Here is a 72,089-nt window from a genome sequence, read left to right as displayed (position 1 = left end):
CCCAGTTGGTTTTTGCTTTGGGTACGCGCGCCTGAATGAATGCAATGAATGGTTTCCCTAGCGCCAATTACCCAGGCACAAGCATTAAGAGACTTTCGGGGGAAGAACATTTTACGGACAAAGAAATAAATACTGAAACATCACCAGAGCCCGCAAACTAATTAAAAGCGTGCTAAATTGAAGCGATTTGCATACATTTAGGCGCGCAGACGCTAATAATTTGTTTGCATAAATTGTGCGTGCAAAACGGTGGCACCGTTCGCTTGCGGCTCACAATTGTCTTGTCCCGGTGGCAGATATGCTAACCGTAACCAATACTACAGAATGCAATGGTCACAAATTTGCTGTGCATCCATCCGCCGTTGCGATGTGAGCACGTACAAGCCGGGGCACCACTCGTGAAATCTCATGATAAATTTAGATTGCGTTGCTCAAGTGCTCTCCGCTGCTTGCCCCGTACCAACGGGGGTTTTTTTTTTGTCAACGCCATTACGTCATGGTTGTGAGTCAACGAAACGTCAGGGGGCGCCGGTTTTTTTTGCAAAAGCATACGTTGTTTTGCGATACACATATGTGTATTTTGCTCGTTTTTTTTTTTTGGTTTGAATTTTGGTTTTGTTGTTCGATTTGTTTGTCGCTTTCCACTGTGGGGCGTCTCCTCACTCCACCCGGCCACTCTGCCCAACAGCGCAGTGACGCTTTTTCGCGTAGCATTCAATTGGGTTGGAATTGGGTGTGCGGTGAGCTACAGTGATTCGGCACCGGCTCCGGAACGGTAGAACTTTTGCCGATAGTACAGCACGAGTCGTGCCGGTATGAGTGGTACGATTCGACCGGATATCGGATCGTACGGTGATAGAAACCGCGTTAAACTATTTTAAGCACCGCTTGATAGCATTGCCGATTGTAATTGATTGATTGTAATTGTTTTACAACTGGTGCTGGATTATTTTAGATTAAAAATTTGATTCATGTGTCAGATAAAAGGGCATTAAAGATACACAGTAAGCACAGGTTTCGGTTTGCGGGCAATTCGTTCCTTCCAGTAGGGCGCTTCATGTTCAGCGCTGTAATTCATAAGAAATATCGCCCAAAAAAAAAATGACGCAACAAAGATTACGACCCAGTTAAAAGAGTATTCTATACCATCCAACAGCCACAACCAGCAAACCATTACACCTCCATTCATTCCTGCCTGCTTCGAATACTTTCGAAAACCATAATTTGTCCAATATAATGTCTCAATGTTTCGCGCCCACCAGCGCCCCCCGGGGGTTGCCCCATCCGTGCCGAAGGCAACCTCTTAGATTCTCATTAGCCTAATCATGGGTATCGTTTAAAACATGCTGGGTGGGAAAAATGTTACACAGCATTGGCAACCCCTGCCGCGAAGGCATGGGAAGCGAGAAGCTGGGGGTGGTTGCGCGAAAAGTAGGAAAGGGGCGGAGGTTTTGTTGGTGAAAAGTTAGGCACACCGTCGTTCGCTTCCTGGGCACGACACGCTGTGGGACAGTGTGTTCTGCGCTGTTGCCCATTGAAAATGTAAAATTGATATGTTTTACAAATATTATACCGTCACGGTTGCGTCCGCTTCCCGCTGGTTGGCGCCTTTGTCTGTTCTGTCGGTTTGGGATTTTACGTCTCCTCCTACTCCCTCTCCTTCCTACCTCCGTCCTCCCCCATCACATCAATCTTCCTTGCTACGCTGCCTAGTACCAGATGGGTTTCAATGTTAACGGGGCAGTATCGAGTAATTGGGGTGATATGATTGTGAGGGTAAAGCTTGGCAGGCGCTATACCTATGGATGGTTGGAGAAGAATGTTGGAGAGCACTACCAGCAGGATGGGTCTCTGTCGAAAGCCCTTCGTTCTGTGCTTTGCGCTGGTGCAATGGTATTGTCGGCACGTGCCGTAACACTTTCCTTGTCGCCCTTCCAAAATCAAAACGAATCACGATTTTACGGGTACGGTTCCTTCCTTCAAGATGGGACAATGTTTCCATGACGGACATTTAGCAACAAACGCAAAAATTTAACTTTGTTACAAAATGTCAAAATAGACCATAGACATTATTGAAATGAAGAAATATATTTAATAATTATCATAAATTTGGAGATATTTCACATATAAATTTAAGAGATAAAACAACTTGATTTGAGGATATACAGGTAGTCTCTGAGATTGCCTATAGAAGGCCAGATTATATTGAAATATTATATCGTCGATATTATTATTTGTTTTTGATTTATTTACTATTTTGAAAATTGAAGATATGAAGGACTTCATATTGAGTTTATTATTAAGAAATAATTATATTTAGGACGTCCAAACATTAACCTTCGCTGGACCACCGTGCAAGGGCTTGAGTTTTAATGCGTGATTTGCGTGACGCACGAAACGCGGCACGACTCGGTAGAGCATTTTGTTGTGAATCTTCATTATTCGAGGAAAATGGAATAGATTTGTAGCGATGGCGTCGTTCTACTCGGGGAACCACAAAGCTTCTCGTTTGTGTGTGAGTGTGTGTGGGTGTGTTTTTTTTAGCTCAACATTCATAAGTATGAGATGGGAAATTCGAACCAACAGCGGCACAAACCAGCTGTCACTAGCATGAACGTGCCACGAGAGCAGTAACAATAACTTAAAATATTTTTCCAAAACGCTAAAACGGAAACATGTTGCATACTAGTGTTGCAAGCGCAAATTAATCTTCTGCCACACACACACACACACACACAATAATAACAGCGAACCCCATAATATACACGGACCGGCGGATTGGTATTGGAAATATAATTAACCCACTGCGGTGCACGCAACGGCACGTTCGTTTGAAATTAAACGATTAGCCTGCCTTTCATCGGATAGCGTCCATCACGGAGTTTTGCAGTTAGATGACGCGCCCGTAGCTAATTTGTGGTGGTGGATTTTGGATTCTGATATTTATGAGGTTTTTTGGCACAGCTTCGATCACATTCGAAGAAGCGGCATGGATGGGAGGATGCCAATTATGGGTTCGGCACAATTGTAGCCGAGTTGCACCACTGCAAGACCCAAAACCCGGCCCGGTGCGGTATTAATGTGTATTGCTGATTGCCATCATTATTAGAAGTAGCTAAGTTTTCATGCGTCGAGAGTTCTGGTTTCTAACCACATTTTGTGTGATTCGTTTGTTTTACGCAGAAATTGTGTCTTTATGTGATTACTATACTGTACCTTATACAGGACAACTAATCCAAATACGAATGCATTTGTCAAACTTGGTAACAAAACTCGAAACAAACATAAGTGTAGACTATTTTCTCTAAAAACCTGTTAAGCTGGCTGAATAAAGTATATTTAGTCATTCTAATTGCATAACCACAGGCGCATTGCCCTGTGGTGACCATAAATGTTGAATTATCCCCCCTGAAAGTATGCAAGCCGTAAAACTAGTAATCAGTTTCAGCTTCAAGTACTGCTATTTGCACGGCAAAATAGGATGTATGTTACCCTGTTGGAAAACTAATATCTGTAGCGATATCGGTGAGAATTCAGGCTAGACGGCAGCCGCGTGGCGATGGGCTAGAAAACTACCGCTCGAGATGCCTTGGGTTAGTTTGAGTGCGCCAGCACACACTTCATCCGAGAACCCATGGGAACGTCTCAAGTTGTTAACCGTTGGCCGCCTAGCGCTATACAAAATTTGCTTTACCAGCCAAAAAAATAAAAACAAAAAAGAAATATGGAAGGGTTAAAATGTGCCCCGTTGGCGCCTAAATGTATACGCAACTGCACCGCACTGTGCTTGTGCGTGGAAACTTAATTAAATTAACTCGCACACCGTAACGCACACCGTGAAATGGTGCAACGACGCCTCATTATAATGATTTTCGCACATTTCCCTGCGAACGAGGTGGCAAAAAGTGCATAAATACACATTCTTGCCTGGGCAGTCCCGTTCGCGAACGGTTGCTGTTGCTCGTGAAATCGTTAGCACACTCATTATCCTCGATGTCTGATGGGTTCAACTGCCATACCGTGCCCGGTTTGTGTGGGTGTGTTGTTTTTTTTTTTCGTTGCGCATAATCTTCTAAAATGCTTCGGTGTTACAAATTTCCTTCGTCCGGAAATGAGAGCAAGCCGAGAGGGTGGAAAAAAAAACACAAAACAAAAAACGACTCGTAGTATTCACTCTACCAGTCCATTCTGCTAAGTCCGTGCTGCTTTCCCAGTACGCGGTCGTTTGGTCCATTTTGCCGCAAGGATTCGCATTATCATTAGAAGCCACCTCGTCCAACGTGCTTAAAAGGGACGTGAGGGATTCCTTACCGGATGAGATAAGCAGGGTCGGCAACCCACGGTATGGAAGGGATAATTCGTACCCGGCCAAAGGTACGAAGGCACTGGAAACACAGCCCGAAATCGCACGAAGACGAAACCTCATACTTGGGCGCTTTTCATGCCAGAGACGAGTTCGATGTCAGAGCAGTGTCAGAGTCCTTCCAAAGCGATTACCGAAGGTTTGCTTTTTTTCTTGTCGTTCTTCGGAGGAATCCTATTTCGGCGATAATTTTGTTATTGGAATCGTCCACAACGAACGAATGTCCCCGCAGGATGGAAAAGAAATAATCGAAGAAGAAAAAGAAGAAGACAACTCGCACACACACACACAAAGCAAAAGAGTCGATTTTCGGTGTTGACTAAAACGTGAAGCTTAGCTCACACAAAGATGATAATGGATGGTGAACCGGTGGGTGTGATTCTGAGAAGGCAGCGAAATGGCAGAGGAAAAATCGAAATCAACCGGCCCAGGAACGGGCCGGAAGTGATGGCAAAATGGTTGAAGCATTAGCACGTTTTCCGTGTTGCGAAATGACGCCACCACTACAACGGAGGGAAGAAAAAAATGGAAAATGGGAAAACGCAAGAAAACTCCCAAACTGTTTTCAGCTTCCCAGGCCCCAATACCGGGAAACGGGCGCGGGAAACCGTACGAGGGTGGCTTAAGATTTAACTGCAAGAGAATCTAAAACCTTCGTAAATGTATCACCTATCACGCGGTCCACTTTTGGGCCGGTTTGATGTCCAAGTTTTGCAGTACAAGTTCGGCGGGAAATGTGACATTTTTGTTCTCATTTCTTTGGCCACTTCTACCGTTGCTGTAATTTCCAATTTTTCACACACTGTCGCATAGTGTGTCACCCGGCCGGACGCCAGATCAAAGCGGTGAAAATTCGCTTTGAAAGGTTATGAAAAATCAATTTATATTCTCATGTTTTCGGGTGGAATGGCTTTGGTGCGATCACACGGAACGGCATCGATTGGATGATGAAACGCTCTTTTGTCCGCACCGTCAACAGGTTTGATAGCTAATAATGCCACATGGAAGCGGACACATAATAGTGGCCAAAGTCCAAAAAGTCCAAAAAAAAAGGGACGTAAAATAATTGAAGTTTTATATTGCATCGAAGGTTCGTTTGACAGCTCGTGTTGCGCAAGTGTAGCGCAAGTGTGGGTGGGTGTTTTTAATGATGTCCATGGCCATGACCACGAACCGGTGACGTAAGTGTATGAAGGGCGTTAGATTTTGATTTTATTAAAAGTCAAACTATAAAATTGGCACGAAAATAATCAATGATTTTGTCAATGATGGCTGCCTACAGCCATAATTGTTGCGTGGTTTTATCCATCTTTATTCTACCTTCAAACCCCTCCCCCCCCCCTAACACGCAACGTAATCTGATAGTGGAAATAGAATATCTCTGCAACAAGTTTTAACAGCTCGTTGTGTTTCGTGCAACATTGAGAGTTGTCGACCCTGTCACCTGCGAGCGGTACAACACTCCCGCCGAGGGTGAAACCGTACAGCGTGCCATTAGCATTTTCGGTACGGCTATTGATCCACTTGCTCTGAATGGCAGCGACCATAACCTAGCTCAATACCTGGTCAATCGGACGGTATGCATACTACTGTCATTAACCGCTTGTGTGCGATAAAAGGATGTGCGAGTGAGAAATACACACTGTCGCCATTTTGGTTGTTCAAAAACTTTCCTGGCCGCTTTTTCAGTGCAATCAGCAAACACAATTCGATGAATAGTCCGGGCTTCCAGGTACTGACATCGTTCGGCGGGATTGGAGATTCCATTTGCTGGTTTGTTTTTTTTTTTTCATGTCTCCGATGAAGGATGTTTATTCCTTCTCTTAATCGGAAACGGAATCGTTCGTTTGATGTGCAGATTGAAGGACATCATTTGCAATGCCATGCATCGTTTCGAAAAAAGGCCTTCCACTTTTTCCCTCACACAATTCTAGCAGTAGAATAGTAAATATTGGGTTTTGTAAGATAATTAACATACGGGATGATAGCATACCTTTCCGATCCTTCAGTTGGAAAGCGTTGGTCGTGCGTGTTGCATAAATTCAGGCTCGGACTTGCTATGCGAATAGCCTACCCCATAGGCGTTGACGATTTTTGTAGAAAACTGATCCTAAAAGTATGCAATTCTCTTCGCATATATCGCTTTTTAATACGATTTTCTTTGATACTGTTAATAGGGAGCTGTCCCGCTGAAAAAGGTAATAGCTGCAAACAAGATAATTACCGTGGTACAAATGTACACCGATAAAAACAAGATAGAGTGGATGAAGGCCCGGCGGTACCTGGAAACGTCATCAGAAACGACACCTGACGTACTGCAGTTTGAATGTCATTAGAATTTTCCACACAAATAGACAACATCTGACAGCGAATGAGCAGGCAGGCGAGAAAGAAAAGCCAGCCAGCCAACAAAAAAAAAGTAGTAGCACCTCGTTGTGCTACGTTCACACAGTGGTACAACTCAGGGTAATAAATGGACAGGCGACATTTTTGTTTATTTCGGTTAATATAAATTTTACTTTTGTAAACGAAAAGTTGCAGTAAATAATTCTAAAGCTTAAGGACATTTCAAACCAATTACAATTCATTTTCATCATTCAATTGAGTTTCTGTAATTAATTTGTCCTTATTTATTCATTAATAATTCAATCATTATTGATAACAATGATTGAAAAGGGGCAAAATTTGGGAATTTTATGCAAATTAACTGTTGCAACATAAAGTTCAATCGAAACGTCCACCTCGGGATCATAGTGGCTCGTGGCTGGTGTTGGCTGGGTGAGAAATGTCTACAACCGAGCGGTGCTAAAGCGACAGCACAGTCTGGTGACGCTTCATTACAGTCACTGATTGTTTATGCTTCTAATATATAACAGAAGTGTCGCGTGCCGTGTCACATTAAAGGGGGTAGTGGTGGTTTATTTTTCTCTCCTCTCTTGCTGTTACCCAATTTCGTGACCATTGCGGTGACCGATAGCAGATTTTAGCGTTAGCGATCTTTGCCTTTTTTCTCCATTAAATGATGGTTCATTGGTGTGAAGGGGTATTGGTGAACAGGAAACATTCACACGAAAAGGAATGAATGCCACCGAATGGGGGGGTGAAAAAGTTGTCATCTTTTATCGGTCTGTATCACAACGTTCGCCCTGACATACCCCGGCGTATCTGTGTGCAAACTATTAGTCGACGGAATCGAGTCGCGTTCCACAGCACGAGCTTTCAGTTGCACGGAGGAGGGGTTATTTTATTTTATTTTTTGTCGTTGTTACTGTGAACAAACAAAGTATCAAAAAAAGGTACGGAAGGAGCGCCATCGTTCCACGCGGTGCAGACCTGTCAGGATCTTGTGGCATAACTGGTGTTTATTTTTATTCCACATTCGTTGATGCGCTTTCCGGACAGCGCGCTCATAACTTGGCGTTCAACCCGTCCACGACTTTCGAATCCTATTGGCACACGTGTCGCGTCGTTTCCTGTGGTGAACAATTTCCTCTCGAGCTGCATGCGGCGCTAGATAACCGGCAGCTTTGCTTCCGGTGGACGTCTAACAAAAGGCATCCTACTCATAGTACGCGCGTCTGCTGGCAAGAACAGAAGGAGTTGAAATGTGGGACAGAAGCAAAAAAAAAAAAAGAATCCCACACTAACAGTGAACCACACAGTGAAAAAATAGTTTATGGCGGTTAGCATCAAATCACCGCTCGGCGTAAAGTGCGGTAACACGGTGGTTGGCGAAAGAATGGCTCACGATGGAACATGTGAGTAGCGCCACATCCTGGTGCTGTAATAAAATAAAAATACATCTCATTGCATCGTGCGCTTCGGTACTGTAAAGTTGGCATGCAGTGCGTACCGTACACAGCGTCTCAATTTGAGATCGGTGTATTAAGAAGATTGGCAAATAGGTGAACGTTATTACAACGTGGAATAAGCGCTGGAGTGGTTTTCCCATGCATGTCTATCGCTTTGATAGCCTCACACACACACACATAGCGATATAATGTGGCAGTATTACTGACAGGCCACTTGGTATGCCACTGGTACTGTTACCTCAACCATCATCGTATATGTTTGTTTGCCTTCATGCTGTCCGTCTGGCATGTGCTACCGTGCTTTGCTACCATTTTCTTCCTGCCCGGTCCGTGTTAACACCGTGGGGGGGTGGAAGTCCACGCCACGTCGGTTAGCACCGTGCGTCGTAAAAGCGTCATCGTTGTAACGCAATTACCGTTTGGCCGTCGATAACTATTGCCATAAAACTATCATCAACACCGGCTGATACGATGATCGAATCTTTGCAAGAACGCGCGGCACGCGTTACCGATAAGGCGGGGGAGGTGTGCACATCTTCGCAGCAAATAGTGGCTGTCGCAAAGCTACGTTACGCTTCAGAGCTTAGGAGTGGGCAAGGCGAAAGCCTATCCGCGCGGTACACAGAACGGTGTCGATAAGCTAGCAGTTGTTGATGCGCTGTTTTCTTAAGCGACAATGGAAATTATCGAACAAATACGACACTTGCCTGCCTGCAAAGTTATGCAATAAACGTAACATTTTTAATGTCCTCAAAGGTTCGTAAAATCGTGGAAAAACACCAGCGAACTCAATGGTGATTTGGATTGCATACATTCAGGCGCACAAATAATATTCAGGGTCAAGTCGCTATTTGAGCGTTCCATTACTGTTTGTGCATTAGGTTAACTATTTTGCTTAATTTAATGTTAACTATTTTGAACAATTTACTATTTAAATAACTAGAACCCTTTACTAGTGATTAAAATATTGTTGAAATATTTAATACAGAAACATTTGTAGTATTATTTGTGTTTGCTTCGGTAATCAGCATTGAATATATTTATGTATACGGAAAACTTATAAATAATTTCTGGTTTTATGTTGTTTGAACTGGATTTGATTGAAAATTGATGAAATAAATAACGATCGTCGATGTTCACGTGCGCCACACGCGTTAGCAGTGAATGAGAGAATTGTGCGCCCGAATGGTATGCTACACGCATCGCACTATTCCTTAGCAGAGTAAATGGCTTTCACAATGATGAGTAATACGACCCATGGTCGAGCAATACGACTAGACCATTGTTCAAGAAATTAGAAAAAAAATATAATCAACTGCAACTGGAATGCGTCCGCCATGCTTGAATACTACTTGACCTTTTTCATCCGTTCGTTCATCAAGGAAAGATATATTAAATGGCACTGCCTGCAGCATGTCTTGTTAGCCGCATTAGATTGCAAACCGGATTGCACATTCATTCCATCATTCCGTTTCGCATCCAACTGGCTTATTGGATCGGTTTTTCTTCGGCGTGCGTTCAACGTGCACTCGCTTCAGATAAGCTGTTCCTTTACTTCGCACTGCGCGCATCGTGATGGAAACGATATGCTTTCGAATTTTAATTATCTACCAATGAAAGCACTAGCAACCAATGAAGTGTCTGACGGATTTGCTCGAGAGCCTTGTTTTGATTGTGCCACCGTTCGGTAGGTTCGCATCGGGAAGTTTGTTGATGAAAAGAGTGAAATGGATTAATTCGATTATCTTTGTGCAGCGTCTGCATTAGCTACGTGCAATTTTAGCATCGATGGCACTATAGAGGAGTATCGTTTCCACTGCACTATCAAGCCAATCCAATCATCTCTCATGCAGCGTGGCTAATTTGCTATTCAAAATGGCTTGCGAGTTTGTGCTGATAATATATGATCGAATATAATATTTCATGGCAATGAGAACGAATCACAAATTTTGCCATGATTAACCAGGTTGGCTAATTTGGTTGGTTTGTTCAAGGATTTTATTTTATTTTTTTTGGTTTTATCGTTCGTATGCCTTCCGGTTCGCCAGGTACACGACGAAGTAAATCATTGTACTAAACTGTCCCATCACCATGTACTATGCGTCTGTGTGTTTGCGTGTCGGTAATTAATGCATTTACATCCCACGCAAAAGCCCCCCGGGAGATCCTTACACGGGCATGAGGAAACGAAGCGAGTGTTGCTCTGGAGATGTTAATTTTATTAAAATTATATTTTTACTACATCCCACCGGTGGCGTATGCTTCTCCGAATGACCTCGTAACAAACCAGCCGTGCTTTAATGTTACCCTCCCCTTCTTGGGGGCTGTGTTTTCCTCCCCATCCCTCTCCCCTATTAGCGCGCAAGCTGGGAAGTGCAATCGTTCGATCATTAAAATTAAATAAAAATCAAACTGTTATAAGCGGTTACTAAGGGCGATAATAGAAGGCTTGGCTTGACTGCCGGGCAATGAAAGGAAGAGTAACCAATGAACCGATCATAATTGGTCTATCCGCTTTGCATTAGCACCTGCGTTATTGCGTTCCGGCAGCTTGCACCAATTTAGCCTGCCAGATTTATGAAGCTCGTTTTTCACATTTTGCTACACCCACCTGTACCGCACAACCAGGCTAAATTGGGCGCAGCTAAATAGTCTCGTGTAACAGTTGCCTGCGAGGGCATTGATTTCGATTGCTGTACGAAACGTGCCCGCATGAGCCTGCGAATAAGATACGGCCAACAATGACATAAAAGGCCGTTCGATAATCAGCAACGGAAAAATTCCAGTTGTGAGTTGACGGTTTACCGTGCGTCTGAGTGTGTTTCTATGAATTCGCTTTATGTCCCGTTTGTTGTACGTTCGGTAGCTGGGCAAAAGTGTAAAATTTTATTCTGTTTCGTACGGTTTCGTGTTGAGTTATTTTCGTCCCATGTTTCCTACACCCGTAAACGTGAATACGATTATTAATATGCCAGGTGGGGTTGATTTGAACTCATTACAATATCACGAATGCATCGGAGCAGAATATTGCGCCTGAATGTATGCAATGTATGGTTGCGTAATGTAAGCAGTACGGTTTTACGGGATGGACCCAACCGTATTTCCCATCAATTAAGCGATCGATTGAGCGCCTAGTTTTATGCAAAACGACGAAAAAATGAATGTTTTTTAAACATTTGACAGGATGAAGCCATGCTGATTGCATACACTAAGGCTCTTTTCAGCATTTAGCATTATTTATCCCGCAATACAAGAAATTGCTAATTTAATATGCACTATCACATTACAGTATCACTGCAGCGCATTATTAACAGATAGGCTGCTAAAGCACGTCCAACTCATATTCATTAAGAAAACTCGAATGATCATTGCACTTACCAAATTAGAGAAAGCCTAAGATTACGACTAAAATTGTCAATAGCACCACGAACAAACAGATAAACAAGTATGCACAGTTGGAGAAGTTTCATCGGGGACAGCTGTCCACCGCACAGCTTCTTCTCGCAAACCGAACCAGTGGCAGTTTCTTACCGTTTGCTGCGTGCCATGATGAAAGTTTTAATTGGCTTCCATTAATCATATTCGGATGTGGTTCATCTGTCCAACGGTCCGTCAGCAACGAAGCACCACCATCTCTAACCGACCAGTTTGTGTTGCTTTCTCTCTGTTTTGTTTTGTTTTGGTGGCTCGGTGCCGAAACTTTGCATCACTCCAGTGTTGTTCCGTCCCATCTCCTCGGGACGGCGATGTTCTAGGAGTAGGTTGAAGCTAAATGACGTTGGCAAAATGAGTCGAACAAAAGGGGATGGGATGGGTAGGTACAACGGTCGAAGCTTTTTCCTCACTAGCGTGGTTGTATGGACATTCAGGGCAAGGGGTGGAGTGCTAATGGTGCGACTAATGGAACGCGATTCAAATTTCATCGGTTTGGATAGTGTGCTGTCGTTGCTACGGTTCATCATTCTTATTTCACTTGTGCTCAATCGGGTAATTTTTTTTCTCCTTACCTTGTAGGGTCGAGTGATTCGGTCATTTGTGTCAATTACAACAACATGATTGGTTGTATTTCAATCGTGGAAAATGATTTACAAAACGGTCTACAAAACCATTTGCTGAGCAAGAATATTTATTGCATATTTTTTGCATTATAAATACAAACAAGTTCATTTTCACATCTTTCGCAATTTCACTCCTAAATGTAGGCAAACTGATTTGCAAATGGTGCTTAATTGCTCTTCTAATGGGATTTATATACTTACCAAAGTAAAACAATACATTGTTGATGCCGTCTAGGGTATTAGAAGCAAAATTGGTTTATAATCAGGTCAATTTTTCTTTGCTGTTTTTTACATTTCCTTTCCTTGCTAAAGTAAAGTGCCATGATCTCCTTACCTTGGGTGGAACAACAACGGTCACGTTAGCAATTGCCTGTATCGAAAAAAACAGGGAAGGGGTTTAAATTCAATTCTCCTCCCACACGCATATGCGTAATTGCATCCAGCAATTAATTTCGCCGCTTCCGCTGTTTGAAGCAGCAACTCAATTACGGTTTTGCTGCCTTTTCTGTCCCGTATTATCGTCGTTTGTTCGATTGTTATGTGAGGGATAGTTAATGAAAGGTTGCTTTTTTTCCCCGGGCTAAATTCATTCCCGGTATGGTATGGCAGATGACGAAAGCACACGCCAAGGCAGAGGAATTGTGCGGAATACGGTGTAGACACGCGAAACCTGTTGCACTAGCCCGGAGGCATATAGGATGGGAAATATTGGATTTCTGTCTTTTTTTGATATTCGGTTCAGCTGCTTTGTTATATGCAAATTTCGACAAGCGTCTGGTGCAGCGGTGGAAATATTAAACCTTTTGATCGGACGCTCGCTTTCCAGGAAGCTTTCAGTTTTGCAGTGCTCACAAACACCCGGCGAGTGAAATGTGTTTTCCAATTTTTTTTTTCTTAATCTGGACTTCGTATGAAAGTAGTGTGGAACAAAATACCCATATGTCAAATATGTGTAGGCTGGTATATTTACCAACTCACAGATATGAGACTTTTCCCGTGTAATTGACATCCTTCAACAGGGCCTTGACGCAACCGGACTCGGACGGTTCAGTCGTCGAATGCACCTGGGCCACTGTGTGGCCGGAGCAAAAAAAAAATGCATACCCGGCATTGCATACCTGCCAGGCGCAGGGCCTTACTGTGTACGGCAAAATCCATCCGGAGGTAACTGTGTCAAAATTCAATCACTTGAGCATCAGTGTTTGCCATGCTGGCCGTCAATCCTTGCGTCGCTATCCTGTTCCATCCCTATGTTGCCATATTTCAATCGCTTTAGGCATTAACTACATTTGATAGGACGAAACGCTATATTACTCTTTGATCTTTTGCAATCAGCTTTCCCGGAAATGATACGAACGCTTCCTGGCCATGGCCTGGTAAAAACACGTGTGTTGTTTTTTTTTTAAATCCATAGGTAATCTCATAGGTAACAGTGCTAGAGAGTCGCCGCCTTTTGATTCCGCTTCATTGCCGTCGAGAAATGGAGCTGGCACGGGAAATGGATATGAACTTCTTCTTCCGTACCGATATCCCTTAATCATTTCGTTTAGATGAGTGAATCTAAGCGTTGGGCTTGTACGTCTGTGTGTCAATATCTAATTTCATTATTTTGCCCCGCAGGATTGGAGTTTTGTGCATCGAACCGTACTGTGCAGATACCGTACCTCGGTAAACTCCCGATTGCATGTCCCGGGTGAGCGCTTGTCAATGCAGCGATTTGTCTGCTACATTCACTCGCCTGAACGCTGCTCCGTTGTAAAGCCTGCAATGAAAAGGAAGTCTCCAATGTGCAGTTGTCATTCCGATTGAATGCCGTACACGCGAGTCTGGTAGCGGTACAGCAGATAATCATGATGGATTTCATCGCCCAAGGCACTCACCTGAAACCGGAGCCCGTTTGGCAGACGGAATGTGCGTTTTACAAGGCATCCTTCAAGCCTGGCAGCATCCTCTACGCCGGATGGTTTTTTTATGTGAGCAATTGGATCATTTTCCGGCGGCCCCGTCTTTAGTTCGGTGAGGGTTTTTTCTATAGTTTGATAAATGCCAGAAACTAGCAGAGTGCTTTGTTTGTGTCAGTTGGAATGAAGCCACACAAGAAAGGCATAGCTCACCCCCCCCCCCCTCCTCCACCCCCCATCACATTCATCCCTTACCGCCTTGCCGAAGGAAATAGTTGGCCTGCCGAGTCTAGCTGGGTTGCAGTACTAATTAAGCAAATGAGTCACTCATAGCCTACATTCAGACGCCTTCGCCTAAATGTCAAGCCACCGGCGGGAGCTGTTTGTTATCGTTTGCGGGCAGGCGACCCCATTGTCTACCGTTCCCCACGGTGGATTATCGCGCGCAGCGTTGCATACAGTGAAATGCATTTTCCGCCGAGAAATGCGCGTACCGAGCGTCTTCATTGAACGACTGTGGTGAATTAAATTTTGCTTGTAATAAAACTAAAACACCCCCGTCAGCGAGCTTTCCTGCGGCGTTGGCAAAGTATTCCAAGCTCACATTACTCCCAACAGCTCAGCCGTGTAATTTGCAATCATTTTTGCTTCCCTTCACCACCCCGCTCGAACCACACGCACACAAATCTCCACAAAACTTTGCCGCGCGCCTAAATGTATACACCGAAGTGTAGCGCCTAAATGTAGACACCATCGTCCCGGGCTCATGCCCAAAGTCCTTTGTTTTCACATTCATTAACAATGTGCTGAAGAGGAGAGGAGGAGGGAAGGGGGGAGGGGGGAGGGGGGGTGTTTTGGTGATGTGTGGGAGGGAGGTGAAGGGGAGAATTTTCTCTGGTTAGGCCAGCATTGCTCAGCACATAATTACATGCCTTATTTGTAAAAGCCAGCACGAGCAGTTGAGTGTTGCTGTGCTGTTGCTACGGTCGCACCCTGTTACGGGTTTTCTTGCAACAACTTGCAGTAATATGTTAATATTTAATCCCCGTTCATGTAACGAATTTCCCAACTGCAAGCTAATTGCCAGGTTGCCCTCAACGACCTGATGCTTGTCGAATACATCTTTGCCTAAGTTATTCGTGTTTGAGATTCTTCTGACCACATGGATGTTTTTAAACATTTTAATGCTACAAATATGTAAAAAGCATCTTGAAAACAGCATTCTACGGCAGCTCTGTTAGGATCATTACTAAAACCCACATTAACTTGCCAGTCGAGTTGATGGTTTTTATTCAACTGCAACAGATGAGTTTATAATAATTGTTCTGTTGAAATACGGTCACCAAAGTAAATATATTCCATTCAAATACTAATGGCAGCTCACAATGCTAACCGCTGCTGTAAAAATCACACCCATTCGCAGCGCCGCTACCGGCTGAGTTGTTATAATAGGTTGCACTCGAGCTGGCAGTGAGCAATCGGCTCGAGGTATTCCTCACAGCAAGGCTGTGGCGAGGTAAACCTCACAAACGACAAGTACCAATTAGCATAAGCAATGCTTTCGTGAAGATGAAATTATGCAGCAAACGAAACAGTTTTCAAGCGGAAACGAAACCATGCTGTGCAAGGGTTGGGAAAAGTTGACCGCCGGAAGGAGCTGCAAGTGGTTTAAAAGGAATTAAATAATGTGTGTGCACATTGATTTAGCTGCTGCTCGACAAATATTCGTGCGCTTGTTATTATACCACCGGAGAAAGCCAGCGCCTAAAGCTATGCAATGCGCTAATTACAAACTCTACTAACCTTGGCATTTATTTAAGCCTTTCTTTTATGAGTTGTTTTATTCACCACGTTTCAAATGCAAAACGTTTCGTCCGGTTCGAACTTGTTGCACGGGTGCGGAATCTTGTACGGTCCGCAAACCCGGCATTATCTGCGCCCCAGGCCCTGTTTGTGCATCTGCCCCCAGGCAGGAGGGTGGATGCGTTTGGCAGCGTGCCCAAATGCGACAGCAAATCGGCTCAACGCATGTACCGCCCGTACCCGGCCAGACAGTAATCCGTAAATGATGCCATCTCCGGCGCTCCGTTCCGGTGCGGGACGGTTAAATTGACGGCAGCTATAAAACCCGTACCGCGTACGCAACAACGAGCGTGGAGCACTTGGGATGTTCGCCTTTTTTGTTTGTTTGTTTGTTTTTTTTCCCCCTCAAACGGTGGAGCGGTAAGTCGAAGCCATTTTCGGTCAAACGAAGGAAACGCACAATCACGGCATCCGGATGCTGGTGGTTGTGGTGGTGTTGGGCAGAGTTGCAGAAAGAAAACCGCACGACCGTTGCATGCGGACGGATATTCCCAAGCGAGCACTTTTACCGTCGTAAAATGGGTATTAAAGGCAGCAAATCTTGTCTTTATCGCAGTCACTTCCGGGTTTTTTTTGTTGACGGTGCTGGCGCTGGAGTATCAAGCAGCAGGAGATGAGCCGTTCCGCAGGGTTAAATGTAACCTGACGATATTGCGCTAAATCTGAGTAGATGGTTCGCGACGGACGTGTTACCACTAGCGTTGGATTTGCTTATTTGCTTACCTTACCGGTAAATGGTAGCCGGCACGACACTTGGACGGCGCAAGTCTTTCGGCGTGAATTATTAACAGCGTTGCTCTCCCCGTTTTGCATGGTAATCCCCGAACGTCCCCGAAAATCCGAAACGTCACCAGCTACAAATTTAACATTAGTCAACAATTTCCGATCGCAATAATCTTCTTAAGTATATATTACTACCAAGTCACTCGACGTCTTTCCGGTCGTTCCGAGCCGATATTGCAGTGCGCACTAAGCCCTAGAAAACCGAATTCATCTCGGTACATCTGTCAACATGTTTATTTACCGGCCGGTTTGGTTGATGCTCTTCCGGGACCTGCGTCGCTTTTGCTGACTTTATTTTGATCCACTCTAACCGCGGGCATTAAAGCTAAAAACCCCTACCATTTTCTTTATTGGTCACAGAGCATCATAAAGCGATGAAAATGTTTGCCGTACCAGGTTTACAGCTTTCTGACCACTGTTGCACAATTTGCATAAACAGACCATAACCATGGTCCGGGCGCTCCAGGTATGCAAAGTGATATAGCCGATAAAGTAAACAGTCCTCGGGCGAGCAGCTCACCGGGACGACCTGCTGGTCTTGGATGGAAAGTAGGAAATGTTGAAACGGGGCCGACCGACCCAACATCAAAACACCTTGTGTGCTGCTACACCAGCCGCACCCGGCCCAGCTGATTTCTTCAGCAGTTTTTAAGGAGTGCCGCCGCGCAGAGATAGTGCCGTGTCTGCGTCAACTCGGATGTGGCCAATCCGTTCTGGAAATGAATTGCCTGGTGATAATCGCCTTTTCCCCGTTTGTCGTTTGTCGCTGTGTTGCAATTTCCCATCGGCCCCGGTGTCGGAAACCATTTATAAATCCCACCGTTGCGTTGACGCGTCACAAAACACACACACACACACCGTCGGATTAGTGATGCTTCGTGCGATGTAAAAACACAAACGTAGGTGTTGGAGCGTGAGAAAAGAAGAAGAAAAAAATAGAAGCGAATTCTGAAAGTGTTTGATGGGAAAAAGTTGTACCGCGTGGCATCGGATGTAATCACTCAGCCACCCGTGAACCACACACCTTCCTGCTGGTGTGCAATTTATTTTTGCGTTTGCTGCGAACAGCGAACACCATACATGGCACAAACCCCCCTGATGGAGTGTCGAGGAAAAGGCTCAGTGCACTCCGACGCGAACTCCGAACAGCAAAGGGACGAGCCTCGGGATTTTCGCGTAATACACACATTTCCGGTGTGTGTGATATGACCTCCTAGTTGTAGATCTGCTCGGCTCAGTTTAGAGCAGACACGCACACGCACCATTCACGGAGGTAATCTTTCCACCGGTTGAAAAAGCAGCAATTGCGGGCTTCGTGTGAAGAATTGCAGCGATATTACTCCCCGGTGGATTTTATTCTCAATTTCCCTGGAGATGCAGAACCTGCGGCGCAGGTGTTTTTGCCATACAGAGGCGTGACTGTTGCGCGATGTGTGCACGTTATCATAATTCTTTTTATCATGTATATGAGGGCCGTGTGTATAACGAAAATAGTTGAACTTCACCTTTAACTGTTTCCCTGTTGTTTCGTGACTGACGGGCCTGAATCTGTGGTGTGAAGAAGTCATCACTGATACCGATGCTATCGAGCTAAGGACTCAACTGGTGCGAGTAGAAAGAATCAATGTCATGTTATGTTAGTTTTGAAATTGAACTCAACTGATGGCAAATCCTTGATGAAATGTGACAATGTACATTTACGAGTACAATCCTTTAAGAATCCCCGGAATAGCTGCTATTCGGAGAGTAAATTCTTTTCCTTAGAAGAATGTTTTAGATAATTCTTGAGTTCTTTTGTTCATTTCAACTTCTGTAAATCTGTTATACTGTTATACATTACCTGTTATACACTACAACGAATGCTCCTTTTTTGAATTCGTGGAGAATTCGATGATGTATCTAACTTATTCAATTAGGGAGTTTATAATTAGCTCCAGTATGCTGGACATATTAGAAATGGGTAGAAGATGCATTAGAGACTCCTTGTCATCTTTAACTGTAGAGTGATTTTAGAAGGGAGTGGAATTGCAAAATATAAGATTAGAATGTTAATTTGTCTTCTTGAAGCGATGCGAATGGCTGCAAAGCTACAGGAATATGAACTGTTGCGCTTAATGGATCTCTTGAGAGGAGTCATTCATTTGAATTTTTAGTGAGGAGTCATTTCGAACTAGGAATCGACTCTCGAAAGACTCATCAATCCTCAGACCGCGTTGCGGATTAAGCCCTTTGAAGGTCCTAAGCGAAATGGAAGTTCAACACCAATAACTGGGAGAGGTGGAGGTCATTAATCTTGGATTATTCTGAGAGGATTATAAATTGGAATTAGACTCAACCTACACTAGGAAGCTTACAAGATCTAAACAACCCAAGAATTGGAATAATCCCGAATGAAGAGATATTATTAAGCATTCAAAGCAGATGACAGAATAAAACAGATACCGATACAGGATAGTCCAGTGCCAGAACTACAATTTACTCGACTACCGCAAGTATCTTAGTTAACAGAGCCACCCACGCAGCTTGCTGCAATAGTTTAATAGGCGTATTTTGTCTTGCGAATTGCATACCATTCAGGCGCATCAGATATATCGATGCTGCCCGGTTCGCGAACGGTTCGGTGATGTGCTCATGTCTGTATGTGTATCTCGCAGCAAGGAACTCTTTTAGCAGCATCGTGTCAGCAGACATCCAGCAAGCAGCAGTGGTGTCTAGTTCGGCGATGGGAAGAGAGCCGCATCGCTGGGGCACATCGTAGCCTCGTCGCCACCGGTTGCCTCACCAGGTCCGGGACACCAGCAGCGAGCAGCGTAGTAGTGTAGCACCATCCCCGGCTTCACGATGCATCGCTTGCGCAACACCTTCACCAGATCCCGGACGCCCACGGGTGCGGAGATGAAAACCCAAAGCAGTCTTGAAGTGCCAAAGCAGGTAAGCCCCCGCGTGAAACCGTACCGATACCGTATACCCCTTACACAATGCACGTTACCGCGTACAACTTTGTCACCCTCGCAGGTACGCTCAGCATCGTTCGACGAAATACAACTTGAAGCGCAGCGTTCGAGCCAGCAGCGGTCACTGTCGGTCGCCGCAGCATCGGCCGATGAGCCGTCGATGGCGGGTGTGGGTGGTACGTCCGGTGTCGGGAGCCTACTGCTCCAGGTGCCGCAAACTACGCCCGGTCAGCGTTCGCGCAGCTTCGACCTGGCTGGTTCGGCCTCGGACGAAGGCAGTGCGGTGGCGGCCGCGTTTCTCGACGTGCCGAAACGGTTCCAGCGCCGCAAGTCCAGCTCGAAAACGCCGCCACCGTGCATACACTGCCTGTATCTGGAGGAGTACCGGCGTCTGATTGGGGTGGAGCAGCGGCTCTATTACGACAGCGAGGAGTACCAGGCGTACGTCGATTACACGTCGAGTTCCTGCTCCTCCGGCGACGATGAGGACGATGGTGAGGACGGCGACGCTGACGAGGAGGAGGGCGCAAACGAGAGCGAACCGGTGGCGGGTGCTGGCGGCGCGGAGGAGGATGCGCTGGAGGGGGCCGTGGGTGGTACGGGCGGGAGCGTGAACCGAGTGGCGGCGGTCGGGCTCGCCGGTCCCAGCGGTGCTGGCGATGAAGCGCGCGGTCACTTCGGTGAAGGTTACTACGACTACGATTACGACTACGACGATGACGACGACGATGAGGACGACTACGGCGATGAGGCGGAGGCAGACGATGACAACGAGGACAACAGCGAGAACGAGACCGATCGGCGCAAACGAGTCCGGGAGCGCAAAAAGGAACCAACGTTCGGGCTGGAAGCGCCCGCGTACGATTACGCTTCGCTCTTCCAGCGCGTATCACCGCGCAGATCCCAACCCCGGGAGGAGTGTGATGGTGCGAGCACCTCCACTGTGCGCCTGTCGCCGCCGGCCGTTCCGTCACCCTGCCGCATCACGCTGACGATTTCGCCGACAAAGCCGGACGACGATGACTACACGGGGCACGGTGGCCCCACGCTCGAACCGGCCCGACCGGGCGAGATCGCGCTGATGTTGCCCGACGAGGATGAGGCGGCCGGTGCTGGGCCGGACCCGAGAGCCACGGCGTTGACGCACGACACACCGTCCGCATCCGATCCACCGCCGGAACCGGCCGGCGAAGCGGTCGAACCGTCGCCACCGAACCGCACCCGGCGGCGGTCCATCTCGCGCCAGGAAGCGATCATCGTCGAACCGACCGGCAGCTCGCTCGAGAACGTTTCCAACGCATCCGACAGCCGGCCGGCGTCACCGCCGCCGCGCACCACCCGCCCGGTACCGGACATCCACACCGGCGCCGATGCCGAACCCGACAATCAGCTGCCCCAGCAGCGGCCACCGCAGCGGGGCCGGGCCGCCTCGATGGGACCGATCATACCGTCCTCAACATCCTCACCGCCACCACCGCTACCAACCTACCCGTGCTACGACCCGGCGCCCCGGCTCCCGCTAGAGTCACCGCCACCGTCCGCCGGCCTCACCGTGCAGCCGTCGCAACCGGCCGACTTCGTGCGCGACATCTACCTGCAGGTGCCGGACCTGAAGCGGGACCGGGCCGCGTCCGTCGACTCCTGCTTCACCAAGGTGACCGGCGCCAAGACGGAGGAACTCCAGCCGCCACCGGACGGGGCCTGCCTGAACCTGCTGGCCGTCCCGAGCAGCGGCGCCGTACGATCGCGCTCGGTCGACATCGTGCTGCCGACGGAGGAGCAGGCCCGCTACAAAGCCCTCGCCCTGGCCGGCCCGTCCGGTCCGGGCGGTGGTAACGCCACCGGCAGTTCCGGTACCACCGGCGGCCATCTTGCACCAGGCACTAGAGGGTAAACACTGCTTCTCCACTGCTTTACAAATCGTGTTGTTTCGTTGTGTGTGTGTAGGTGTATGTGTGTACGTGTGTGTGTGTGTTTTCTTCTTCTTTATGCAGTGTTTCACCACGATCAGGTTAGCCATTCGTCCTATTATGCCTGCTGAGCTAATAATTGTATTAACAAAATGGCGGAAAAGTGACTACAGACACACACGTACACGCACAAAAAAAGGCTACAAACACACAAAGCACGAAGGGAGCACGAGTCCTTCTATTGTCTGGGTTAAATGCACGGAAATTAGTTTTTTGTTTTACATTAGACAAAGAGTGTTTTTTTTTTGTCTCCTTCTTCTTCTCGTGGTCCTTTTCTCCTCAACCCCTCCTCAATCATTCCCCAACCCACTCCCCCCCAATAAACTCCGCTACGGTATTGTTTTCCTTTCGTTACATTGTGTTTCACTGGCTCCGGTGTACTTGTGCACCGTGAGACTGGCCGGAATCACGGTAGCCCTTTCACTTCCGCTTCCGGTTATCCGGAACCACCCTTCGCTTGTGTGCTGTTTCCACCATTTCCGTTTCACCCTCTCGTGCTCATTAGCCGTTAATTGGGCACGCGTAACGCGCGGTGTTCTTCGCGGTCGAACCGCCCCCTCCCCCCCCCCCCCCCTTCACTTCCCCCACAAGCGAACCCTCCTCCTCCTTCTCCTTCTTCTCCGCGATATCATGACTCTTGCATGGGCGCCATATTTACGGTTAAAATTCCCATATTTTCCCTTATTTTTTTCTACCCCAAAAAGGGTAGCGTGCACCCGTGGACCGGAGACCGCCCGTGTACCGTGTGTGACGTGCGTTCTAAATACTAGCATTCCTATCGTTTTCCTTCCCCCATTTTCTTGGTTTTACACTTTTTTTTCTTTTTTTTTTCTGGAGTTTGGTAGCGATGCTTGTGATTTTCCCCGGTGGTTGATTTTGCGCCCATTTTGTTCCTTTGTTTGGTTAACCAATTTGTGTGTAAGTGTATGTGTGTGTGTGTGTGTGTATGTTTGTCTTCTTGTGGGGTGTTTTTCTTCTTCTTCTTCTTCTTGTTAATTCGACTTCATCTTCAGCCAGAAAAATGAATTATTCTCTGTGACGTGGAAAGAAAATGCGTGTGTCCGTTTTGTTGTGTGTATGGGTGAAACATTTATTTTCTCCGCTCCACCTTTCGAACCCGGCGTTACGTACAAACACAATCGTGATCAAACCGACAAGCCTGACAAAGCAAAATGCAAGAAACGAAAAGCGAAGGAAGCGTTTTATGTGTGTGTGTGTATTTGGGAGAAGGAGGGGGCGAGAGTAATGAAAAATTCACATCATATTCGTGTATCTTTATTGTTTCGTTATTCTTTATGCAGTTACGGTTGAATTTAATATTTCCATTTTTTTTTCTGCTCTCTTTGTCTTTTCCTCACCGACGTAGGTAAGTGTATAATGGAGTTTATATTCCTGCTGCGGGTACGTAGGATCCATACATTGCTTTTTTTGGCCAACCCACTCCAGCTCCAGTCGTAAGTAAAACAAAACACCAATACGGCTACGGCTACACTCGCCGAAGGTACGTGGATATGCGATTGATTTGTCGTTAAACTTTTGAAAAAGGAAAAAAAAAGCGAACCACAAATAAAAATGAAAAAAGGCAATCGTATTCTTTGACATATGTCACGTCGAGCAATGAATTACTAATGTGCTGTGAGAGCATTTCTTGCCCAAACGGATAGGAGCAGTTTTGCTATAATTGATGGAAACCATTTGGAGATTATTTGAGTTTATTTTAAAAACACTCTCGTTAAAATTAATTTGTGCCAAACTGTGCCAGGGTTAGAAAAAAAACATCATTGAAACTTCAAGTTAGAATAAGAATATATGTTTTTCATACAGTTATTGAATTATTACAAGCAATTAAATTATTATTATTCCTTTACTAGTTTTCTTTATTAGTAGCAGTTCTTAAAACTGGCACTTTTGTATTTGTTTTTTTTATTTGTTATTTGTGTATTTGTATTTGTTATTTGTTTTGTTACAAAATGTATAAATATTTTTCTTAGTTAGCTAAGTATCAAATAAGTAGTGAACATTTTTATTTTGATAGTCGCTTTTTAAATCATTTAATTCCTTGATCTAATCAATATTTAGTTAAATACATAACGGCAACATGAACATGTCTTAACCACAGTACGTAATTTAGACAAACAGTTGAATGTCCATAGGGTCGATGATTTTTAATGTTTTAGCAAGCAAAAGCAAAAGTAATTGCGCCCCTGAAAGTATGTTCACCGTGTGGCAGACCTTGGATAAGATGGCTGGAGCAGCAGTTATAATCCTTCTATCCCTCCAACGATTTCAAGGCCACCTACGCCGGCATAGCCAGAGTAAAACTTTTCGAAGCAATGAGCTCTTTTAGAATTCCGGCCAAACTTGCCAGACTTGTACAAATGACAATGACCAACGTCGCGTCTATGAACTATACGACAAATTCCTATTGCATACATTTCGGCGCTACAATAGCAGTTGCATACATTACGGCGTTGTATGAACTATGCGTCAAATTAACTTCTCCAGCCTCTTTTTCACTGACCGACTCTTGCCGTTTTCCGCCTTGATCGCTAGAAGTGTTTCTCAAATTTTGCCCAGAAATGGATCCGATAAAAGAAAGCCAAAAACACCCTCCTAAAAACACCCTGAACAAAAACCGATATTGATGGCAATTTGATTGATAACGCTAGCAGAAAGCATCTCGCCGGAGCGACCTTTCGTATCGTCGCGCGCGGAAATGGGAGATGTGCCGACCGGGCGGGTTTTCTTTTATTTTCCTGCGGTGGCGGTCTTCATTTGAAGCATTCCCGGAACTGTGCCACCCCCAAAAGCGGCCGTGAAGATGGTTTAGTGCGCCCCGTTTCAAATTATGCTTCCAACAACAGCCCAACAACCGGCTGGTTCGCACTGAAGATGACATTCATTGCGACGTTTATGATGTTGGCGATGATTTTGCAGTACCCGCGTGAAGTTGTTTTTCTCTTGCGGGAACCTATCCATTTTGTGCGTCGGTGTAACGGGTCTGTTACAAACACCGAAACACACATTTCGAAACCCTAATACGCAAGCAACAACAAAAAAACAAAATAGTCGACCAGCACGAAACGACGGGAATAGGATGGAATAATAGAAGATGAAGACACGGAACGCACACAGACCAAAAAAAAAACACAAAAAACAAACACCAAGAGACACATTCATCAAACAATCACGACAGTGGGCAAACATTTGCATTTAATTTGACGTGCTCTTTGTTGAAGTATTCGAATTTTGTGCTTGTTTCTCGCATGCTCATACTTCAACGAGTGTCTCCTTCGCGTTGCTTCACTAGAAAGCGAAGCAAACGGAAGGCGACTAGGAGCGAAACGAAACGATCGGTTTATATCACATCCAACGATTCCTGCAGTTGGTGAACGTCAAACGTCAAGCTTTAAGGCGAATAATGACATTACATCGTTTTTTTTTTGTTGCTTTCGATGCCGCCGCTTACCTACTGTCAAATCAGTCACCCCTGGACGTTCCAGGAATGTGTGCTCTATGCGCTTCGCCATCGTTCAAACCTTCCCTGCGCCTTTCCCGCGGTTCAAAATGCTCCAAAATGCTGTCGTTGCGGAGCGACTGCTAATCAAGGCACTCTGCGCCTGCCAGTATGCAAATTATACAATAATCCTCCAGCGTTCGCATACGCACGGACACATCCGCAACGCCCAGCGGACATGCACTAATGCATCGCGTGCTGTCCCAGCAATGGTAGACGATGCCTATCCGCGTACCCGGCCACTGAGCCGATTGATGGGCAGCCATTGATTTGGACACGGGGCACAGACAGAGTGGCACGTTCTGATGCCGCTCGGAGCATGTTGGGCCGGAACCTTCAATAATTGACTGGTTTTGTTTACGGGCTTCCCGAATCCCGACCATCCGGTACTGGAGGTCTCCATATTCGTACGATACCACCATAGACACGCTCCACAGTTCGATACGGCCCATCCGCAGTATGGGCGCACGCAGTAGAACCAATCAAAAAAAGCAAAGTATCAGAAACAACGGTGTCTTAATTATTCCTACCCAGCCCTGATGCTGTGCCCGTCGTTTCGTACAACTCGCCCGATAAAGCACTAAATAACACACGCTAATTTTGAAATGGTTTTCACTCGTCGCAAACGAGAGTGCCCCGAATAGTTGAACGGGTGTAAGTAAATTTCAAACCCCCGTACGGTAGTGGACTCGTCCATGGTCTGCTCGTTCACTTCGTACCTGGAGGCACCCGGACGGTACGGATAATGTTCCTGGATAATTTTACGTGCTCGACACGGTGCTGAGGCGTCTGCCAAACTAGCTCGCTGGCATCTGTGTAATGTGGTGGTAAATGCATTTATCTGCACCAGCAGACACCGGCCCCTAGATGACGTGCCTTCGACCAGATCGTTTTGTGGCTTTTACAATCAAGTTATTGAGGATATTATTTTAACGAATGTTTGAAATATTTGGTTTTACTCGGAGAGTATTTAAAGGAAACTTTTATTTATTTAAAGGAAACTCATATAAGTAAAGCCTTCCCTGGATTGCAGTAAATACACCAATGCTGAACAGAAAGTAACATTTGAGCGATGGATCAGAAATGGGTATGATTTTTAAAGAAAACCAAGCTGCGAAAGCGAAGTGACGCAAGATTTATTTGTTACAAAACAGCAAACATCCACTTGGGAACTGACAAAGCGTTTACCACGTAGCTATTGCGCCACCGCAAAGTCTTCTTCTGCATCGACAAGGAGGAACGGAATGGGGCAAGCAGTCTCGGTCAACAGCGAGAAACAGCAGGTCGCATACGCGGGAAAGGAAGACCGATGATGAAAATTTGCTGAAATGCGTTTCTACTTTTCTTCCCATTCCAATTGTACAGACACACCACAAACAGCGTACTGTGCGGTGAAACTTGTTAAGGCTATCGTCGTGTATCCGTTTGACACGGTGGAACACTTCGGGAGCAGAAGAGTTTGACCCTTCCATCAAGTTTCAAGCTTTGGACGAGCTGCTGCTGCTTTTTCACCTTCGTTCACTCCTGCGATGCGTTTCATCTATTTCGTGTTTGGAATTTCTGACTTTTGGATTAGTGTGGAGATACGTCTTTGTATCTGCTGTATTCTTTTCTTTTGTACCGTGTTGTCACATGTTGCTACCGCTGCACGCGAGACGTCTAAGAATGTTTGGCAAAACCGTTGAAAGAAAAGAACGGCCGTGGTGATGCAGGCACAGAGTTTGAAAATAAATAAAAAATGCTTTCCTTTACTGTTGGACAGCTAGAAGATTGAAGATTTTTTTTATATTGTTGTGCTAACGAGTAAAGCAAATACGGAGTGTGGATGAAAGATATTCAACGCAGACGGTTTAGAGAAGGAGTACGCTGTGGAGTGGCAAAGTAATTTGTCATTCTATAGGAAAGGTCAACATTCTACCATTGGAAAACTAAAACAGACCACACCACACACGTAGATAACTGTCATTTAAATTGACTGACACTACGAAGATACGCTTGGGAGCGAATAGAGGTGATGACCCTAGTGCATTATCTAGTGTAGGGCCGAAAGTTCGTTCGTTATATTCAAAATTTTGGGAAAATGCAATATAAACAGCCTGAAAGTATGCAATTTGCAGTACAAAATCTACTTTTGTTAGATTTGTTAGTACACAATATGCAGCTAAGTCTCTTTTGGTGTGTGTGAGATTTGAAATTCGTTAACCTTTTCATGGCATTGAGCGAATCTCGTTTTAAAAATATATAAAGGCTTGTTTTTTGGACATTAATTTACATCGTATTATGTCAAAGTACCTGCAGGTTGTGTATTACCCCTTTACAGTCTTGAGAATGTAGTCTGCAACAATGCCTAACTCATATTCACAAAGTCACGCTACCATTAAGCAGGATGCTAGAATCAATAGAATCAATCGACCGGTCGGCTTTCAATAACTTACGGTAATAGTTACATATTTTATCTATCCCCTTTATTAATGCAACCCAATAAAACAGGCAGTTGGAGGTGATGTAACCCTGCATCACCTTTTTTCTCCCCTAAACGTTACGGTCACCTGCTACGTGATGGATTCCAGCATCGTTTTTTGCTTAAATGTATTTCGGCAACCCCGCACCTTTAAGGATGAAAACCGACCAAATTTATCCAGGCATATCCGTTTTAGCAGCACGTGCCGTCCACAAACTTTACAGTGGTACGTACGTCACGGAATGTGTGTTGCCCAAAACACAAGCGCATTTCCCAGTCGGCGATTGCAATTAACAATTCATCAGCTTGAATTAAAAATGTGTTCCTTCCCCGCCGTTTGTTGCCAGTCTGGTGTCTGTTGCGCATGAGGCACCGCTCCGCTTTGCCGCTCACACTCGCGTTGTTTGTGTGCGTGCTTATTTTGGACTGCTGCGAGTAACTTTCTTGCCGTGTTGTTCTCCGCTTCGCCAGTAGAAAATGGCCCCAACGGCTGTGAAAATGCTAAAAATGATGCCCAAAAGAGGAAAGCGCTCCACCGGTGGACACGCTTACCAACACATCCACCTTCGCATACACACGCGCGACGGAATGGTATCTGTTAGTTTCGCTTTAATTAGCGAGCACTCCTATTACTTAACGGGGGTGGCCGCGCTCCGGGGATGAGACCGGGTTCCAGATCTAAGGCGGACGGGTTTTCGGATCGGGCCCGGGAGTTCAAGAGCTCGCGAAGGAAGCGCAGTTGGCATGCAGAGACGTTGAAGAGCGCTCGTATTCTTAATTGCGTTCGGACCCCAGCATCCGGGCGTTTGCACGGTACCGCGTGCACTAGGAAGATAAGAAGCAATGTCTACTACACATACATAATACACCGTGCTGGGACTATTTCCCTTGCATTTACCCATTTACGAGTGTGTGTGTGTGTGTGTGGATGTAAAAAGAGTGCTTTGCCTCCACCTCCCCATTACATCTTTGACTTGGGTAGAGTGGCAGAGCTACAAGCAGCACATCATTGAAGAAGAAAGGCGAGAGAAGTATTTCGAAAGGAAGCAAAACAACAACAACGACGACGAAAAGCACAAACACATCAAACTGTCATTGTGAGCCGTTCGCCGGGCGTTTAAAGTGTTGTGGGACGCAACTAAAGGACGATCAAGTATAAAGCAAACCGGCCCTGTCGCTAGGACGCAGGTTAAAGCAAAAACCGACCAAATGCCAAGAGCGGCCGCGCTAATCATGAAACATTCTCACGTACGCGTTTGCGAGAAGAAAAAAAGGGATGCCTTTTGTGTTGATGGTTCCCGAAGGGTTTAGCGATCCCCACACGGCTCGTCGAATGTCGTGGGAGCCTAAATGGGCCGAGTGCTGAAGTGCGTGTGACAGTTTCCCTGTGCTGTTTAATTTTATTTTCTTCGTTCCTCTATATTCGTAAAGTGTTTGTTTGCCTTAATATAACACACCCTTTCGCGGAGCTGCCCAACAACGATACACTTGTTTGCTTAACAGTGCACTTCTGTACCGATCTTGGATACAATCTACTTGCTTCTTTGTAATGTAAAACACTGGTTTTGTCAAATATTTTGCTAGTAGAAACTAGAATAGTACGTATCTTCGTTTTGCTAACAGGCACAAGCGCACTTCACGACCGGTTTACACTATCTGATCGAAGAGTTTGACTATCTTTTGCGGGAGTTGAGAAGCTTCAAATTCGGAAGTTCGATATGAGGAGGCACACAGTATCAATTCACGGAACACCCATGTTAGTACTGCTCGAGTAGCGTGAGCTTTCTCCCGTTGTTGTGAAACATAACTGTCGCTGTCAACGTATCTAAACGTCTTATTATTTAGGGCCCTCTATAGAGAGTATAACAGGGACACAATTAGGCTGACTACAATTATCCGTTCAACCGTTCAATAGCTGTGACCAGTGGAGGATCAATCCCCTTGGAGGCCCAGGGCGGAAAACAACGCATTTAATAGCAAACAACGCAAATTTTATATAATAATAATAATTTGTGTTATGCACAGCCCGTTAGATTTGCATAGCTTTTAGCATTTGAAAACAAAAATGCTAGGTCAAGATATTGTGTTGAAATTTCAAGTCAAGTTATTGTACGAAATTCTATACAAAACCAGCTGTTTTCAGATTTCCAATACCAGGAGAGCATCCACGGAAAAGGTAGCACCTGGTACTGCGCCGAAAGGTATGCAATGTTTAAACATAAACTTTCCATACAAACCAGCTATATTCAGATTTCCGATACCAGCCGAGCAAGCACAAATCACGCGCTTCCCGGTAGTTGCAATCCCAAGTTGTTGCACGCCAGATGTTGCGCAACATATGTTGCGCGACATATGTTGCATGCCAGATGGTATGCAACATATGTTGCGCAACATGTGTTGTGCAAGGCAAGTTGGTTGCAAGGTTAGTGTATAAACATTGCATACCTTACGGCGCAGTACCAGGTGCTACCTCTTCCGTGGATGCTCTTCTGGTATTATACATTCGGAAACTGGTAGTTTTTAAAGAAATTTTTCAGGACTAACAGGAAAATTTGCGTTTATACATTGCATACCTTCACGCGATTTTTGGAGCAAAATTGCTGTACAAGGTGCTACCTCTTCCGTGGATGCTCTCCTGGTATCGGAAATCTAAAAACAGCTGGTTTGTATGGAATTTTTTTACATCAGTATGAAACACACTACGTGCTCCACAGGCACAATTTGATAGCCTGTAGGCGATTATAGAGATACAACACCACAAAACACTCACTATTTTTTCCGAAACAAGCTGAGTTTTCAATGCAAAAAAACGAGACCACTTTCCGCACGCACGATATCGCCAACAATGTTTTAGCAAGACTACTATGATAGGTTCTGCACTAAATACATTGTTTTTATAGCAATGCATACTTGATTTCTTCAAGCATCTTTTATCATGCTCTTTTTTTTAGTTTAGATCAACGATTTCGCGGTGATGATCTCCAATCGTATGGATTTTAGAACAAATAGATTTTGTGCTATAAATTAACTATGCTAAGGCGACCGCCTACTCCACGTATCTATTAACCACGCCACCTAAATGTGAGCAATCAAATCAAAGAACTGGCTAAGACTCAGCTCTCTGACTGATGTCATCCACAGGCATTCTAATATTTGGCCACAGTAACACACACCTGTGATGATTCTTATCTAAACTATTTGCACATATTCTGCGCACATTCCGCGCAGTCTGTGATAAAAAGTTGTTGCGTACGGCTCGTTAGTCGTATGGGTGAGCAAGGTGTGTTTGTGCTAACGCTAGCTGGTCGAATGACATCAATTACGTCAAAAGTGAGTTGACCGTAACCGGAGAGATCCACTCATCCGCTAGCGTTGGGGGTGATGGTGATTCGGTTTAAAAAGAAATAAACACAAACAAAATGAAAGGAAATGTTGTACGAGAGCAGCACCGATCGTGGAAGATCATCGAACGTGAGCTACTCGGGGCCCGTCACTCACTGGCGCTGAACGTTGTATCGTTGCAACGTACCACGGTGTCAAACCGTCAGTACAATCTCCGTCGTGTGGTGTGTCGTACCCAGCGGTTCACCATCTTGTTTGCCCGTGTGCATGACGTGCGTGCGTGTGTGTGTTTTTTCTTCTTCTTCTTGCTGTTACGCTAGCAGAGTGTCTCGGTCGCAGACTCCACACCTTAGCGGACGTCATTCACCGTGTGTGAAACGTGTGGGGAATCGTGTGCGTGCCTGTATTGCTCTGGCTGCTGCTAAACGGCGTGATATTATTGTTTGTTTGTTTGAGCTCCACTTGTTCCAGCTAGAGCGAGCGCTTGGTCTGTGTTTGGATTAGCGTTCGTTGTGTTTTTGGGAGGTGTAGAGCAATTATTTCTTAGTCACCCCTTTCGGTATTGTCATTTCTCAATACAGGGTTTGAAGTGGTGTTACTTATTTCAATTTCATTAAGGAAAACAAACCAAGAGATTGTACCATAAGATGTCAGAAGATGAGTTAGACTTCAAGTGATGAATCATTGCTAGTTATGTTTTTTTGTAATTCAGTAATGATACAAAATGGCTTCCCATCTAATCGCCCGCACGTGTTGGTCCACTTGACATTGTTGAAAGCTCATGGCAGATATAAAATGAGACCCACTATTCATATCCAACAGAGAGCGCTGGTATCTTCAAAACTGGTGCAGCTACAGCAATTCTCTTTTTTGAATCGCTTGAGGTTCACAACTCTAGGATTCTTGCGGTTTTTGATGATATTATGATTGGAAATACTGAACATGAATTGTGCAGAATTCTCCAGAACTCGGCAACTTGGAAAACTCAAGCGCGAATTTCTCTTCCACGTTACATTTTGCATTCTGTGTGATACGAGTGATATGGAAATGCTTTTGCAGTGCGCAACCGAAAGTGCAGTCTCAATTGGTTGCTATCAGTCGCTTAAATCGAAGTAGTTCCAGGGAAGCGTTACATTCGCATTGCGCATCTGGTTGTGTCGATGAAACCACATGGAAATAGTTGTCGCGGTTGTTTTCCCGAGCATCGGTATCGCCCAAACTCCTGCACCTGAAACTGCAACACCGTGCGGAGCAACCGGAAGGGGATAGATAAGATAAGCAGCACGCATTCGTGCCGCGTGTGTTGAGCGATGTTTACCTGTACGGCATTAGCACGGTTCCGGAGGAATGCCACGGTGCGGAAAGACAATTTACCGACTCCCGGTCGTATTTGTCTCGTGCGGTTTAGGGAACTACAGAATATCTGGAACAAAATAAATAAATGGACGAACAAAGACGGCAAACAAAAACCAGCACCAGCACCCCACAACCATCAACTGGTGTGCAATCTCTATTATGGCGATTGGGTAAACAGCAGTCGTTGCGTGCCTGCTGTTGTCATCGGTCCCGGTAGTTTACCGCGGGCCACTGCTCAAGTCGCACACCGGTGTGTCCACATTGAAGCCGTTTTGGTGTGTTACTTTCGCGACCGTGGCAGCGTGCGCATAATGCAGGTGTGGGCCGAACACTACCGGGTGCCTCGCTCGGCAGTCTATCAATAGTGCAAGGGAAAAGTTACAAAATGCCGGAAACATAATGCACGTTTGCTTGGTTCGGTGAAAACATTTGCCCGCGGGTCGGTTAATAAATATCGTCCGTGTTTTCGGTGTCCAGTTTCGCGTATGAAAAGCCGGGTCGAGTTCGTAGCGATGCTAAAACTTTGTCGTCGAACACGCTGTATGCAAATACCGCATATGCTGTATGATATATCCCTTTTTGCCTTTTGCACTTGCAGTGTGTTTGTGCGGGTACGGCACGGATGTCCTAGCGGGACATGTAAACATTCGCATAGAAATAATTTCATCGCAAGCAGCAGTAAGTTGCGTTGGAGTTGGCGAACGTTGCGGTGAAATTGGGAAGGAGTACCTTGCCACAAAACTCTGTGTTTGACCAGTTGTACACCGAAGCCTTATGAGATTAATGTACACTTGCCAGAACCTTGACTGTTTGCACGGTACACCATCGAAAAGGTCACGAATAAATATTTATCGCTTCATCAAGCCACTGCGACGGCCATTGCGGGTGAAATATATATATATATATATACCCACATAGCATCAATGTTGCAGCGATGCAGGCGCTTATGCACGAAATGACCTAAATTACCGAACGGCTTTAACTAAGCGCTCAATCGGTAATACGTGCGTACAGTGGTGAACCACATTCTCATTTGCAGCCAATCGTTCCACACATCACTCTCACATCTCGTTGTTGAAACGGGGGGTTTGATTTTTTTTTATTTTCGTCACCTTTAATATACACCACCCCACACGGACGGTTAGGGTTAATGGAGAACATTAACAAACATGACCGGAATTTACATCCCCTTATTATCGGGTTTGATTGATGTAGATTTTTACAGCCAGCGTTGGGCATTTTAACATCAGAACGACCATCCACGCGATGCTGATAGGAATTCATATTCGACAAAACAAAAGAAGGTTTCTGTAGTGCTTTATGCAAATCGTGCAAAAGGTTATTATTCGAAACGCTAACTATTTTTTTAACCCCATCCGAACCCATCCAAGTAGTGCTGCATATATACGGGTTCGGCTGGCATCGGTTGTGAGTGATATGATAGAAAAAAAAAAACCATCCCGTATGGTTTGGTGGTTAGCGCTATGCGTGATGAGGTGCGTTGGTGGCTGATACTGTGATTTAAATCAATACGCTGACCTGTCCGAATCGTAAGCTCAACGCATCAGATGCAAATTATTTCTGCGTTGAAAAATAATTAGCTACCACACCGTAAACCTAACCACAAATTGGATTTTGTGCATACAAGGTTTCGCCACTGATAGGCGGACTATTTTATTACTTTGAAAACTGCTGTCCGCCTTTTTGTGTTCAGCTTAGAGCACAAATAACGAATGACAAAAGTAATAATTGGATGGTGAATATGGGACTAATCGGGGTATAAATTTCTCATTTGCGAGAGATAAATAAATAAGTTTTAATTTTCAATTTAATTTTCTTCAAATGCTAATTATTAAATAAAAAGATGCAATGTATTTTAAATACTGGAAAAAAAATTAAACATGGTTTCGTTAGATGTTAGCAAACTCATAATACACATCACCCAGCTGGTCCCACCAAATATTGACCAATTGTGACCCGTCGAAGCTCATTTGGTCTTTGAGCAGCGGTTTGCGTATACTTGCTGCAGCTTCCCTGGCCACATTCTTAACATTTCTTGCAAATGGCGATTATTTAACAAAAAACTAGACCATTTTCGATATTTTTTACCAATTGTTTCCTGTGTTTCCTTTGTAAAAAAAAAGTTTTTACGTTGTGCCTTGACAAAAATCTGTGCAAAAATCTATCGATTATTGTGCTTTATAGGTATAAATTGAACTATTTAACAAGTGTGCCTACTGAAAAGAAAAAAGGATTCCTTAATATACATCACACCAACAACTGTGAAATGAAGATATAGTGTTTAGTAATATCGAAACACCATTCGATAGTGAAATTCAGTTGAAAGCCAAAACCAAAAAGCGTACACCGCCGAAAAATGGTCCTGCAATCAACCGCCTCCCTGCTGTGCATGGCGTGTGTGCTGCGTATCGGGCATCCCGATAGGCCATCCGCCCGAATGCGCTCCCGGCCCCATCTTCGCCGATGGTTGCACCGCACGCGTGACCGACTGGCACAAATGTCCTGCTGCGGCTGCTGCGGATGGAACGTTTCGCCGGCGGTAAGAATAAGACGACCGTCGCGTAATTACTGCCGGCCAACGTACGGCCGCAGCGCCAGCTATCCCGGGCGGCGTTGTTCGTTCGGTACGTTTCCCACGGTCGCGGGACGGCACCGTAAGTCGTCCGTTACCGGCGGTGCGACGGATGGCTGGCGGGTGCGAAAAATCTCTGCCAGCGGCCGGTACACCTACTGGCCGCAAAGCGCGGGTGTGGAACCGTTCGGAAAAAGCAGCTCCTGGCCCGGACGCCGACGGGCGATTCGTGTGCGTGACCGTTCGCTGGTAGCGCAGCGATTGCGCAGGTATACTGGCGGCGTGTGTTGCAAATATTCACTGGCTGGAGTGTTGTACCTAATTTTTGTATTTCTTATTTATTTCCTTATCACATTCATTTCACCAAAAAAAGTCATAATGGATCCTACTGTACAATGCGAAAATGGGCCTGTTGCTCACTGTATCTTTATGTGATTAATCATTATACTTTACCCCGTATTCTTTTCAGCGGTGACCCACACGGACGCCAGATACGTTGCACTCCCGACTGGAGCGAAAATGCCGTCTCCGGCGATCATCTCTGGGTGCCAACTTCCGTTTCCGGCGACTGCTGCTATGTCGGTGATAACGATTGCACGGTAAGCTTGCTTGCTATTTTCGGCTGTGTAATGGGTAACAGCACCTGTCGGTATGCAATACATTTGAAACATCACTCAACCAACGAAAGTGTAATACACGACCCGAAATATTTGAAAGCCGTCTTGTAACACACACAAAAGGGATTAGGGAATGACAATAATGTGATTTTGTGATTACGGTTGCATAGATACAGGCGTAAAAATTCGGCTAGGCTTGAGCTAAGGCGATAACCTTTTTCAATTAAAATCGCACACCATAAGCAGATTATTATATTATAAAGCGGTGCATTTTTTCTCACCAATTCATTTGTTTTACATTAAATTGTTTATTATTTAATTCACTTAATTAGTTCCCATTTTAAAATTCAGTTGTTCTAGCTTATAAAACTTTTAGTCTTAGTTTAGTAAACTTATCTTATAAAACTTTTATACGATTTTAAACATAATTTACTTTCAACAAACAACTAACGAATTTTCATTGTGTCAATACTTAAAAAATTGCATTATTTACATCAGTTTAAGTTGCAGCTCAAACAGTGATCTGGCCCTAGCACAATTCGTACGCCTACATGTATGCAAACGTATTGCACGAGCACTTTTTAGGCTTTCTGTAATAATTTACCGATTTGCCTGCATACATTACCGGACCCGAAATAATTATAACTTCCAATTCGCAAATGAGACAGACGTAATGCTGGTGAGTGCATAATCGATTTCCTGAATTTGTTATGCTCGCGTGTATCAGTTAACAAAATTAATCAAACTACTGCAAACAACCACCGGTGCGGTTGCTAGCCAGCGGTTACTGATCGTCCGTGGGTTGCATATTTGTGGAAAACATGCCCTTTCAACTACATCTCGACTGATGGGTTTCGTGTTCACAAAAGCAATTTGATATTTTACCAAATCAAACTGCCATTTTCCGTTTGTGCTGCGGGAATTTTGTTCTGTTTCTGGGAGACGGAATCGTTAACAATCAGCGTTTCAGAACAAATGCTATTTTTACACTTTGGGATATGCCAGAAATTGGCGTATGGAATGACAAATACAGTATTGGAACAGATATTTCATCACAATTATGAATAGTGCAATGTTTTATAGAATTTAGTGTAGATGTTTTCAAAGCTTTATTATGAAAACAACATATGCAGATGGGTGGAGGGTATCGCAACCAATCGCGCTGATGATTATTCATAAGCCTTGGATATTGTTCCACGGCAATTCTGATAACCGCTCCGAATAGCGTGACATATGTCCTGTATGTATATTCATCGATTTTAACAAGCTGAAATGATTCGGATCGCTAATGCTATCGCTTACTGTTTGTGACTATTATTCGGCCATTGCAAATGCCATACGCATCAAACAAGCTCGTTTAGTGTTGTACGCATATGAGAAAATGAGAAAGTCCTAAAGAAAGCAGGCTTGGTTAGGAGCTAAACGAATCATTTCCTTGAAAGGGTTCAGATAACAATGGCATATAAAAATACCGTACGCTTCTTACCATTCTCGGGCCGTTTCTCGGCTTGTTTATTTGATACCGGACCGGAAACTGTTACCAGTAAGCTGAGCCTTTTTTTTCCTCTTCTTCATTTGGTTTCACACAAAGAACCCACACAATCGAGTGTTTTCTGTCGATCTAATTTTCTAAGCATCCTTTCTTTTCCCAAGGACTGGTCGTTGCACGTTCTGCACGGTTGGTGCCGTGACCAGGAACACTAACGGTGCACTCGGATGCACTCGTGCTTTTTACGATGCTAGTTTTATCGTCAAACTTTTACGATCGTTTCCCTGAAGCAAATGCAAATTCCAACACTTAAACTTCGTCTTCCCGCCCTCCACTCCTCCGCCCTTTGCCCGATCTAACCCTATGCCCTCGTCAACAGTGATTGGTGTTGACCTTCTGAAATGCTCTTTTACGACTGGCACGCTGGGCGCCCAGCCCGGTCTTGACTCCAGCACAATTGCGCAATAGCCTGCACCGGTATACTTTCCGTGCGGGATGTCTTCCAAGATGCAGGAAATCCGGTTTGGTGGAAGGCAAAAAAAAAACGAAAATAAACCGGAAACCAAGCAGTACGCTTTGAAACCCCCTACGCAGCACGAACGGTTGCATTTTATGCGCTTAAAAATTGCTTACAAGACGTTCCACCGGATAGGGCGATAAATTCAAAGGCAGGGGAAAATGATTGCTACTTGCGACGGTAGCAATGGTGATGTGTTTTTTTTCTGCCGTAGGACAATGTGCCCATTCGCTCCAGCAAAGGCACCGGAAGGGTTCGATCTTAACAGCTTAGCCGATTGGGTTTTATTCCTTTTGCCTTCGCTTGCTGTTTGCGGCGCTGGATTCGTTGACGAATGTTAAGAAAACACCAGACGACGCGCGCGAATCCGCTAGTATTTGCAACGATCAACTTTTAATAACTCCCTTGTTTTGATCGGAGCAGTTCATCACCTCTTATCATAGCTAGTTTATGAAGCTGACAGAACAATAAAACCGTAAGTGTAAACCGCACAAGCCAATGTTTTTTCCGCGGTTTTGGCGCTGTTGTGGTTAATCGTTCACCGCTTCCTGTCATCCACCCGCCCCGTAGGAGGCAGCGTTTTTACTGCCAACCCAATAAACGCGTCAGCAAACCGTGCATTCAACAACAAGCATTAAATCGTTTCTATTCCATTTTTATGTGTGTTTGTGTTTTTACTTTTATTTCTGCTCTTCCATTCTCGTCTGCTGCACCGATATTGCCGATTTAAAACAAACCGGGATTTAGAAGCACGGACCGCGGATGAAGTGTGCCGCGTGCAAGATCATCTCCCATGCGAGCTGCATCTCGGTGCTGATGGAACGTAGCCAGCTGCAGTGCAAACCGACGTTCCGTGACGTCGGTGTGCGCCAGTATCGCGAGCAGACGAAAACCACCCACCATTGGGTGCATCGGCGCACCGAGAAGGGCAAATGCAAGCAGTGCGGCAAGGTAAGTGGCTACATTAAGGACTCTAGATGTTGCGAACCACCGTGTGTGACGGTTGCGTGCAAAATGCGCAACCGACCGGTATCGTTGGGATTGTGAACGGTCGGGTGGTTATGCTGCAGTTGGCTTTTATTTTACTAACCCTTGTTCGGCTTAGCCAAATTTGCTGCACTTCCTTTCGAGATTAGATTTGTTCTTATTGCACTGGTATTTATTTTTTTGTCGTTTTGTTGAGTTCTTTGAAATTAAATCAAAAGCAATTGCTTTTTTTGATTAGATTCTTCGTTGATTTTGGCTCTAATCAACGCCAGCTTGTGTTTTGCGCCTTAATGTTATGCAATACGCATTACGCTTTTGTTGACGAATTATTCTTTCGGATGAATATTGGTTGTTTCACAGGGTTCTGAACTTGAACTGAATCTCTCCCGGGTTAAATACAAATAAAATATTTTCTTTAGGACAAATTAAGTGTAATAAAAGAGGATAGAGAAAGTCAGTACGAAACCAGCTTTTTTCGCAGTTAAAGGTGTTCTGTAAAAAATCAAATAAACAATCGCACTAAAATAAGAATGTTCTACCCAAAGTAGACTTGATATTTTACTTTAAATTTATAGATGTTTGGGATTTTTATAAATCGAATCATACTTATAATGAAAACCATATCAAATCAACCAAAAAGGGTACTAATTTAATATGTTAAAGTATAATTTTATCGTGAATTGATAATATTTGTCACAGCGTTGCTTTAGATGTAGAAAGATGAGCTGACTATTTGTACTAAAGTTCAAAGCCACGTTTGTCGGTTAAATTAAAAATGACAACCTATTTGAAATTATCCTCATTTATAACAAAAAATAAGTTTAAACGTAAATTAAAACGAAATCGATTGGATGCAACTCCCTAGTTTGCCATACGTTATATTAGAATGAAAGAATTTCGATATCGTGACAGTAAGTAACGATGAAGGTGAATTTTCATGTACAACTAGATTCATACAAATGATCGAAAAAAAGTTTTAAACTAACATGTTTTAAACAGTCTGTTCAACAAAAAAAAATCATATTACATCGTTCGTGCTACATCGGTAGCTAAAGTTTTCGCGGTACATGGCTTTGAAACCCAATCAGTGCAATTTTACTTGTAACGCTGAAAAAACATTGCACGAAGCTGACGTCGGAAATAGTGCCGAATGCAATTACTGCTCGGTTCCTTTTACGAAGCTTGGTGGCAAACAAGGCAAGGCAACAAACAAAGCGCAACGAAGCAAGAAACACTCACTCAACTCCGCACGTCTGTGATCAGGATCGGGGAAATCAGGATTCGATACGCACACAGGAACGGTGCGCGTCACTATTTAGTGCAGGCGCAATGTCAAACGTGTGTCATTAGTATAGGAACCGTCACAGTGAGCGCATCGTCGTCGGCACGATGCGAACCGATGCAACAGTTGGTTTTCGTCGTGCTGCCAGTAGTGCCAGTGCCAGTGAGGATGGAACACGTGTTGACCATTAGCTGCTTGTGTTTGCTGCTGCTTGTGATCGTGATTATAATTAGCGGAAAGTTGTTTGCTCATGACAGTGTTAGATGGTTTTGGTAGCTTTGTGTTTCGCATTTTAAGTTTTAATTTTTTAAATTATTGTTTTTACATAAGTTAACAATAGCACAAGTGTAATAAGTGGTTTGGTTTTAACAACATAAATGAAGTTATCAATTGTGAAGTACATATTATAAAGCAATTAATAATGATAAGGGTTTCACAATGCATTTTTTTCCTAAGTTTTAAAATGAAGTTTTGTGATTAAAATAAATTATTTTGCATGGAAAAGCAATGATTTAGGTGCAATGCAGTTAAATACTTTAACAGTTCAACACTGTAAAGAAATGCTCAAATATGTTAATTTTGTGTCACGAATTGCATCCATCTAGGCGCTCTTTCACGGCCAGCAATCAACCAAACTAACAATCTTGCTTTCGTGCTTACGTCATGCCATCACTGAAAGTTTCAATTTCACGGTCACAATCATCTTAAGCGGATGGGATAGATGTTGGCCATTTTGCTTATTTCATTGAATGCAAAAGAATCTGAATGCAAGTGTGCTTCTGTTTCCGTGGTTCTTAAGTCATACATTCTAGAAAACTATCACTTACCTGATTAGACTTGTAAGAAGTGTTTGCCATAAAATGATTTGTTCTATGCCTAGCGAACTGACATAAGTCCCAGCTAGGCAATTAAACGCAAGATACCATTCTTTTCCTAAAAAAGTTCGAGATATGTTCTGTAAATGATTTGTACGATGATTTGTTGCAACTTTCTTTTCTAAAATGGTACAAAAGATATCATTCCAGCGCATACAATCAAACACAATCAACAGGTGTTTAAACCATCGCTACCAATTTAGTTCCGTTCTTTCGACCAACCACTACGCAGAACGGGAAAACAATCAAGCGCAGCGACGAAAACACACCGATAATGTTGAAAAAAAAACCGGAAGCTTTCCGGAAAATACCTTAGCGAAATCGTGATCTGTTACCGTGGCGGAAATTGGCAATGAGAGATGATCCGGTGGACGCCGGATACAGTGGATAGCTGCCATGTATTTTTTTTTTGTTCGTTTCTGGTCCAATTCCGAATGGTGCGAATGGTAAAGAGGTTAAGAGAGTCGTGACCCAATAGATGGCAATACGACAAACGGGGATGAAATATTTACAGGAGAAAATATTTATCAACCGTTTGAAAAACCAAACGCATTCTGATAAGGGCAGTGTTGGTGTTATTGCTTCTAATAACTCACATGTGATGGTATGTGAACCAATGGTTGATTGACTGAACGGCAATGTGTTGGAAACGGCATGAGTTTAGTAAAATGTAACAGAAGTTTTATATTAAATTTTGCAAAATATTTTACAATGGATTTGTTTGTATTGTAAGTGAATTTGTTTATGCTTGACGTATGCATATTTATATACTGTAATAATACTTGTCCTTAATTCCCAATAATTTATGCTCTTAAATACTAGCTGAAACATATTATATCAAAGTTTTAAACTTCTAAAGAAGAAGATCTTCAGCTTTGAATTGCTGAATCTTTCCATATCATTAAAAATTAATTAGTTTTGCTAAAATGTAGGTGGTTAAGGAGGATACAGAAAAGCAAAACAAAAAAACAACCAAAAGAATCTAAAGCCTGAGAATGATTTTGTAGCCTTATTAGATGAGGAACAACACAGCAGTGTACGCCGAGCAAGTAGAACTTGTATACGGGTTTTATACCAAAAGGAAAGATAATTTCTGCTGCAACAATCGTAATTAGATTTTCCCATGAACTTGTTGGGCGGATATTGCAAACTGTTCGGAAGTGTCTCCAGGAAATTCTGTAGCGAACGAAGAGTCGCATTTGGAATGTATCCTGGAAAAATTAATAAAATGCTCCATCAGTAAATGCATGCTATTAGCCAAAGTATATCTTAATAAAGAAGCAATTCAATTTATCTGATTGATCGGTACGATGAGTTCTTGATTGATTTGCAACCCCATGTTTGCGACGAAGAAATATGTGCGTTTGTGTGTGTGTGTGTGTGTGTGTGTGTGTGTGTGGGTGTATGTGTGTCCACAAATGACATCTCTTCATCTTCATGTGCAAAATAGCATATCTTATGGTGAGTTGGTACGTTTAATACACGGATACCCAACTCTGGAATGTTTGGTTACAATGCATTTATTAGATTATTGATAGATAAGTAGCCGATGTTCGCTTCTGCCTTTTCAGAAAACCGTACCTACATCAAACGGTTTGCACACGGGATGGTTGAATGTCAACAATAAATGAAATATTACGCAAACCACACGAGTCGATTGATGTTGCTTTCACCTAGCTTATGGGCATACCGTCTTTGTGTGTTCTGCCCCATAATGGCCTTGGGTACTCCGATCATCCGGAGCTAACAGCTCAAATCAAACAAAGCTATATTACTCTCCCGTACGACACGGTATGGTTCGGGACCTCTTGGAATTCGAATGTGTTTCGTGTAATGTATTTAGATGTTAGTTTTAGCTAAAAACCATCTATATGCTCAGTTAGATGCACTCAATCTCTTTGCTACCCGGTAAGCCATAATTAGCGCCTAAATGTTTGCTTTCCACCCTACATAAGATGATGCTTAAGGCAAAGAGTTTAATTGGAATATTTGTTAGCGATAGGTTTGCAGCTAGGCGCGCACGATACGTGCAAACAATTGGCACCGACCGGGGCATCTATGAATCGCAAGTTATAATTGGAATGCATTAGAAAATAATTACACCGATTAGCGGTGGCACCTCGCCAGGTTGCGATTTATACGCGGAACTTAATATCTTCACCGATCGGAGATGCAAATGCCTGCCGCGCATTACTCTAGCAGTTAAATCTATCTTGCACTAATTGGTGAAGCGATGTACTGATGTGCGGTTTGCATAATGCAAAACCGACTCTGGACGCTAATACTGTAAGCGGCCGCAACGATTTAATCTGGTATGGAAAAGTGTTCTTAATTCTACAAAATAAATAGCATAATGGAGCTCAAATAGGCAAAAGACGATAAATGGGGCGGATAATTAATGATATTCAAGTTTCAAATTGTTTTGATATGTGTTTGTGTTTCAAATGCATGTAAATTGCAATTTCCATCGTTTCAAAGTTCATAACGAAAATTTTAAAATATAATTTATCGATCAATTATTGCTATTTCTTTATTGCTATTATTTTTTATATTATTGAGCATATTACACTTCCAAAAGTTTTAGAATTTCAGTGTAATCACTCATTTTTGTTTATAATACTATAACAATAATTAAAAAATAAATTAGTCTGAGTCGTTAAAAATATACAAACAAAAAATATTTCTACAAAAAAGTTCAGCAAGTTTAAAAATAATTCAATAACATGTTAATATTATTTGAGGTTCTTTGGCATCTATAATTACTATTACTGAACGAAATTTATCAATCATTTTTATATGTTTCGGTAAATTTTTAATTTACTCTCAAAAATCTGTTGACCCAATTATAGTGTTACGCACTGTATAACATTTTTTAATTTTGCTGTTAAATAGTGCTACCACGCGAAGTTAAGCAATGCGAATAACAATTTCCTAACAATATCCGCAATCGTTGTTTGAAATTATCTCTATTGAAGCCTCTTTTTGTGTTCCACATATTTTCCAAACATCTTTCAAATACACAGTCCCTGCAAGCGAAACTTACGTTCAGCTCGAAAGAGATAGTCGCATTGTCGTGCGCTTGGTGCAAAGCGTCCTACCACAACAAGGAAGCGTGCTTCAACCCGGAACGTATCGGCGAGGAGTGTACACTCGGTAAGTACGGTTAGCCCTTCGCATTTGTCTATCCGAAAATGTTGCTCGGTAATTGAACAAAATAAAAACGTTTTCCCCCCAACCCCCCTCACCACGCAGGCACACACCGGAGCATCGTTGTGCCACCGTCGTGGATCGTGAAGTTACCGCGTAAGGGCAATTTCAAATCGTCACTGCGCAAAACACCGCAGAAAAAGAAGAAGGCAGGCAAGAAGGTGTCGATACCGCGGGAACCGCGCACATTCGTGATCAAACCAATACCGACCGCCAACATTACACCGGTGCTGGTCTTTATCAATCCGAAATCGGGTGGCAACCAGGGCGCAAAGCTGCTGCAAAAGTTCCAGTGGTTGCTAAATCCGCGCCAAGTCTTTGATCTGACGCAGGGTGGTCCACGGATGGGGTAAGTTTGATACGAGAGTCATTCGTATATTAGTTAGAATTTTTGCTTCTTTGCTTTTTTTATAATAAAAAAAAACAACACTCTTAGACGACAAACTAAAATGACAAAGTCTTTGAAGTGTTTGCAATATTCGTGGAAATCTATTAATGTGTAATTTAAATTAAATGACCACACTTTTCCTTTAACTTTAATCTGATTACTGTGAATTGATACTTTTTTAAATGGAAATCCTCAGCATGTTGCTTTCAAGAGCTCCCAAAGGCCATTTTCCAACAAGCTAATCTCATTCCCAGAATTAAAGACCATGGTATATACAGTAATTAACTCTTGTAATTCTAATATTGTAAGTCTAATTCTATTGAATCAATGGAAATGGTTATGAGGTGTGGTACACTATGGGCTAAGCGCAGTCATGAAAGGGACAAAATAAACATAAAAGTTGCTTAACATTTTTGTTACCGTTGCAATGGCAGTTTTAAACGATGATTTATGGGAAGTTTACTAAAAGATAAGATTCAGTTAAATAAATGTAGTATGAAATTAATTAAATTCTTTAATATGGAAAATTATTACACCTGTGACGCATATAATTTTCTTAATTTTTTTTTTCAAATAAGTATTAATATTTTATGCTGTAGTAGATTCATAACTAAGCTCATCAAAAAGTATTTAATAATATGTTATTATTATTAATAATGATAATATGATAATGATAATTAATAAAGATTTGATCTTTTAAATATGGTAAAACATCTCAATCCATGTCACTCTTGTTTTCTCATATGATGTCCTTTTATGTTTTTTTTTTCTCTACAGACTTGAGTTGTTCCGCAAGGTACCACAGCTACGTATACTCGCCTGCGGTGGTGACGGTACCGTCGGTTGGGTATTGTCAGTGCTCGATCAAATTAACTTCGTACCGCCGCCAGCCGTTGGTGTGTTGCCGCTCGGTACCGGGAATGATCTTGCCCGTGCCCTTGGCTGGGGTGGTGTAAGTAGAGCTGCTGTGTAATGCCTATCGCGTCACTCTCAATCAACAAATAATCGTTCTTTTTCCACCCCGAAGGGATACACCGACGAACCGATTGGGAAGATATTGGCAAACATTGGCAACTCCGACACGGTGTTGCTCGATCGCTGGAGTCTGAAGGTAGAGCCGAACACATCGGTCCCAAACACGGGCGACGGCAAGGACAATCTACCGCTGAACGTCGTGAACAACTACTTCTCGCTCGGTGTTGACGCTCATATTGCACTCGAGTTCCATGAAGCGCGCGGTTAGTTACCCGCTCGTTCTGCTGTTACCCGCTCCCGTACGAACGGCCGTTTGATCACATTTACTGTTGTACATTTGCAGAGGCGCATCCGGAGAAGTTTAACTCGCGGCTGCGAAATAAGATGTTCTATGGCCAGGCCGGTGGCAAGGATCTACTGAAGCGCAAGTGGAAGGGTTTGGCCGAATTTGTAACGCTCGAGTGTGACGGCAAGGATCTGACACCGAAGCTCAAGGAGCACAAGGTGCACGCTATAGTATTCCTCAACATTCCAAGGTACATGACGATTGTTGCTCGTGAGGGGAAAGGTTTTTCTTTCCAAAGCTAATCCTCTGCGTTGCGGTGTTACAGCTACGGTGGTGGTACACATCCGTGGAACAAATCCGGTGGCCAGTTTGAACCGGCTACCGACGATGGTATGATCGAGGTGGTCGGACTGACCACCTATCAACTACCGTTGCTGCAGGCCGGAGGTCACGGTACCTGCATTACTCAGTGCCGCACAGCGCGCATCGTCACGTCCAAGACAATACCGATGCAGGTGGACGGTGAGGCGTGCAAGCTGAACCCGTCCAACATCGAACTCACACTGCTGAACAAGGCTGTGATGCTGGCCAAGAAGAAGCCCGGGCGGGCAAATGTACCGTAAGTGTTGTGCGCACACGCCCAGTCGTATATATATATTTCCGTTAACACATCGTCTCCACCTCGTCTTCACAGGCAAGAAAAGTTGGAATCACTCAACATCAGTCTGATGAAGATCATGATGTCGGACTACGAGCAGCACCACTATGACAAGGAGCTGCTACGACAATCAGCGGTAACGCTGGGCAGTCTCGAGGTGCCCGTTACCGATCTGGAGCAGATGCGCGTGCTCATCAACAAGTACTGCAGTGAGCAACCGGACAGCCCCAAGCTGTCCCCGGACTGGTGCTTCATTGACTGTAAGCAGCGACGCCGCTCCACACTAAACAAAACCACACATGAAAAATCACACAATCGTCATCCACAGCCTGCACCGCCGAGCGTTTCTTCCGCGTGGACCGGGCACAGGAGAATCTACACTTCATCACCGACATCGCGACGGACTGTGTGTTTGTGCTGGATCAGGAAAGCCCGACCCTGCCCCAAACGCCCGAGGACGAACATCGGCGGCTCGGCGCCCATGGGCCACCGGTTACGAGCAGTCTCGAATCGAGCGATGGTGCCGCATCACCGTTCTCACCGCACGCCGGCAAACTGTTCGACCGCTCCCTGTCCGGGCCGCCAGCCTCCAGTGACATTCCATTGCGCAAGAGTATGGGAATTTGCGTGGCGTGCCTTTGGTGCCCATTACTAACCGGCGAGCATTGGTTTTTGGTCTCTTTTTGTTTGGAACTTTTTCGTTTCGGCAGGTTCGCAGGGTTCCAATGAAGCGGACGGTACTCATCCACGTGCCCCGATGGTGCACGACTCCGTTGGCAATGGGCAAAGCCTGGACCAGATGGTCAACTTCAAAAGGTAAGAGCAGAGCCTACAAGACCCCTTTATAAATCTGTCGATTTGTAGATTTGATATGCATTCTAGTCCATGGATCATCCAACAACCGTATCAACCTTACATCAACACCCATTACATTTTACATTATACATTATTAATCTGATCTGTATTAATCTGATCGACTGGTGTTGTTTAAACCCCCTGAAAAGATGGTTCGGAAATACTCGATTACACTGTACAGGTGGAATATTCAGCTGCATTGATTATTGATTACTTTATCTACGTATTGCGTCTCTATTACCGTATGCGAGTACAGTCGTACTCATGTTCAATTCGCCCGACAGTTGGTTATCCTAGTTTTATTACACACCAGGCGTCTCCATTGCAAGTGTCACAAACCACCAGGCATCTCCTTCGGTACTATCACAAAACACCAGGCGTCTCCATTGCTACTGTCACAAAACACTAGGCGTCTCCTTTCACAAAACACCAGGCGTCTCCATTGCTACTATCACAAAACACCAGGCGTCTCCATTGCTACTGTCACAAAACACTAGGCGTCTCCTTTCACAAAACACCAGGCGTCTCCATTGCTAGTGTCACAAAACACCAGGCGTCTCCATTGCTACTATCACAAAACACCAGGCGTCTCCATTGCTACTGTCACAAAACACTAGGCGTCTCCTTTCACAAAACACCAGGCGTCTCCATTGCTACAGTCACAAAACACTAGGCGTCTCCTTTCACAAAACACCAGGCGTCTCCATTGTTACTATCACAAAACACCAGGCGTCTCCATTGCTACTGTCACAAAACACTAGGCGTCTCCTTTCACAAAACACCAGGCGTCTCCATTGCTACAGTCACAAAACACTAGGCGTCTCCTTTCACAAAACACCAGGCGTCTCCATTGCTGGTGTCACAAAACACCAGGCGTCTCCATTGCTACTGTAATAAAAAAAAACACCAGGCGTCTCCATTGCTACTATGACAAAACACCAGGCGTCTCCATGCTCACGCACTAGGCTGACATGCGAACAAAAAAGCAATGAATCGTGAACACCTGTACCAAACCGATATACTTTATCTATTCATAAGTCACATCTATATTACATAATCGCAGCGTGTAAATCGTCAACTCACCAGCCCGTCATACGTTGCGTTGTGCTGAAATGGTTTCTTCCCTCCCCTTCTCGATACTGTGCGCATATCCATCCATCCATTCTTTCGTCCACCCTTCACCCATCTGTGTTCTTCATTCGCGTTGTTCATGCAACGTGCGATTGTGCATTTCAACGTGCGCGTTCCTGTCTGGTTTTGTTCTGTATGTGTCTAAATGTGTGGATAATTGCGTACACCTTTAATCCACCGCAGCTAGCGGACCGGAAGGCGAACAATTATTCATGCAGTAGGCACCTTCAGGGTGGTATTTGTGTGTGTGTTTTTTTTTTCTTTGCTGTTCGATTATGTATCGGCCACGGTGGCACACATTTAATGAGCAAATGCAAATTAAATTCTGTTTCCCTCCTCTATGTTTCCGCCACACAACAATTCTCCCGTTCAGCTTTCACGAGCGTTTGTTCGGTCTCAATGAGGATGCGTTTGGATTCAGGTGATTATTAAACCATTCCCTGTACGCTGTAATGTCCGCTATGTTTAGAGGGTGTGTGCGTGTGTGTGTTTTTCTCTAGCAGTGACATCAAAGCATCAAAGACTTTAGCAATATGCGACGGAATCCTTCCATGTTTATCCCGCTGTTTCCATGTCCGTTTTTTGCGTGTTCTTATAGCGCTAGGCAGTAACGGTGTGTTAGTGTATTTTGTTCGACCTTAGCGCAATCGATACACATTGTTCAATTACTCTATGTGTACCTCGTGTACGTATGACAACACGGCAATGAGAGGCGACGTGGAATATTGTGGGTTTAGAAATTTAAAAGTGAAAAGAATTATTGAACAATGCAATTTATCTTATTAATTTCTCACATCATCCATTTCATTGCTAAAAATGAGTTATGTTTATTTTATTTTCATCATTTTTATCAAGCTTATCAGGTCCTACAGATTGAAGCGAGAATGTTAATGTTCCTCTACAGATGGACACACACCACCACACAGACACATACAGCAACCAATTCAGAAGCGGCAGAAGGGTAGCGGTCTAAACATGGTGGCAGTGTTGGTGGGGTGCCACAAAAAAAAATTGAATCCGATCGAAATCGTTTCACAAATTTCCTTTAGCACTAATTGGCATTTTCCATTCTTTCTAAATTTTTCAAAACCAATTCGAGACAGCACCTCGCGAGCAGATTCCATCCCATAATGCGTGTTGCCCAGTCGGACCAATGGCGGACGAGCGTAATACAGCACCGTTCCATAGTTGTTTTCGATTTATACTATCACCCAAAATGGCTGTTTTAAATTACGCATATATGTTGTTTACCACTGTGCTGTTGTTAAAGGACTGAATGTTACCAATTTTCCGTTTGTTATTGTTGTCCTGTTTTCGTTTACGAAATTTGTGATGTTTTTCTTCCTTTTTGGAATAAAAACAAAAAAACGCTACAGCAACAAAAGTTATTGTTTTGAATATTGGTTCGAAAAACAATTTTTGCTGTGTGTGTGTGTGTTTATTGTTGTTTTTTTTTGCTTCAATGGGAATTGATGTACTGTAAGTGTTTGAGTGCAAAGCAACAAAACAGGGAAAATCAAACGTTACGGCTTGCGGAATACAAAAACGATATACACACCACCACGCTAATGCAAAACAAAAAACACATTCGAATGAAATGATTCATACGTGTTCTTTCTCTTTTTCATTCTTTCTCTCTTACCCCTTCACCTTCACCTGTTTGACACCCTTCACCGTAACTTACTAATCCCGCTGTTGTCCTTTTCCATCCCGTTTCGAATTTATTGCAGCGATTTCGAAGAGGTGCTGTTGCCACCGATTGTCAAAAGCTCAACTTATCGCCCGACGGCACGATCGTCGTCCAAGGCCGGGTGTTCCACGGTCCAGGCGCACCCGCGGTCGGGGCCCACCGCCGGACAGCCGGGGTCCACATCCGCCAACTGTCCGGTGGAGAGCCCGAATAAACCGGCTCTGCGGTCGAAGTACGACCCAAGGTTGGTAGAGTTGCCGCCTCACGACTTGTGCGCACACACACACACACACACACACACACACACACACACACACACACACACACACACACACACACACACACACACACACACACACACACAAGGCCCGTCACCCACCCTGTGCGTGATGCGTTACGCGAGCGACCATCTTTTTATTACACTTACTTATACATATACTAACACAACAATATGTGTGAAAATGCGTGTACACATTTTCACACCTGTTGTCTGGCATGCACGTCCCGTGACCGTGATGTTCTCGATGTTATGTTCTTGGTCGTGTATTGTTTTGTTTTTTTTTGTTTTGCATCTCATTGTTTTTTGGCCTTTAGTTGCAATATGTTGTTCATCGTTTAAGATCAATATTTGATCTGTGTTCATGGTGACTCTAAATGCCCTGCCACCAAGGCTGTTAATAGCTATATTTTCTGCCTTGGTTGTATGGGGGAAATTGAGAACAATTATACGCTTGCAACACAACCATTGAAGCAATTGTGGCGCAGCATTCCCTCCGTATCGTCGACAAGTATGACACGGTATGATCAATAACGTCGCAGAGACTGTTTGCACAATATTACGATGTAAAAAAGAATGAGAAAACGATAAAAAAAACGGGGAAAAAGTGGGTTAAGCGGGGGAAGGTGGGGGGGAGGGGATTAGGGGGGTTGGAATTCAAGATCAAGGGGCACAAATTTTCCAAAAAAGCAAAAAGTGGATAGAAACATCGTTTTCCCCGAAGGAAAAAAAAAAACATATTCAGCAAATTATTGCCTGCAAAAGCGAACAGAATGCGTTTCGCATTGCCTACCTTCCTTGCCTACCAACCGTCAGGCGCTCGCCAAGGCGCCCTATTTTGCTGCTAAGTGCTTCCCAGTATTAAAGCTAGGCTTGATGTAATTGTGCCGAAGCGTTTACATTCCGGTAAACACATTTTAAGGTTATAAGCTCGAAAACATGAGCTCATTATGGCTCATAAATATGGTACGCCGTTCGTGACCGATTCGCCATTCTACCGCCGGTCCGCTAGAATCGGTTGTTTCACGGTAATGTGTGCGCCCGGAGTATTGTTTTCGGTTCTAGGATATTTGCTAGTTAGCTCGTTAAGGTTTCCGTTGGTCGCCCGGGCGCATATGCCAGTCCACCGCCAGTCCCTATTTTCCCCTGAGGCGGTTTGCTCTGCCGCGTCGCACTCAGTTTGCTTGGCTTTAGTTGGAATCGCTTCATCTCGCCGTCCCAATTTTAACGATTTATTAACGATGTTTTTGTTTTCTCTTCAAAACCCGTTTCTTCCATTGCAAATACAAAAAAAAAACCCCACTCTGCGCGCACGTCACCGACGTCACATCGGGGTCTGGATGTGAATTTTCCAATCCAATCCACCTGTGCGCTGCGGATCATCGTTCTTTACTGGCTCACTTCTCTCATTCTCTCTCTCCTCTCTCTCTGTACACTCCTTCCGCCACTCGTCGATCGTTTTTTGGTAACGCTTGCTCCTCGGTTCATACTCTTCCGTCATCCACAACCATCCACCTCGGTACGGCGTTTCCCTTTACGCGTCAGTAATTTGCTGGAAAAAACAACGGATGCCGTAATTAAAGCCGCCAAAACGAGTGACTTGATAATGGTAAGTTGATGTTGCCGAGTGCCCACCGGATGGGGTGGGGGTTGTCGCATTCCCGTCCCAAGCGTTTTTCTTCATCTGCGTCATCGATGAGGAACTGCCCTCGCGCGGCGCATTATCATCTTTCAGCCTTTCAACTGCAGCTCCCTTCCGACGCGTGTGCTTTCTTGTTTGCTCATTCAGTTTCACTTTTATTCTTCCACACTACCATAGTTAAAGGATCTCCATCTGCAAGGCTACTCTCTTCTCTCCATCGACTCCACCGGACAGACGGCCCTCCACCACGGTGCCCGCTGCGGCCACAAGGACATCGTACGCTATCTCATCTCCTACGCACCCAGCTCCATCATCAACATGATAGACAACGAATCGTAAGTAGCATACGGCGCGACAGAGACGTGCAGCTCCATTATGCTGATCCCGCCATACCTTCCGTTTGCATTGCATACCTCCTGGCGCACAGGGGACAGACGGCGCTGCATAAGGCGGCCGCCGGACGGCAGCGCAGCATCTGCTACATGCTTGTCGCCGGTGGTGCGAACCTCAACATACAGGACAATGACGGACGTACCGCACGCATGCTCGCCTCGAACGCGGACGACTTTGAGCTGGCATTCTATCTCGAAAGTGAGTAGCCCTTGTTTGTGTTGTGTCGTGTGTCTGGTCCTAGCCCTTTCCCGGCCTCCCACTTACCCGCGCATCTTCGTCCCATTTAGATCAAGAGCAGTTTCAGCTTATCGACTTCCGAAGCAACAACATCTAAAGTGGAAACAACTAAAAAACCCCACCCCCACCCTCCAAACCGGAAGGAATTCGAGTGGCGTAGAGTTGGCGTGAAAGTTATTATGAGTTTAATGTATTGTTGAATGTGCGGCGGGAAGAGGGAGAGTGGGGGGAGGGGGGTTACTTCGCGGCTAATCTCTTCGGCAGAGTGCCAATGCATCGAAGAACAATGAAACATCACGCCGTAACAGTCCCGCGTACGTGGCGTATCGGCAAGATCTTAACGCGCCGGAAAAAAAAAACAAAGCAGCACTGTCTCTACCAGCATGCCGTCACCGTCTTCGGCTCAGTGTGTGAGTGTTGGTCCCGTTCGTTGCGTGTATGTGTTTTCTTTTAATTTTTCGAGCAGTTCAAAGTTGCACCCGAGAAGCGTGAAAATCGTGTGTCGTTAGTGTAAAACCGTGTGGTGGGCCTCCAGGACCTCCACCCCGTCGGAGCAGAAGGAGAGAAGATATAAAACAAAACAAAAATAACACGGATTGAACGGAACAGGTCTGGAAGTGAGGAATAGATGAAACATGAAACTTCAAACTAAATACAGCAAATGAAAACGAACACAAAAAAAAATCCATTTATTAACCGGACGCGATATAGTTCACCGGGCGTGGTATATTATGAATCTCGGCTACAAAACGCCCGCATCTAGGCAACACGCTAGACGTTTAGTAACTATTTCACGTATATATTGCTACTTACGGGGTTATTACCTGCTGTTACTACTAATTACTACTGCTGCAAACTACTATTATAATACAGCAAACAACAACAACAACAGAGAGAACGATTTGCGCAACGTGGAGACCGCCTAAACCAGCTAAATGTAATGTTTGTTAGAGCTCACCAATTAGCCGACCCGTACGCGAACACTTTCAACACACACAAAAACACCCAAAAACTCCCGCAAAAAAAAACCACTAAGCTAACCTAAGATATAGACGAGGGCCAGAAAGGGGAAGAGACAAACAAAAACAAACAAACAAACAAAAATACTACAACAGTTTTCCGCATGCGAAAGCGGAAATATATTTTACTAGAACCATTTAAATGTAGTTCACAGAGTCCAACACTAGATGGCGTGTGTTAATCAGTGTCTAGTTGATCCACGGCTTGCAACCAACGATGGAGCAACAAGAAAAAAAAAGACGGCATCCATAGCATAGGTTTCGAACACTGCGCAATGCACATCTCACCACACACATACACACATCTATTCTTCCCTTTATTAATCTCCTCCTCTCCCCCCCCCTCCTCCCCTTTCCCCTATTGCACTCCCTTTCTATTCTCCTGCTCCCTTACACACCCCAATAAAAGCCTCGCAACAACCAAAAGGTAGCATCAACCGAAACAGGCAAAACTAAACACATGAAACACAGTCGGACGATGTAGTAGCGCGATACCGTAAAGTCACCGGTACCTGCTTTGTGAAGTAGAACAAGAAGAGAAGAGGAAAGAAAAAAAAACAAACTGGAACTAAAGTATCTTGTGCAGGAGAGGTAGCGTAGTGCGAGAGGCGAGTCCCGCTGGCACTGGCAGCAGGCGGAAAGATTGACCAAACACGGTTCGGCCAACGCAGGGCCCATGGCAGTGGCAGTGAGTCCAGGAAAAAAAACCCCGGCCACGACTATCGCGATTGGCGAAACGCGCGACCAGCGAGTGAGGCTGCGGCCAGATTGAGTGCCGCCACGGGACTCAAGCAGTAGTGCTAAAAGGGATTCTTCTTAGATGATGATATATACTTATACATGCATATTATACTTATACATATATGGGCCCCCCCCGAGAGGCAGGCTGCCCAAAGGAAAAGAAGAAAAAAAAAACATTAGATAATTATCCCTCGTCGGTAGTTCTGACTCTAGTCAAATCATAGTTTTTAACAAGGCTAAAAAGACCACATTTTTTTGTCTCATATTATATATATATAAATATATATATACATGAATACGATGTTACTCAATGTGTACCAGCTCATGTCAATGAACGTTATGCGGAAATTGCTACTATTTCTGCACTAGCACTAGCAGAAATGCACAGTGTTTTTTGCCCCCTTTAGGCTATGGTGCACATCCCGGTATGTAGTCGGGTTTTCGAATGTTGTAATCTCTCTACTCCCAACTCCACTTGTAACACACACACCCACAACTTTTACCACACCTAACCACGGCAAAGCATACACGAGCATAACACGGGAAGATAAGGGCTTGTGTTTTCAAAATCGAACAGACGTAACGGCAAGACTTTACCCCAAAAAAAAAAACAAACTATAACCCACCCGGCGTTGCTTCGAACTCGCGAAAGGTACAACCAGGTTGCGGCGAAGTTGCGAGACACATTAACAAGTTCCATCAATGAGCGGTGGTTTTTTTTTCGGTCTGTGTAAAGATGATATTATGATGGCACATTGGTAAAAAGAAGGGTTAAAGTTCCCTGCGGGAAATTGAAAGACAGGGCGAGGAAGACGCAGCCCAGACCTGCCGCACAGCTGATTAATGATCCGGTGAAGCATATTTGCAGGTGCGGCTATCCGGGCCACGGGCAGAGTAATGGGAGCGCTGTGAGTTGGCAGTTTCTACCCAACGACGTACCATCCCGAAATGGACCGTACCGCAACATTAACGTCGGGCTGCACGTCCTTCACTTCTACCTGTTGTGTATAGGTGTGATGGTTCATTTTTCATTCGCTGCGTGAGCTGCACGATGGGGTGATTTTGGTTTGTTTGTTGTGGTGCTGTCCAACATTGAACGATTTTCAGGACGCTGTTGAACGGCCGGTGTTGTGCGGCGTGATTGAGCAATGTCGTCACGTGCGCGAACAATGCCATCGCAGCGGCCAAAACCAAACTTCACAAAGGAAACTAAAACAACCTACTGCGCTTTCTACGCCCTCCTAAGCGTGTCCTTGATGAAAATCCTATGTTCCGTTGTGCTTCACTGCGCTAGAGGTAATACAAAACCGAAGTAACAACAATGCCGTGCCTTTCCTTAGATACCCGTCCCGCGTAAACATGTACGTATAGGTAGGATGTAGTGTTTACTACAATTATTTATTGGTTTAAACTGAGCCTTCAAGAGTCCCCCAACCTGCATGCATTCGATTCCTTCATTAACACGAATTTCCACACACATACATCGACAATCGATTTAACACTACGTGCCAAAGTTTCTGCCGGTGTCCGGATTTTGCCTACATTTAGGCGCACATTTGCTTCTAATCACCATGCGCGCAACTGATGAGATCCTATGCCCTTTTCACACTGACGTGCGTGATCGGCAGTGTATTGAAGACTACAATTCATCCGTTACACGGTGGGAAACGAATTTACCAGGACACACTACGCGAATGCGATATAAAAAAACAGCAAACTCCACCACGTTCGCCTTAATCTCCGCTGTAACTCTATTTGTTTACGTTTCCATTGTTAATCACATGCAGATTGCAACCTAAAAAAAAATCCAAACGAAGGTAATCCGAAGTGCTGAAGGACGTTTCGGGCGACTTTTGCATAGTTGCCTTGCCATTGGGGGGATCATGTCAATTATTATGCTAAGTAAATCGTGGAAGTGTTTGTTGGGTAAACCGAATGTCAGACAGACGGTGAGTGTCGAAACATTGTAGTTGGGTGGCTCTGATGTGGATCGACGAGTGAGTGCGTGCGTATGTGTGTCGGAATGAAAGGATGTCTGTTGTGTGCGTGAGTGATTGAGTCTTTGCATTCCTGAGCGATACACCATCAATACCCCATTTGCTGTAATACATTTCACTCCACGCGCGCGCGTGTGCTTGTGTGTGCGTATGGATGTATGTGTGGATCACACGTTAACGACGTTGAGTAGCACATTTGCTAGTTGATCGCACATATATACATACGCTTCCATGCACACGCAGTTACTTTCTTCTCTAGTAACAGTCAGTTAACTTTCCTTGCAGTCGGTTTTCCGCAAAACTAAAACTAAAAATGGCAAAAACCGATTCAATCGATCACTCATCAAGGCTGTACTCAGGCACCAGCGCCTGCATGTATGTAGATGTTGAATGTGTAAGCAATCGCGAAGGGATAGTGGGAAGGTGTTGGTGCATAGATCAGCAGCGTGATCATCAACCGGATCAACCGTAAGAGTGAGACACCAAACCAACCGCACCTTTGTACGATCGCTCACTGTCTACCGCACCGTAACAGCGGTGGGAAGCGGTTGAGATCGTGTGCGACAGAACTCATGCGCTTTAGAACGCAACCGTTTCCGTGTGTGCCAGCCACCGTGGGTTATATTAGCTCCAGTGGCGCTCACATAGATCCGGAAGCGCTTGTACATACAATAGCATCGTACACAGCGTGAGGGAAGACAAACAAGAGAATGAGTGTGTCTGAGTGTTTCAATGTTTGGGTGTGATTTATGTGTGTGTGTGTATGTATGTTTGCTTGAAGGTGAGCGATATGTGGTGTTCCTTCCGGTCGTTACAATCCTTTTTAAACAGATTTTTCCTGAAGATAGATCTTGTATGGTGTATTTTGTTAGTTGTATTGCCTACCTTTAGGAGTAAACGAAAGCTGCTTACGAAAGATCATGAAATGAGATCTTGTTAAGCGTATTGCCTATCTTTAGGGGGAAATGTTTATTTGCATATCTTCTGTCTTAATGCTAGCTTCCTTTGATGATCTGAAGTGGTTGTTTTATTGTGCACCGGACACGCTACCCGAAAGTATGCAATCCGCGTGCAAAATCACATTATTAGTAATCGGTGATCGGTTTTGAAATCTTGTGTTTGTAATCGAAATTGACTTTTTGCTCCTCCATCGCTTATACCTTTTCTCACCCTTCTCACCCTTCTCAGTACATTTGTTAGCTATTATAGAACGGAAGGATGCCGCTTGTGTTACTCTGCGCCTCCTTTTATGGCAACGAGCCATTCAAAACATTACGTTTCGTCCGTCCGCGTCTTTCCACTTTCCCGCTGTCTTTCAGCTGTTGTAATAAATCCTTTTTCGACACCCTTTACATCACACGGATCCCGATGATGAGCGTGTGGGTGTGATAGTATGTAGTGAAACGTCAGACCCCTAGATGTGCGCATCGTGTGCTTGTACAGCGTAGCTAGAATTCCACCTAGACCATAAGATTGTTTCAATGTGTGAGTGTGCGAGTATGTTTGAGTGTGTGTGTGCGCGTGGGTATGCGAGTATGTGTATAGTAGCATAGATGGGAAATAATTTGATAGAAAGTCTGTGTGCCCCTGGACTTTTTATGCAAACGTATTTTCGGCATTCAAAATTATACCCCCTCCCAGGGTCTCCCACCCCTCCCATACCAAACAACCCCTGTGTATATTATACAGGTGGGGGAGAGAGGGGGAGGGAGGGATGGGGAGGGAGGGAATGTATCAAAATTCAAAAAGCAAAAAGCGAAAGCAAAACAATACACCGTACGAAACAAAATCGAAACCCTTCCCTTTAAAGTGATCGTTCCTGACACGAACCTGAACTGACTGTAAAACTCAATCACAAATGAATTCTAAATTTTTTATAACGAAATTTAAGCGAGAACCGTGCGGGAGAAATTGGATTGTTACTGTGAACTAGCGTTTATACATATGGTTTGAGGTGTGGGCAGGCCGCACAGGAGTGAGTACACACTTCCATCCAACAACAACAAAAAAGACAAGAAGAAATACATAACAAAATCACCATTAAGCAAAAAAGGCTGCTAACACTTCCCGTTCTGCTAAGTTGTAGCTTACTATCTCTCTCTCTCACATCAATTGGCTAACTCTCTACCTTCTCCTCCTTCAATTGGAATTAACAAAGCAAATCATTGGCACTAAACGATCAGGCTCCGATTGGCAATCAGCTGAAAAAAGAAATCATTCGAACGGCATTAACAACACTGCACGGAAGAACAAAAACAAAACACAGTTTGCTGCATCTATCGATTTCGAGTTCGCGTTAGACACCCGTCGTTTCGTTTGTCCAAGCACATCCCGCACCCTGGAAACCATTCCTCCCAACCCTCCTCTCCTTCCCCAAATGCACCAAAAAACCCCAAGTCCTTAGTCTGGTGGGCCACAAAACATGCTGGATTACAGTGTAGGAAGCGAGCAATGGATATTGTGTGAATGCTGATGCTCCGTTACTGACCGTTATGCTGCCTGGGCTCGTTACTAAGCAGGCCTGCTAATGAGCTCCCGTTTGACATTCGATCGTTGCCTACATTTAGGCGCTACTTTTGTGTCGCGTGCCGGAAGCTGATTAACAGCTTGTTTAGCGGCGCTCAAGCAGCCGACACAGCTCGGACATCAACCTACATCCCAATGTGGGTTAGTGAATGTTAGTATGCGTGTTTTTTTGTTTCCTATTGGGTTGTTGTTGTTGTTTACGCTCACACCCATTCTCTGTGGCTTTTTTCCCACTGTGTGTGCTAGTAATCGCCCGTAGTACCTTCTGTCCATATCGGCGTGCCTTCGCTGCCTGAGTGTCTTAGAGTGTATATAGTATGGCGTTATGCAGCGTTACGGACCACTACGAACTATTCGCTTTACGTCCCCGAAAAAAAAAACCCTAAATAAACAATACTTCATATATTGTCGCACATTATTAACATATTTGTAACCTTCCCTGTGCCCGCTGTTATAAATTATTTCTGCTTTTTGCCAGATGGCCTAAAGATATAAGGGGAAGCAAAATACGAAAAAAAAAATCACATTGTAATCGAGATGAGGTAACCGATAACACCAAAATTTTTGACGAAAAAAAAACAAAAAAAAAACAATGCCTAAAACTCGTGCCATAACGTGAATTTTCTCGTTTTGCTTGAGAAAATGTCACAAGACTTAACACACACACACACACACACAAAAACGATAAGAAAACATAAACAAACAACATTCATGTACCTTCCTGATTGCGCTTTGTAGGGCAATGAATGATCCAATTTTATTTTCGTATTCATTTTTCATACACACGCAACAAAATGCACGTGCACCGAAAACCATCATTCTCCTCACCACTTCCCTCGGCCCGGTTGCAAACGTGTCCCATTCGGAACCTATCAACCCGGGCTTATAAACGTCAAATGTACCTTGATCCAGTAGTGTGTCTATACTGTTCACTTGCTTTCGGTTGTTCACTTGCAAAAAAAGAAAATGATAAAAGTAACCCCCTCAATTGGATAGGTGTCGATAAGGCGTTTTGATTCGTTTTGTCCACAACAGAACCGCTTGGTGTCGGTGCGAGTTTTTTTTTTTGCAAAATCACTACCGAAACGATTACTGTCGGCAATGTAAATATAGCGTGTTAGGGCGTGCGTAAAAACAAGATGGCGACACGAAAGCGGTTCTATATCCTCTCGTTCCTCTACTTGATGGGAGGATATTTGTGTTTCTGCTCGGTTCATTTCGATCTACGTAGTCTTCGCACCGTACTGTCTGTAGCAGCGAGTCGCCACGCCGTACATCTTAGCTGTACCCTTAACTTCCTTCCTCCCACCACGTCCCCCCTTTCCCAGCCTCTTCTTCCTCCTCACGTACCCCATGCATGTCCGCGTTAACGTAGCGTCTCGTCGGTAGCTCTAAGCATCATTGGACTCGCTGTTGACAATCCGGTCAAATGCCATGTGCAAATATGTGCCGACGTCCATTATGTGTCCGCGTTTAAGTAAATGGCAGAATTAAACTGAATACCCTGCAAGTGTGTTCCGGCGCGGCCGTGTGCAGCAGGGTGTGTATTTTGCATGTGTGTTGAGAAGTGCCACGGAGAGCGAGTACGAGAAGCCGTTGTACATACTGCACTGATCACCTTTCCGTTACCGTGTTTTTACCTTACCTTGTTTTAGCAGCCGCATCTTATTATGGAAACAGTCGTAAGAATTCTAAATATCAAATCAAACACTAAATCTAACCTTGTCTGGTCGAAGAGAGATGGAAGCTATCACTTGTTGGCGGCAAACCTGATATCTATACCCTGTTTGCGAGGCGGTGGAGTTGTTTGTAGGCTAGTATCATGGTAGATTTAGCACGGAATTTACAATTATCATAATATAATCTCACCGTCTTCGGTACCTTACGGTTCGAATGGTCGATTGATAGACTTTACGGTAAGAATAACGGGTGCGTGAAATTAGAAATACGTGTACATAATACTCACCCCGATTATGAAATGGCAAGAAGCGTCCTTCCGTCCAATGCTATCGTGTGACCTAAACGATCGTAAAGTGATTAATGTTTTGATCTTCCTTCTGTCTGTTATTGAATGCGCTCACCAGAATGATCGCCAACATCAGCGTTTGAACCGATACATGCTTTTTGTACAGCCCAACACAGCGTCATATTACATGAACGTTCCAACTGGATCTCTCAGGTTCTCTGGAGCCTTAGACCAACAGGCATCTGGGAATGGGAAGTCCCCGGGGAAAGTCTTGCGTCTTTTCGAGTTTGCAAAACAATGAAGCACCTTTACAATCTCTTCCAACAAAACTGTACACCAAATACCACCACAATCACATAATGATTCACACACTAGTGCAAAAAGCAACAAAAATACCCACTCACACACACAAACACACTACAAAACTCACAGCAATCGATTTTGAAATTGTGTTTTTTTTTCTACTGCTAAACAAGCTGTGTGTTTCAGCCCAGAGCCTGCTCGAATCATTGATGAGCGAACCTACCCATAACAAAACAAACCTACCAAATGTGATTATGTGATGTTTCGAGTTGTAACTGTAGTTGAATCGGGTAGTAATCCGTGTATTTTGTCATTTCGACGTTCCAAAAACCACCCGTAAACCAAACAAAACCAAGATGGCGACGCGAAAATCTTCGAGAGCTGCAGGTCGAGAAGGGCAGGAGTGCAGGAGTCCGATAAGGTGTTGGACCGAAAGTACTAGTGACCTCTCTATCTCTCCATCCCACTCGTTCGCTCTATCTCCCTCGGCATAGCAAAAGCTGACAGGTGTCTATTGCTACATGTGTATCCGTATGTTGGTGTGTGCGTGTTATAAATGTACTACCGGGTTGACAGTTGCAAAAGCGCAAGGGTTGCGACAGGACGGGAAGCTACAGATTTGGAAGGAGTTGGAAAGATTTCTCTCTCTCTCTCTCTCTCTTCCGCGGGGGGAGGGGGGTAATCAACAACAGGTGTCTAAACTTGTAAGATTTCGCCAAAAGTACTTCACAACATGATTGCATACTTTCTGGCGTTAAGGAGATCCTTGTCGTCAGGAAGTGAAATTTTAATTTTATGTCCAAGAATGGTTATGGAAATACGACGAGATCGTGTGTTTTAGTTTTTGAATTACTGTGGATATATTGTGTCAAGCTCTTGGATAGATTTGTTGTACATTTTGGATACCCTTGACTATACTTAGATGACACCTTAACATTTAAGCTTGACATTTGACATTTGAAGATTAGTTTAACATTGAAGTTTGACGTCAAAAAGTTTGTCTAAAACAGCGTTCGCGCTGTGCGAGATTACAGCGGAGTAACTCGTCCGGTTGTCGGCAGTAGCTGTACAAATGTTACTACTACTTAGTACTACGATATGCTGACAGTTGAAAGCTGCACAGGTGGCCACAATGGTTTCAGCTTTTAACACCGTGGAACTGGAGATAGAGAGGGTAGATTTTCTTTATCCCATAATGGACAACTAAGGGTAGGCATGGAATGGGAACGCTGCGATGGTGGAATAGAACGTGGGATGAACATCAGATAGGAAGGATAGAAATACTTTGTACTGTTTACACACACCCAACACCCCGGGCAGGTGGCGGGATAACTGGATGTCGATGTTTTCTAAATGTAATGGGTCCAAATTCATGTAGATGTGGTAACACAAGGTACGACCAGAACCGATCCAACTCATCGGGCTTAGATGGGGCGAGACTAACAATGGCGGTAGCAAACTAAACAAAACATGCGAATGAAAGAGAACATGGGAACGGCTCGGAATGAGACAAAGGGACAAAATTGAACAACTCAATCAAACCCAACATACACACACGAAAAAAAAATCCTAGCAGAAAGTGTCTGATCGATGAAGATTTAAAAGATGTTATAGAAAACAAGATAAAAAAAACACTTAAATATATACATATTAGATATATACATATTTGTAGCATCATCCTTACTAAATGAACAGATACATTGTAAACGTACGTGATGGCGGAAAGCCGTAAAATGCTGCAGAATGTGAATTGATGGATGAAAGATATATACATATATTGTCATTGTCAGATATAACTTAAACACACTATAAAGCTAAAACACAGATACACAGGAACGGTATTGATATGCTCAAGGAAGTTTTTTGCGCGACAATTTGCCACTCTCTGCCTCTTTGCACCATTTGTCCCAAATATCAACCACCACCCCCACCCCACTCCCGTATCCCCACCCCCACTAACCCAGCAAACACAAACAATTTTCCGGTCAAAGAAAAAGAGAAGCAGAATGGATTAGACACGCAGTATGGCAACACACACTCACACACACTTCGATACCAAAAACACGTTAAACAAAAACCCAAAACATTCGGCCTCCCAAAACCTTCCGTGTTTGGAACGCCCGTTTCATTCTTATGACTGTATGCGTTTTTGGATATTTTTTACAAAACCAATACCGTTTTTTACAAAGTAACCCCTATTTCGAAGAGGAAAACCCACCCACCACGGTACGGTTCCGGGGTCCGGGGGTTTTTACTCCATTCGATGCGGCACGAGCCGAAGTACTGGATGGAGGCGGACAACGTTTCTTTCCAATTACTTCTAGGCTTAATGAATATAATGAAGATAATAACAAAACAAAATCAACACACACACATACACATAAAAACCAATGGAGAAATCCGCCTATGTATTTTCCCACTTTGCTAGGTGACAGGTCACACATACACATGCACGTTGTAAACACTATATAGAAATTGCAACAACAAAAAAACTTCATATAAACACACACACACACACCTGCTTAAAGTTAATTGCATGTACAAACTACACACTCTAGCACGTGTGGAACGATCGTGTGGAAGGATGGGGAGGAGAAAATGGTGGAACAGGAAACCGTAAGCGGAACAATCTCATTAGATATTCACATACCCACTCGTTAGGACGTTTCCTGTAGTTGTCTCAATGTTTCATTCAATACTTGTTGCATTAAATTGCGTAGCGTATGTAAGGTACCCAGATCCATCAGATCACATGGTCAGACCCGGTGACCCGTCACCATCCTGATTAGGTTCACACAGCAGACAAGCAAAAGCAGCAGCAGCAGCAGAACAGGAAAGGCATTCATCTTGACTTCAGGTGTTTCGAAGGCAAAGCTGCAGGTGGCGAAATTACGTTATTAACAATGGTATTAATTCTGGATCCTGGTCACGGCACCAGGCACGTATCGAGATAAATCCAGATGTTGCTCCAGCATTCATTATCTAACCAGTGGCGCTTAAGCCCGAGTGAAACTGACTGAATTTTGTCCTTTTTCGCTTGCTTTGCATCACCCTGACTGCAGGATACATAGCCTGTCTGTACACCTGTTTTGCTTAGTTTTAGAACAGTGAGAAGAAGGATTGAAGATACAAGGAGAAGGAACTGACGGTTTGGCTGATGTGCAAACACCTTGCGTTACTCGACCGTTTGCATATCCTTCGCATGCACGGTTTTGCGCAACGAATGTGCCCTTTTTCGTAGTGCAGCAAATGCATACTACGCTTCCCGATACATATTCAGTTTTTTGTGATATTTGCCAACCGGACCAACCGGAGATTGCAAACGAGTGTTTGTTCGTGCAGCGAGTGTAAAGATAGAATGAATGTGAACGCGCGATATGCAGCAGGAAGAACCGAGGGAAGAACAAAGAAATTTATAAAAGTGTTAAAACTATATTTTCCGATGCTCCACACGCTATACAACGAAACGTTGATTATTGCAAGTCTAATACTGTTACTAGTGCACGTTTAGCTATTTTTAGTCACTATTTACGCACCGTGTGTAGTATCTGTGTCTGTTAGAGAGGTTGTTTTGCTAGATAATCTCGAGAATGCCTAATGCGTGAGAGAATGTAAGAACACGGGTAAGAAGTGATAGGATAGGGCATGCACGGTAGGCGGGCATCGCCTAACGGGGAAGGGAATGGGCGATGTTCCCTTCCAATAAAGCTAACATTCCATTCGTGGTAGGTTGATATTTAGTTTGTCCGATACGGTTTGAACATTTGCTTTCATCACACAGTCACTCGGGCATTGCAGCATTACGTACCCTGTGTGTATTCTATTTCCAACCGCCTAAAACTATGCAATCGGTACGACAAAAAATGTGTTTTTAAGGAAATTTTACTGTAAGATGCTCTATTTTCCACCCTGTTATGATGGCTCTCCTTACGAGCTGTATAAAATCATCTATTTCATACATTTAAAGCATTCATTTCCGATCGCCAATTGCACCTGCTAGACTGAATCGTGCAGATGAAAGCCGTGGGGTATGTTGATCGATAGTAAAAAATGATAAAGAACCGCTGACAAACTTTAAAAGGAAGTACTAGAAAATTAGAAACACCCCTTACTCGATGTGTAGAAGCGAGAGATAGCATGGATCATTACCTAATAATTCATCCACCTCTCCTTGGCCTCGCTGCATCAACACTGACTATGATCAGTAAGAAAGACTAACTAAAAACAAATAACAACAACGTTAGATAAGCATGAGCGTTCCGAAGGAATGCAAGAGATAAAAATCGAAATCGTTCTAAATAGAAATCCACTGCACCATACTATTTATCGTAATAAATAATCCGTTTTGATCGAACACACAATCTCACACACACACACACCCCACACACTGATACACAGATCTTCACACATATATTCAATATAAACAGCGACCCTTTTAAAATTCGCCATTTTAGCGCACCTTATGAAACCGATTCGGAGAAGCAAAATAACAGCAAAACAAAAAAAGGAAAGAGAAGAAGAAACGAAAGCTCGACGCCTTTTGAAACATGTATTTAGTGAAATAGAATGTTGTTGTCTTATAAAACGAAATTTTCAATGAACCAAAATTTTAGACATTTCAGCTCGTGGCCGATGAGCAACAGTGGCATGCGAATGAGTGGCCGAAAAGAAAAAAAAACTGTTCTTAAAAACACAACAACGATTGACAGATTTATTTAGAGTAGCAAACCAACCAAACCCAAATTTGACTGGAATGGCATTGTTTTCGATTTTTTGAAGTACACTTTTGCTTTCCGACAGAACTGTGTTACGAAAAGCGTTCTTTCTCTCACTTAGTGGTGCTAAACTAATGAACATGTAAGCTGTTGTTTCTTTAAACGTTTAAAATGATACGTTATGTATGCAATTCGCATCGCAAATCTTTCATATTAAGGCTCGTTTCGATATAAAGTTTTAATTACAATTTTTAGTTTGCTGGATAGCAAAACGAAGCAAAGCAGGTGGCGAAGCTGTATTTTAAGGACGTTGAAAAATTACACTTACAATTATATGAAAAGAATTTAAACATTGTAACCATGTATGTAATACCGGACGGAATTGGTGCTGCTGTTGACTGCTGAAACAGTGCGAGGGTGGAATGATAGCAAAAATGGGGCGAAAGTAAAAATAAACTAATACTAATAATTGATTATGAAGCCACCCTGAAACTTACTGTGAAATTGAAAACTATAAATGTGCTTTTAAAGTGAAATTGAAAACAAATCTAAAACAAAACTAACAATAAGTAGATGGTAAACGAACAAATACCACACAACATTTACCCACTTTTGCGCGCTCTATATTCCCTCTTACGATGAAATGATACTACTACAAAACAGACGCTAATTTAAAGAATGCAACAAAACTCACACTCACACACATACACACAATATAAACACTTATTCATGTACTGGACAATGTTAAACAGGCTGTAGTGAACAATTGAACACAACAAACGAATGAAGACACGAACAAAACATTTGCAAACGAAAAAACACCCGATCAATACGCAAATCGCAACGGCTGAAACGATCGTCACATATGATCGCAGTTCGCATCGTAAACTAAGAACGAATAAATGCAACAATAACAACAACAACAAGAACAACAGAAAAGAAGTAAATACACGGTCATCCGTCAAACACCTATTTCTACGAAGATGAATTTGAGCTACCACATTCACATTGTACGCGAGCCATTAGCTTGTGTGTAGCGATGTTGCAAGGTGTAGGATGCTGCTACCCGCGTACTGTCAATGCATACCGTGGTGTATATGAATATATATTTATACATATTTACACTCATTGTAAAACTTACAGATATACATATATACATATATGTAAGATCTACAGGTGACTCTTGGCTATCTTCCGCTAGCCGTGCGCTAATTTGTGCGTACGTGCGCCTGACAGTAGGCACAACTTTTTCACTACCCCATTCTTAACCACGCACGTATGCACACGCACGCATTGCACATTGCAGACATTTGGGCGCAACGCTAGCAGCAAACGCACTTAGATGCGGACGAATCGATACTTAGCGCCGGTCGGATTAACAGACAGATAATAAATCTTAAATAAATACCTACTCACACACACTCACACATACAGATTATAATACATATACATACATATACACATAAGCAGGTACGCGAGCGGGAGCATGTGAATGATAGGCGGGATGGTTTAAATAGCACTTTTGATGCGCAGGATTTGACGTTACTAATGAAGCACGACAGACAAACGGCCACTTTCACACGAAAAATATACGAATGGAATGAATTTGAAAAAAAAAATACTAACAGATTTACAGATAAACACGGACATGGTTCACTGTCAGTACACACGGTTCAGTTTTCTTGTGCATCACAGATAATAAGAGTCGCCTGTATTTCCACAAATAATTCAATGTAAAACAGAAATAAAAACCAAAAAAAACAACTGGATTGATGTTGATAAAGGGAAGTTGCCGTGTGTATTCTTGTTACTTTGTATATCACAGTATATTAAACAATAGTCGATGACAGTGCTAATGGTAAGTATAAACTTTTTAAAAACAGGCTCAAACTCCTGAATGTATGCAATGTCATACGAATACTACAAAGGATTCGTTTTTCGTGCGTGTAATGCACACCGGTCGTTCCATAGCGAACGTAAACGACTTGCATGCAGAAAAATTCGATTACATGCCATCAAATATCAAATTAATACGCCACGAACTGAAACAGCAAGGTTTCACAACCATACATGCTGTTCAGCGCTCAACAGGTTAAAAAATTTTATACGTCGAAAGGCCAAAAAGAATAATGTAAAGTGATTGATTGCTTGAATTGCAGGCAAACAGTTAAATGATGAAAAAATGCTTACCTTTCCACGAACAAAGGAAAAACACTGACCTGCAATATCCCATCACGCGCCCGATTTTTGATATCCCGAAGCCATCAAATGAATGAATATTTTCCAGAGTAATAATTTCATACCAAATGAACAATTCGATTACATGGAATCAACAACAATCTTCTACTACTGGTTGAGAGTAATTGCAATCTGCTGACGAGCATCGGATTGTCCGACCAGATTGCTTTCGTCCCGATAATGAATCAAATATTATTAATGAAGAATCTAATAAGCAAGCATTCTTGCCTGCGGATGCACACCAATTACATCACACACAAAATCACCTAATGCGCTGAAATGGACACGCTGCGTTCGAGTTCAATCGGAAGCAGAACTAATTATAAGATAATCTGCTAAAGTATCAGCACTCAGTAGAATGCCGTTGAAATTGAGTTTGCGTGTGCATTGAATCCGTGAAATTTGTTAGTCGAATTTACTACTGATAACTTGCGCACATATCAAAACAGATTTGTGATTAGCTTTCAATCCAATAATCATTAACGTATTGATGTTTGATCAGCGAAGAGCAAATACTATCCAACAGGGCTCAGTATGATTGCTCAGAAATGTTAATTAATATCGTACATCGAAAATTCTTTCATGTGCAACGCTATATTTTAATATAGTTCGAATGACATTTTCCTCTGATCATCAGCACTAGAAATTGTTTGTTCTTTGCAATGCTGAGCGATTATTGATAGAGTTGTTTAACACCGAAACATGTTCAAAATATTGTGGAATCATAATGATCAGCTAATCATTTATCCATTCATTATGGATTCGACTAATAATTAAAATGAAAATATTCAACTCTTCATATGAATTTTCACATTAGCGACCGCTCGTTTTATTCTCCCGCATGTAGGCAATAGGTTCCAATTAAATGCCTACACGTGTGTAAGTTGATTTCACTATGGTGATATAACAAAACCGTCCATGTGACCAGTAACACTACAAATGTATCAACTATCATTCGCTGTCAGCGATACAAATAAAAGGTTCCCTTTGTGAAACTGTGTTTGATATATGAAACTGCATCAAATGCTTGTTTTCTATCGAATTAAATTTACCTACCAAAACTGCACCTGCACAATAAATAATGTATTTAGTTTTCATTCTCTCAAATCAAAATACCACGAATAAATTCGATTGTGTACTGCTTGCATAGCGACATAATTGCATTTCCTGATACCGAATGCTTCCTGGAAGTAAAAATATGTTATCAAAGCCGTTTCACACATCACAGCCCGGCTCAACACAATGTGAGCGATTGTGTTCGAAAAGGATCATGTATCATCCATATAAATTTGAGGCATAGCAACGTTTCCATGTAAGATATTTTTGAGCATCAATCAAATATGTAATCAGTAAACATAGTATTAAAATTAAAATAAAACAAAAATGACCGTAATAATGTCAGTAACTTAGTTAAATTCTTATAAAGTTATGTTAAAACTTTCTGTTTTAATATAAACGATGTTAAACCTTAAGGCGGAATGCACTTTGAAGTATGTTCATAATCAGCCTTAAAGTGTGCACTTAAAAATTACATATGCGATATAAATTGGATGAGCAATCACTTTGAAAAATGAATAAAAATGAACTCAATCGACACTTCTTTTAATCATTGTTTTAAGTCCTTATAACAAGCTTAACTGTCCGCGGTTTCTATAAAATTACAAATACTGCCTAGACATACGTAATGCATACATGTAGGCGTAAATAAGAAACATCATTTTTACGTTACTGATACAACGCGCTTTCCACATTAATGTTAGTATCTAATTAAATCAAATTTATTTAAATTAATTACATAATATCGTTGTTGCAGTTAAATTAATAATGATGAACAATAATAAATAGAAAATCGGCACCGAATATATTGTAAAAAAAAGTGATTGATACATCGTAGTCAATCAATCGCTAAACAATGCAAACAAGCTTAATTCAATTTCGAATCGTGTGTCTATATTTATTCGTTTTACATTTTCGTTGATGAGTATGGAAATTTCGCATGGCTCCCTTATTATTGTAAACAGCGCAATGCAATAATAAATACACCCTTGCCCATCTTCATGAATAATACCAGAGCGTATCATGTCATACGCTACTGTATTCATTATAATCGCTACTACAATGCGATGTATTCGTTTAGCCGCACCCTCTAATTCATGTTCAAATTCAAATTCATCAAATGTTCAAATGTTCAAATTCATTCGATTCAATTTAACTTTTTTTTATACGTTTGTTATCCATTTCAGCTTTATCCAGCTAGAAAATAGTCGAATCATATGGCTATTCCTCCTTATTGTTTGATATTTTGCTTTATTTGATCATAAAAATATGATAAATCACAACAAATGTTGCTTGCAAATACCTATGTGTATTAAATAAATCTTCTAACAATGTGGAAAGCATGAGCTGAAAATGAAAGCTGAAAATTATTCAAAAAAAGGCAAAAGATGTCCAAAATGTGAAGCTTTCCACACTCGAATTGATAAAAAGCAATTTACCAGTGCTTTTTTATCGTGCAGAAAATTTTCCCGCGTGCATAACGAGTGTAGAAATGCATAAAACATTGTCAAATATTGTCATTTCTTTATTTTGTGTTCTCTATCGTCTAGTAATACACCCATCGAGCCGAAGGCAAACACTTTGCTACGGTCACCCTACGGTCAGCAAACCGTGCGGCAACAGTTGTGTCATTAATCACGCGAATGCGTGTTGCGCTTCGTGGCCCGGTGCGCACATGTGCAAGCCGAAGCGTTAATATCTGCCACGAAACGCGTGACAAAGCCATCGCCAAAAAGCGAACGACGAGAAAAACGTCAGTGAGCTGGAACACATTTATGCTGCGTTGTCAAATAATCACCCCAAAAAAGAATTTTCCCTTACCCTATTTTCCAATAACCCCACGCTCATTATCACACTCTCGCTCTCTCTCTCTCTCGGCGCGTTGCGCTCTGAGAAAAGCGCTCGAAATGCTCTCCGCAAACGGTAACAACAACCGTTTGTACCGGTCCGAAAAGTAACAACGTTTGGTGACGCACAACTTACCCCGCGAAACCGTGTACCATTCTTCAGAGTCGGTAAATCCGAAAGCTAGCATTTCGCTTCGGCTTTTGCAACCCACCGCACATTCGGCGGATGTAACGCTCCTGTTCTCATCCCTCGGGCAAAACATCGATCCATTCCATCCAGTTCCAGTTTTATCGCTCTCGTCGCCTAAATGTAGCCAATCCGCGCGGCACACCTTACGATGGACGTAAAGCAACGATCCCACAAGCCAAGCCGGTATCAAACGTATTGAGATGTGTTACTAAAACTATGTGAAAGATAACACACTTTTCCAGAAGCACAACAGGTATCGAGTCTATTGACAAATGTGGACAAATGTCTACAAAACGCGACAAAAGAAGACGCAAAGCAAGATACAAAAAACACACATACACACAACCGAGCATAACAGCATCATTATCCCTCGCAGCGGGCTATTATCGTTCATAACTGTTAAGGGTTAGATGATTATTATTTTATTGACGTTATTTGTACCGGAGGCCGTAATGGTGAGTTATCGTCTTCATCGCTTCGGCCCGTTTCGCCCACAAGTTCGCCACGCCGAAATGGAGCCGAAAATAAATGGCCATAATGGTCTAAGCGCTCCCACTCACCACCACGCTCACACGCTCTGCCGCTGTCTGCCGCTCACAAATACAGCTGCACCGCTTTTCCACCCTCTTCGCTTGCAACTTGAGCCGTACTGTGTCTCTCCGCAGTCGCTCTCGTTGGTGGGTGCTTTTGTTGTTGTTGTGTGGAAAACTAACCACCCTGTCTATTTTCACCTATTTTGCCTCCAATTCCGCTCATTCTACCGACATATCACCATTACTGACATTCAATACGCGTTTCGTTTGACGGCCCTTCGAATGCGCAAATAAGACTTGACCTACTCCATCGCTTGGTTTCGCCGTGCTCTATCACTCCTTTTTCCTTCTCTCTCTCTCTCTCTCTCTCTCTCTCTCTCTCTCTCTTTTTCTCTCTGCCTTCAAATCGTCAACCTTCCTGTAAGCTACCACCCATCGCGCGGGCCGTTTCCTAGCGCTTGCAGCTATTTTTACGCGGG

At 43.7% G+C, this 72,089-nt stretch overlaps 1 protein-coding gene across 1 annotated transcript; it reads left to right on the top strand.

Annotated features, from left to right (window-relative positions):
* The first annotated feature begins 19,621 nt into the window (after positions 1 to 19,621).
* LOC128306417 (eye-specific diacylglycerol kinase) lies at positions 19,622 to 54,447 on the top strand. Its single transcript, XM_053043936.1, has 18 exons — positions 19,622 to 19,711; positions 19,796 to 21,624; positions 35,443 to 35,572; positions 38,344 to 38,547; positions 43,764 to 43,893; positions 43,993 to 44,296; positions 45,113 to 45,287; positions 45,363 to 45,573; positions 45,654 to 45,846; positions 45,922 to 46,215; positions 46,291 to 46,514; positions 46,583 to 46,867; positions 46,965 to 47,070; positions 48,614 to 48,661; positions 51,753 to 51,816; positions 52,027 to 52,184; positions 52,277 to 52,440; positions 52,530 to 54,447. The coding sequence occupies exons 1-18, from the start codon at positions 19,622 to 19,624 to the stop codon at positions 52,574 to 52,576; spliced, it is 4,656 nt and encodes a 1,551-aa protein (XP_052899896.1). The 3' UTR covers positions 52,577 to 54,447.
* Positions 54,448 to 72,089: the final 17,642 nt, after the last annotated feature.

Source organism: Anopheles moucheti, chromosome X (genome assembly GCF_943734755.1).
Source record: "Anopheles moucheti chromosome X, idAnoMoucSN_F20_07, whole genome shotgun sequence".
NCBI lineage: Eukaryota > Metazoa > Arthropoda > Insecta > Diptera > Culicidae > Anopheles > Anopheles moucheti.
The sequence above is the reverse complement of the archived record's forward strand: the minus strand, read 5'-3'. Positions and strand labels throughout refer to the sequence as shown.

Excerpts from the sequence above, each read along its gene's own strand:
- LOC128306417 (XM_053043936.1), top strand. The coding sequence starts at position 19,622 with ATGCATCGCTTGCGCAACACCTTCACCAGATCCCGGACGCCCACGGGT. Across the intron at positions 19,712-19,795 it reads GTCTTGAAGTGCCAAAGCAG|GTACGCTCAGCATCGTTCGA; the intron begins GTAAGCCCCCGC and ends TCACCCTCGCAG. Across the intron at positions 47,071-48,613 it reads CAGATGGTCAACTTCAAAAG|CTTTCACGAGCGTTTGTTCG; the intron begins GTAAGAGCAGAG and ends TCTCCCGTTCAG.